General features: G+C 42.0%; 2 protein-coding genes across 2 annotated transcripts in view; one reads left to right on the top strand and one right to left on the bottom strand.

Moving 5' to 3' along the window:
- col4a6 (collagen type IV alpha 6 chain) overlaps positions 1 to 13834 on the bottom strand; it is a 108528-nt gene extending 94694 nt beyond the window's left edge. Inside the window, exons 1-2 of the mRNA XM_022761308.1 lie at positions 13736 to 13834; positions 13525 to 13570 (exon numbers count right to left, since the gene is read on the bottom strand). Coding sequence (XP_022617029.1) covers positions 13525 to 13570; positions 13736 to 13746 — 57 coding nt within the window. The 5' untranslated portion in view covers positions 13747 to 13834. The remainder of the gene's footprint in view (positions 1 to 13524; positions 13571 to 13735) is intronic.
- A 3355-nt stretch (positions 13835 to 17189) lies between these two features.
- On the top strand, positions 17190 to 59454 carry col4a5 (collagen type IV alpha 5 chain). Its single transcript, XM_022761293.1, has 50 exons — positions 17190 to 17279; positions 37834 to 37890; positions 38323 to 38412; positions 38536 to 38580; positions 38976 to 39020; positions 39123 to 39185; positions 39523 to 39576; positions 39689 to 39715; positions 40015 to 40095; positions 40243 to 40305; positions 40419 to 40454; positions 40584 to 40625; positions 40785 to 40877; positions 41453 to 41506; positions 41613 to 41669; positions 41966 to 42010; positions 42142 to 42195; positions 42300 to 42338; positions 43410 to 43503; positions 43960 to 44247; positions 44443 to 44532; positions 44812 to 44882; positions 45226 to 45417; positions 45515 to 45683; positions 46051 to 46143; positions 46261 to 46365; positions 46512 to 46609; positions 46967 to 47117; positions 47274 to 47387; positions 48920 to 49087; positions 49824 to 49913; positions 50157 to 50306; positions 50461 to 50559; positions 50663 to 50752; positions 50977 to 51116; positions 51211 to 51337; positions 51454 to 51633; positions 51723 to 51773; positions 51887 to 52072; positions 54428 to 54436; positions 56787 to 56920; positions 57054 to 57126; positions 57252 to 57323; positions 57419 to 57547; positions 57785 to 57883; positions 58015 to 58227; positions 58315 to 58492; positions 58583 to 58697; positions 58896 to 59068; positions 59357 to 59454. The coding sequence occupies exons 1-50, from the start codon at positions 17190 to 17192 to the stop codon at positions 59436 to 59438; spliced, it is 5058 nt and encodes a 1685-aa protein (XP_022617014.1). The 3' UTR covers positions 59439 to 59454.
- The last annotated feature ends 12635 nt before the right edge of the window (positions 59455 to 72089 follow it).

The following is a 72089-nucleotide window of genomic DNA, read 5'->3' as shown; positions in this document are numbered from 1 at the left end:
CTAATATTTGTGCTTCGTCCAGAGGGGCACGAAAAGCTTCATCAAATGTCCTGTTTTGTCGGACACCATTTGAGAAGCTGGATCAGCCGAAGGTTACGCATTTTTACGTGAAAACATCATTTAAAATGATTAATTTATTATCAAAATAGTTGCAGATTCATCGACCAATCGTTGCAGCTTTTACGCGGTTGACCTCACTTCTATCTTAACTAAGCTGCAGAAGGTTTCGAGGCTCTGTCTGAAGGTCAACATAGCCATGAAGAGATTTTCTTTACTATAGGAGCAGAGGTTGTTTTGAAATATGCAGTTAATAAGCTTATGCTGTGTACAAAATATTGCAAATACCTGTTCGTTCCATTACACAGGCTGAAAGGGGTAAATGTGCTGCATGTAGAAGTTATCACCCCTCCCTGACGTCATTGTTTAAAAGGTGTTTCAGGCGTGACAAAGACAAATATGAAGTTGGCAAAAAAAAGGATTTGTAAACCTCCAGTTGACCTCAAGTTCACAAAAGGAGTGAAAGTTACAATCAGGGGGCAGGAAAACTTCTGTCCTTGCAGAGGGAGTGTGAGTGAAAAATGTTGGCACTATGAAACTTCTCTCACAGTACACACAAGTGCTAAAACACTCCTGCCACTCAAACTCGGTATCACCTCATCTTCTCCCCTGCAGAAACGACGAGCAACACCATGTCTTTCAGTGTGTTTGGCCCTGCAGGTTTCAATCCCTATAGGTTGGGCTTATCGACTGTGTGTGTGTGTGTGTTCAAACAGCAAACCCCCCCCCACCCCCAAGCCATTAATCTTCAAGTGATGTCAAATAGCTAATAAGGTTTAAAAAGATTTGCGACAGTCTCCGTTCAGTGAAGCAACCCAGTCATATGAGATAAAGGAAGACGTGACAGGAGGCATGCAAAGCGCTGTAAAATTAAAAAACACACCGTACTTCATGCCATGCAACTGTAATGGAAGTGATCCCGTCGTCCATTTGCCACGGTACATGTCAAATGAAGATATGTCGAAACGTCGAATCGCTCACCGTCAATCACACGTTCAGCTGAGAGCCGCGTAGACGGCGACCTGCTGAGCAAAGTATGGCATCGTGTCACTGCTTGAGGTGCGCATACCTATGGGCTGCTGTGAGGGCTTGCCAACTGCAACAAGCTGACAAGATATACGGTACATCGCCAGAGGGGCAATAAATGTCTTCTCTGTTAACCTAATCAGGTAAGAGAAAATCTCTTTGGTATGTTTGTTCTCACCGTCCTGTCCTCAGTTCAGTTCATCCTCTCTTAACTTCCAGTGGAAATAACTCATTTGATTTGATCATTTCGTATCTTTTTTAGTTTGATTGTACTTTTTCTGGAACATTTGAAGTCAGTCTCTTCACTTCCTGACCCACTTTTGGAGCTGAGTTTCAGTCTGATATTTGATATCATCACTTTACAGAGTGTGAAATTACATTGGCCAAGGTATTAAAGAATTCTGGGTCAGACTTGTACAAAGTAGAAATGGTCTAAAATGTGAGAAAATTAACCAAATTGGAGCTGAAACAATCACTTGATTGATGGTTTAGTCAATCAACAGCTTTTCTCTCTTTTATATGATTTTAAACTGAATCTCTTTGGATTTTTGACTTTTGGTCGAACAATACAAGGAATGATGGTGGGAATTTTTCTTTATTTTCTGACATTTTATGGAAAAACGATGAATTGATTAATCAAATAAACTTTTTTTTTTTGTCCTCTTTGTCTTCCTTTTCTTCCAACCAGCTCCAAAGCTAATCAGCGAATCAATAACTTTTACTGTGAGTGATGTAACTTTGCTCAAATGAATATTATCTAAAGCAAACACGGCAGAAAGGTGTAAATGATAGTGAAGTCATGAGAAAAAAAAACTTCTCGTAAGTAGTGTGTTTGTACTCTTTTCTGTCCCACACATTCACACACTCACACTCTCGCACACTGACCATTCACAGAAAAAATGAAACCTCGCCTCACCCTCTTCCACTTGGCCCATACACACACACACACACACACACACACGGCTGAAGCTGCTCTCTGGCCAGCTAGTGAGTGAGTGAGTGAGTGAGTGAGTGAGCTATTTTAGGAACAAGAGGAGCCGGCTAAATAAATATGTGAGGGAGGGGGGGGGCAACTGCACTCTGTTGACAAACACACTGACCCCAGTTACATGACACCTACAGCTTAGAGCACAAAAAGATGATGTTCGTACAGCACTGAGAGCTACTTTGGGAACGAGGAGAGGTATTAGCAGTTGTTTCTACTGCAGATTAATGCGATAAGACTAAATGTGAGATTAAAAAAAAAACGCCCCCCGGGAGCGGCCATGTTTCGCAGTTGGCACAATGATCATCTGTCCCCCCTCATTAGTGGCCATTTGGGGCCACGGTGGGCAACAGGGAACGGAGCCAGAGCACTAGCTGAGGCCCTTCACTCCATAATGAATAGAGTTAAAGCTAAGTGCACAGGGCTCAGGGTGAAGTTGAAGGGAACGGTGCCAGGTGGTGCTAAGCTGCAGGGCTCTTCAGTCAGCGGCGCTACAATGAACACTACGCCGCAGAGTGAAGATGGCCGACCTTTGTTAACTGGTTTTCAAGGTTACAAAACGACGTGACAGCAGTTTTCAAATAGGTAAAACTGAGGTGCATTTCTGACTATTTATTACTGTACTTAAACTATATTCTTTGCCTATTCATTCTTTGCACAAAAAGTCATTTTTTCTGCCTATTTTTTATTTCATTTTCAACAAAAGCATGTGAATTTATCAAATTTCATATTTTACACATAAATGTACTTTTAAATGTTATTTAAATGCATTTCTATACCTGACATTGGCGCTTTTAATTGCCTCTGTGTTTAAAAGCTGCAATATACACATTTTTCACTCCTAATTATATTTAAAAAATGTATTTCTTACACTGTGAAAAGCTAATAAAAGCTACTGTCAAGCTTTGCTGAACTTCTTCAGCTCTTTGAACAGGTTAATCAGACAGTGCTTTGAGGAGACTGGGCACAGAAACAGATAACAAGAGCTCTTTGTTACATGTGACAGTATTGGTACACCTGCCAAAAGTTGTCTTACGCTTGCTTACGGTCTCTCAGCCAAGTATGAGGTATGAGTTAGCGCAGGAGAAACTGGGCCAGGGTTTGCGAGGAAGAGCAAGAGCGGGTGAAGGCAGCGAGCTAAGGTTGTTTTATGGGCGCGTGCCAGAGGACAGAGCGACCCAGTCCCTGAAAATATCCCTTCCGAGGCCTTTAACAGCGGCCACTACTCCCTCGTAAACAAGATTCTGTATCGCTGTGGGAGATCCGCTCAAGGAATACCTTGAAGAGGGATACACATGTTCACTGAAGCTACAGGACCAGAGACCAAGACTTTTATTGATGAAATACTGACAAGATGAAAAAGCTGGTGCTGGAGTTAGAATCTAAAAAAGTAAAGACTGACTGCTGCTCATCAGCGGCGTCACAGATGATGAATGGTGCTGGTGGGGGTTCAACTGCAGGGCGTGGGTGACTGCTTCACACTCGGCTACAAAGCACAGTAAATTACACCTGACTGATGTGGTATTTTCCCCTCTGGACAGGCCTAGAAGACAAATTGGGAAGTCCCTCTGATTTATGACCATTCGCAAGACCACGCTGATTGACGAAGGTTACTCAGTTGGTGCTGAGTGAAGAAAAACAGCCTCCTCTTCGGCTTGACCACCCCGATAGGATCTTTGTGGGTCGCTGTAAATCCACAGAGGGCGTCCGTTTATGTGACACTAAAATATGAGAAACACCAAACATGACACAACACACAGAACACCTGATTTCTGTGTATTTGCTTCTAATATCTGCAAACCTGCAGGAGAAACTAGAAAGTTTCACAATTTCACTCAATAGCTTTTCTTTTCCACCCCTTTCTGTCCACCCTATTGCATTTGACTCCATCTTTCCACAAGAAATTGCTTTCCAGTAAAATAACATGCACTAACGAGATATAAAAACATTTGATGGCAACATGGCGGAACAGTATTTTGCAAGTAGCAACTTATCTTGTGGTCAGACAAGAAGCCAGATGTATAAAAATGTGTTTTAAGGTATTAAATCTACAAGTTATTGCCTTCATAGATGTGTCTGCTCATACAGCAATAAGCTGTGGCACTTCCATAGCCGCAGGCAGTGTTTTCCTCAGAGCTCTGGCATCATTAACTTTGGCAGCTGCTTCACTGAAGTTATGACTAAAAAAGGAGGAAGCGAGACAAACACAAACAAGCTGGCATCACGGGCAAGAAATCCAATAAAGAAGGAACCCGATGTGCCCAAGTTATGTCATTTATAAGAAATTCAGGGAGGGAGATAGGGAGTTACCTCGCTGCCTGGATTACCTGGCTGGCACAGACGAGGGAGTGAAGGATGAGTGTGAGACAAAGAGGTGGAAAAACAGAGCGGAGGTATCCGTAATTACAGGGACAGGCAGAGACACAGTGAGGCGGTAATAGCACACAATAACTGACACATCTGATGTGCCAATGATAGTGTTCCTATCACAGCGGGACATTAGGCTGCAGCCTGGGGTTACCTCGGCACGGATACCGTAACCATGGATACGGGGCCCAGGGCGGCTGGGAAACTTGCCCTGATGTCAACTACGGAAAAAGTTAGCAAAAATACTCCTGCGAAAAATGAAGGTAGTTCACCACATTGTCCCCACCCGTGAATGAAAAACCGTGTATCTCACAAATGTGGTGACGATGAAAAACAAAAAGAATTTAAATTTCACTGGAGTAGCTAAAAATGCAAAGTCACACAGCTGACATTTTGGAAATATGTGGTTCTCACAGGACAGTAACCACAGTATAGTCATAGCAACAGGGTGCTAAGATCTAGAAAATCTCATTTTTAAGACAATAAAAAAATGGTTGATTTCACTCATTTTGAAGCCAGTGATGTCATTTGTTTCTTCCACAAACATGGCCGCCATAGTTTGTCTTCTATCCTTAAAAATCTGCTAACATCAAAAGCTAACATTTCGTTGCTGTTCTAGTCAAAAAAGTGATGCCATTATATGTCTCAAAAGCTAACTAGCTAACTAGCTAGCTTGCTAACTCTTTTTCTAAGCTAGCAAGTGAAAGCACTGAAAGCAAAGAAAGACAAAACATACTTCAGTGCCTCTGTAGGATTAGACAAACAGAGCTTTCGCCAAGCAGAGTTTAAGTTAACACTGCCTTGCTAAAGGTAAAGTTAAACAGGATATAAAAGCTGCAGTGCACACATTTGTTTTGGTTTGGTTTACATTAGCTGCCGGCCAGATACATCAAGCTGCCACAAAGTGGGCAAATATCTTCACCTGCGCCTTTCCTACCCACAACAATGACATTAATGGGGACTCGGGTATGTAATTAACGTCTCGATTAAAGAACATTGATGGTAATTAGAAAGCCACTCAGTCACATACACGCACACCTTGTCCCAACAGGGTCGGCTGTTCAGACCAACACCACACAGTAAACTGACAAACAAAAGAAGATGTGTTCCCCTCTGCACAGGCATGCATATGATAATTGCAGTGAAGAGGCAAAATGTTTGACTTAAAGGGCTGATGTCGGCGTCTAATGCCAAAGTAATGATGTTGCAGAGGGGAAAAGTGGAGCATCAAAGGAAAGCAGGAATTGAACCTGTCAGGCTTCCTGACTTCAAAACAAATGGAAAGTCCTCAGAGGGGTAAAGTTGCCATGGTTTGTTTTAAAATTGACATCAGGGATACAAGGTTTCTGTGGTTGGAAAATCACAATGAACCTGGCTCAAAGAAATAACTCAAAAAAACTGAAACCTTGGACGCTGATTGGTGTGAATCACAGGTGACTAGAAGCACTAATAGATTTTTTTGGTAGCAACATTAGTATTCATTTCATATCTGTCCACCTCAAGAATTGAACTCAATATTCACACTCTTAATAGCTCAATTTTGGTCTCTACCAACTCCTGTTGCCAAATTTGTCCAAATTTAACACAGACATGAGGGGCTTTTGGGAGTGGAAGGGGCAACATTGAGGTGTCACAACAAGTGTGGAGTTTGAAAGGGACAAAATACACAAGGGAAAGAAAAATGAAAGCCAGAGGAGAAATCCCAACAAATGAGGAGAAGTAGATTGGAGGTCTAATCCCTCTGAAGTGCAAACAGCCCTGAGGGGAGCGATGGCATTAAGGAGAAGGGACCGGGCACGTCGAACAAGCTAAGACAGCACTCCCACCGAGCATCCAACCATCCAAACACTTCCCAACCTCAGCTCCTCTCTGACAAACCTAAAGAACCCCCCCCCTCCCAAAGGCCTGCAGATATAGAATAACCCCCCCTCCGTTCCCTCCCTTCTCATGTCTGTCTTTTTTTTTCTGCTTCCTCCTTCTCCCTCTAAATCTTCTGTGTTTTCGCGAGTGGCCGAAAAAGCAAAACACAAAAAGTGCGACGGACAAATCTGGAGAACGGGGCGATGGAATGCGAAGCCGTCGGCGCAGTCACGAACCCCCGCTGCCTTTGTGCTCGGGCGACCTCTGACCTCTGGAGTTCACCGCGACCAATCGGGGGACAAACTGACAGCGTGCGGTTCGTCCGAAGAGAAGGTGGGGGTCTGATGTGTGAAAGTGGCCGTGCCAAGGCTCGGCAGATGGAAGCTGATGATGTGGTGACATGTGGCGAGACGGCTAAGAGTCTCTAAACAGCTGCCAATACTCACACAGATCTCAATCACAGGTCTGATACAAGACCCTCAAAGTCACTGAGTAAAACTATACGAGAAAGTCAAATAAAGAGGAAAAGCAGATGACAAGTCAATCATCTTTAGAAGCTAAATCACTTCATCAGACGATCGATACACGGGGTCGTATCAATCCTTCCGCACGAGATGCTACACCGAACATAAAAGACTTTTCATGCCTTTTAACTGGAGCTGTCACAATATCAGATTTTCACTACATGATTATCCCTTTTTTTGTAGAGTGTAGAGAGGTAGAGAGAGAGTCTGTGACCATGACTGTACAAACACAAACAGAAAGATCAATTACACTTAAAGGACAGAGAAAAGGCAACCAGATGAGGTGATAAACAAAAGATCCACACGGCCTAACATCTGCCACCACCATATTATTAAATGTCTATTGGTAACACAATCACTACAACCCTTGGATGGATGGATGGATGGATGGATGAATGGATGGATGGAAACACTGTTATCAATCAGAGTCCAACATCCAGATAAGAGGAAGTGAAAGGAAGGGCAGAAAGCAGCATCTGTCAACAGATGTTACGCCAACCCTCCTCTGTCACTCTATTGTTTTTGGATGCGTTCACAAACGTCTAATTGTTCTCAAGCATTACAAAGATTGCGTAACATTCCTCAGAGCCAGAGCCCCAGACAGGCCTGTGCAAGGCCCCCGACTAATTATCATGAAGGTAAGTGTCATTCATGAGGACGGCTTTGTTTTAAGATGGAGAGCTCATAATGCTACTGTAACAGACTGAGGTACTAAATGTGTAATTCCTCAACCAACAAACAAGGAAACATGGAAGAATGAGATGCGATGAATGTTTGATTATAAGCTGATATACTGCAGTAAACTTTCCAACATATAATACATCTAAAAGTATCTCAACCTAAATCAGCAAATGTCAGATTTTGCCACTGCCATCTTTGGGGTTTGGACTCTTGGTTTGGACAACAAGCAATTTAAAGGTGTGACTTCGGGCTGAAGGAAATTGGGATGGGCATTTTTCATCATTTTCTCATTGTTTATAAATTAACCAATTGAGTAAAGTAATTGAGAAGCAACTCAATCATTAGCTGCAGTCCTAATAAGATGCTAAAAGGCATGCAAATCTGTTGAGGCCTCGTCCAAATGGGTGGTTGCTTCTAGAGAGTCACAGTTAGAGATTCTGAAAGAAGTCTCAGACTCCTACAGCTACTTTCGGACTCCCTGTGGTGCGTTCAAGTTTTCCACATGTATTTAACTGCAGTGCATTTACCCTGAACGTCTCTTTCTGCATAACTGATATCTGGTTGCACACATGGGAGTCCCCTGTCTTAGCTTTCTCTAGTCTACACTGCTGTGGCAATAAATAGCCCCAAAGCCAGTGTGCCCTCTCACATAGCTCGGTGAGGGTATTTCCCAAAGGAAAACCAAGCTCAAGTTGTCTTTCATCCCACCTGCACTGCTAACGTACACAAACACAAGAGCGACATAGGTTTTTATGGGGATGGGGAAACATGCACCAGTGCATGCGAGCACCACACAGGTAGCAGAGCTTTAAGTGTGGGCGTGGGAGTGGAACAGCAGGGGCTTTTCAACGGTATGTTAAACCTAGTATGTGTGGTTTACAGGTTTCCTAATGCACTTTACTGACAAAGTATTTCAGCCTTCCTTGGTCGGTAAAAGTCGAGTGAAACTGGAGGGGGGAAAAAAAGCATGAGAGTAAGCAGGGACGAAAGTGAATGAACGGTAGCGGCCCTTTATCTATCACATTTCAAAACAACTTCAGAACCTTTTCATAAACTCGACTTAATCTCCTCCTGACCCAGATCATCAGCGTTGACTCTTGATTTCAGGCAAAAGCCTTCGGGGAATGTGAACCACCGTTCAGTTGCTGCCATCGCTTAACATCCAGGAACATGCTGATATTTAAACCAACACCCCTGAAATATTTATTACCTGACAGTTCAGTCATAAATCATGTTTAATTAGGCTTGACAGCTTTCTCTGCGCTACAATCATGTGGTCAATTTTATTTTTTTTTGCTTGTCACCTTCTTTTTTTTCTCTCAGGGCAAAAATTGAAAGAGTAACGCTTAATTGTGGTTTCTCAAACTTTATTTTCTAAGTCTTGTTAATGTTCATTTGTTGTCTTTTCTGGGCTTTACGATCATGTTAGCACAAGTTAGCTAACAGGAGCTCTAAAAAACCTGCATTTCTATGGTTACATGAAGTGTGACAAAACTAAACTGACGTTATTTATGTCCTGAAGGCACATTTTTTAACCAACTCTCCGCTGTGCAACAGGGGGAGTTACAGAAATGAAGAAAATGAAGAAAATCCAGCAGCTAAGAAAAAGTGAAACTTTTAGCCAATGCTGAATATGCACGTCATGAATCAGAAGCACCTAAATACAACATCAACTAACAATTACTTTTATTATGAATTAACCTGCCAAACATGTTCTTGATGAATCTGTTCCATTTTGGATATAAAATGTCAAGAAAAATATGTAAATAATGAAATAAATAATTTTCTTAGCCCAAAGCGCTATTCCACAAATTGCTTGTTTTATCCAAACAACCATCTAAAACCTAAAAAAATTCAATTATGTGACAAAGAAAAACAGTAAATCTTCACATACAGACAGGCAGGAGAAGTGAATGTTTGGTATTTTTGTTTTATGGGTTATTAAACTATTTTGCAATTAATGGTCAGTTTGATTAATCGACCAATCCTCTCAGCTCCTTCGCTGCATCTAAAGAAATACTAAGAACAAGAAAGACAGAAAGGAATGGGCTGTGACACCACATGGAGGCTGGAGAGGTTGTGGGGACCACTGCTCACAAATCACACCATAAATCAGCCTGTAATGAATTGTCTGACTTGTGGAAGCAGCGGGGGCAAAAAGTGATAGGAAAGAGGGTTGTGAGGGGGTAATAATGCAACCACAAATCAAGCAGTGATCAAGTCGCCTCACTTAGCGTTTCTGGAATGTTTCAGCCTATAGCACCTGCGGGGAGTGGGAGATAGTCTGACAAGTCCTGCCAAGCTGTGGAGGAATTCAACAGGGGGGGTGCGGGGGGGAAGTAATATCGCCTCGACTCATGGTTTGTGTCCACAGATACAATGAAGTTGCGTTAAACGATGGTACAAGTGGCATCTTTTAGCCCAAATTACTACAAATTACAGTTGAAACAATTAGTTGATCAACTGAACAGAAAATCAACCAATGACTATTTTGACAGTCGATCAATAGCTTCTGTAATTTTTCAAGCATAAATGTCAAAAATGAAATCTGAGGATTTGATGCTTTTCTTTTTAATGTTACACATGATACTTCACCTTGGGCTATGGGAAATTGTAATGATCACTTTCAGCTGTGCTCTGACTGTTGTAACCAAAAGGATTCAATCAGTTCAATAACCTCTAGCCTCTACTTTACATCACAACAACTGACACAAATTAATGTGGTCAGCTATTGATCATATTGTCAAAAAGAAAAAAATGTGTGGAACAGTAAGAAAAACACATCCAAACATCTAAAACTGTATTACACGCATTCAGCAATGGTTTAAACTTGCAAAATAAAGTTGTTGTGGTCCTTTAAGGTTTGAAAAATCAAACTTAAATTTGCAAATAGATCCATTCCTGCAACATATCCGAGAGGTCAAACCTGTTCAAAGTTTTCTTACAAGAAAATGTAAAGAGTACATTTTTCTAACTGCCCAGGTCGTACAGAATCATTTGGTCCAAAACTTCTGACTCCCTCCTCTCCTTCCCGTCACGCCTCCTCCCCTCTCCTCACCATTCCTCCTCACCTGAGTGTGATGTTTTCCCTGTGCCAACAGCTGTGTCAGCCCTTACAGACACTCTGGGTAAGTTCCTACAGATGCTCTTTCTTTATGTTCACTGAAGCATTATTCTCAAAAATGACATTGCAGCATCATAAATCTGGAATCAGGCTAAAAAAAATTTAAAAAAAAGACAGGGATACCTAAAAGAATTGTGGTGGTACGGGTTTGCGGTTGATTACTAGTGATATAAATAAAGCTGAGTAATCCATAAAGATGCACATTTCCAAATTTACTGTAGTTTAATGTGGCTCGATACACATTTGTGTCTTTAGCTCTTTAGCTTGTAGCTAACACTGCTAGCTTTAGCATCATGACTAGCCAGCAAACTAGCAAACTAAACTAATGCTAACACACTGACTCCTACCTAAAACCAGCGTTAGCTTCTTCCAGACATGCTAAGTAGACGGTAAACAGTAGCTAACACATACTGTGGTTAGCTAGCTAACAAGCTGAACACAAAATTAAACAATTTTTGTCCAAAATGGCAAAACCACATTTTTCCATTTCAGCTGTCACAGCTGTGTTACAAATTTGGAGAAGAACATTTTTGAAAGAAACATTAAGTAGCTATTTGTAAGTTTAGCTATTGCTACATAGCTAACATTAGCATCAACAACTGTTTACTTACCAGTCTAGAAGAATAATATTTAATCTCTTTACTCACCAAGAGCTGCCTCCAGTGGTGGAAAGTTGACTCTTGTTTTGCCTCTATTTCTACCATTCATTTTCTTCTACTGAAGTTAGCATGCTAACCAGCTAACCCCTGTCCCTCTTGTCGCTTTCCAACACAGAGTCACTGTAGTGCTCAGTCTACCCTGAAGAAGTAGAGCTGCTCAGATACAAGAGGTTATAATACGTTAACCTCTTATATTGTGAATGCAACAATGGCTGAAGCTCTTGTTAAGACTGGTTAAGTAAACAGCTGCTAATGCTAACGCCGCTCCTTGTTTTTGTACTTGTTTTCCTTACGCTATCCCCTCATGCTAAAATGGAAACTCATTAGAAAATACAATCTGTCTGTCAAAATACTAAAGATATTATTATAGACGATTTTTACAGCACTTATGAGGATAGAGGCCTATGACACTTTAAAATGGTGTCTGTATAAAGGTTTATAAAAAAAAAGAGTCATAAGCAAACTTTTATTTTGATTTGGTTGCACGTTATGCTTCCTGCAAAGCCATCACTGTTTCATCTAGCATGCTACGCTATTTCCAGTGAAAGATAACCAAGTGGGTCTGTGTTTAGTCTCATCTGCCGATACTGATAAATAAAACTATTCCTCTGGTGTCAGTGTACAGCAGCACAGAAAGGTAATGAACTTTATAATCTGGTCCGGCCCGAAAACACACACTAACTCTGGGCTGGGCCGCCGCTGCCGCACCACGGTGACGACCAAAGACACGGTTACCAAGGTTACAACGACCCCGACCACCCAATGAACTCATCTGTCACGCACTCAACCAAACACGCATATCCATCCACTCAGCCACCCACACGCGCACAACACAGGACAACGGGGAGGTGGGGAAGTGGGTGGAGGAGTCAATTCAAAGTCAATGCAGCTCCATCAGCTGAGTCCCATTGAGACGCAGGAAGCTTTTTGATGCCAATTCGCTTTAATGTTCCCAGTCAGCGTCTCTGTCGCAGCTGATGACGACCTCACTAGCATTTCCTGTCACTCAGCTGGTGAAGCAAGGCACTGACGCTGGCAGGGTTAATGGTTCAATTCCCTCTGCTAAGGCATTTGGAAGGATTACAGTTGATTTTGTGCTTGAAAAATTGCATCCAACAAATATCCTGCACCGTCACACCGTCAACTGCACTGTAGTAACTCTTCTCTTCTTCTGTTGTACATTTAGCTGCTGCTGCATGCTTCTTTTTTTTTTTGCTTCTTTTTATACACTTCTGTGCCATATTGCTCCTGCTTTCTTGTTCATTCAGTCATCAATGTCATGTGAAAACCATAAATCTCTAAAATGCTAACTTTTCATGTGCAGCTGCAGGAAACACGGTCCTGTTTTCAGCCTCTTTTTTCCCCATAATCCAATTGGTTTTTAAACACTTGAGGGTAAACTTTCAAATAACCATAATATACTGAGGAATAATATAAAATAAAAAAGGTTTAAAGAGTGAAATCTGCAAATGTATTGAACTAGCACTGCAGTACATGTGTCCCTCAGCTGAGGAATACTTGTATAGGTGTGGCTTCTTGCCCTAATAAATCTCCATATCCTAAATATTCAGCAGGGCGGGGTTTGGAGTGCAAATGACTGAGCGGGCCCACTCAAATATGAGCTGCCTTTTCACTCCCTCAGGCCACACATAAATACAGACTTATGAGCCAAAGCTTTAAAAGAAAAACAAAAAAACATTATCCGTATAGTTAGAAGACATCTGGAATTTTAATTTCCGATCAAAACGGAGGGAAACATCTGACTGGAGTGTCCTTAATGTTTTGTACAGTGACAAAAAAAAATAATTCAGAGTTGTGTGTCTCCTCATGCGGCAGGCTGCAGACACCCACAACGTGACGCATGGAGGAGTTAAACCCATGTAAAAGACCGGTGCAGGGTGCAGGGTGTCTGCTGTGGACATCGTGGGAATGAAAGTCGCTTTGCAGACACATCAGCATGTAATTTAAGCAACAAGAGGCTGCTGCTGTTTCAAACTGAGTGGCTTTCAGGCACAGTGAGCTCCCCATTTAGTCGTATTAGACCAAGCTGCTGATTCACATGAGCCATTTACGTGCATGAAAAGTGTCTTCTCCAGCAATTAGACGGTCACAGTGCATAACAACACATTTAAAAAAAAAAAAACTTTCAGCTTGGTAGTTTGCATCCACGCTATAAATAAACCGAGTGAAGAGCCGTGCACTTCACCTGAAGGAGGGTAATAGTAAACAAATGGGACTTACTCCGTGCGCAGATCCCACCGCCAAGGCGACTGCTACCACACAAATCCTGCCAAGAAAATAAACATTTTCGTTAGTGTGTTTTTCTCCAGCAGGTAAACTGCGCCGGATTTGGCCTCATATGCAGCCCAGAGCCGCAGCGGCAGCTTGCGAACCCGAAAACTAAACTTTGGAGAAATCAGATTTTTAAGAGGAGGGGGGAAAAAATGCTTACAGGAATTTCATTTTTTGATCCGACTGGCAGAGAGGGAACCGTAGGTCGAGACTCGATCCCCCTTGTCTTCACCAGCAAAGCACTTCAAACGCGCACATCGACAGCTCCAAAAAAAAACCCCGTCATCTACCCGGAGACACACACAGGGAAAGAAGGAGATAAAGTAGTCCCACCGCCACACACACACAAACCTCCACTGTCCACACACACACACACACACACACACCTCCGAGTATTAAAACACAACCCCTTCGCTTTCTGGGTGATTTCTTTTCATAATATGAGAGCTTATCCAACTCACCAAAGTTGCAGCGGTGAAGTCGCTGCTGCGCTCTCCGGGCTGTTGCGCTTCAACTCAGCAGCGCAACACAGCAGAAGGGGAGGAGGGGCCAACACATGTCATTCATGCCTCCGTACCTTTGGCTATACAGCAGCAGGTTTTTAGCCATGCACAGACACCAGAACCTCTGCTCACTGCTCGGTTCCTGCAGAGGAGACACATGCAGTCCCGAGCAGTGTTGAGTCTCCAATCCCAGTTTTCATCCATGAAAAATAAAAAAATAAAAAAGAATTATTTATTGTAAGTAACTTTATGTTCATAATACTCAATTATGATACATTTTCTTTACTGATTTTCATGTGAAATCAATATAAAATCAATAAAAAGTGAATGTAATGAAATTTTGTGCAACATTAGCACCAATATAATCAATAAATGAATCCTGCCAATCTCTATAGAGACATAAAATTAGTTACTAAACAATAACTTTTATTTAATCTGCATGAGATTTGTGTGGGATGTCATGAGTTTACAATGAAAGTTTTTCCTCTGAGGTCACAAACATGGCTTCTGCAAGTCATCTTGGCTTTGTGTTGTGGGGGTCATGTCTATTTTAAGTAAATAAAATTAAAAAGCTTTGCCTGAACTATACTCTGTCCTGATCTCCACTCTGAACATGGCACAGACACTGAGTTACTCAAGTTGCAAACAGTCCTCTTTTAGCTCGTTAATGTTCTATTTTAGTTCAACACGACCAGAGTGAGGCTTCACCGCTGTTAATCACAACAGGTTCATTCTTCTGATGAGAGGTTTTTGCTAAAATGACGCTCATGTTGCTGCTCCAGCTGCATGTGGACTCTTAGATGAAGGTAAACTGTCGTCTCCCCGTAGCTCGTTTCCAAGGATCCTACCTGGGGCCTCTTTAGTTTCGCACCTTGTCATATAATTTGCAAAACAGGAGAAAACTTTGCACATCTATTTAGTGACTCAGGTGCGTAGGAAGAGGTTGAGTGGATCCAAAGTGGCAATCAAAAAAATACTGCACACTGTCTAACTTTGATTGAATGATTTATTGCAACATTTCGGTCAAAGACCTTCATCAGGCTCGATCAGGCGTTGTATAATTTGCAGACACATTATGTATTTTCATTGCTGCCTAAATAGCTATACTCCCAGTTCTTACCCTGACCCTAAACTCACCGCCTCGTAAAAAACCTCAATGTCTCAAAACTTTCCTCAAAGTAAGCCAACAATGACTCCTCAGGGTGAATTTATGATCACATTGGCAACTCACAAACAGGATGAGCTGCATGAAAGTATCAGACAGTTACAACATTTTCTCAACTCATAAGGTGGAAGAAACGTAATATGCAAAGCTTGGTCTCCACAGTTAAGACGTGACAAACGGAGATGTGCATGTGTCCGGTTGATCAATAATCACACACAAACAAAAATTTGAAGGAGAACACAATGAATCCTATCAGCCATAATCCTGTGTTGTCACATCCCTGCCTTATCAGTGGGAATGGAACCGTTAACCCTGCCAGCGTCAGTGCCTCGCTCCACCAGCCGAGTGACAAACGGAGATGTGCATGTGTCACATTCGATCAATATTCACACACAAACAAAAATGTGAAGGAGAAGACAATGAAGCCTGATTCTTATTTCCATTGTGCTTCTTGATTTAAAGATTTCAAAATGCAATCGTCCAGACGACTGGGCAACATCGTACCATCAACAAAGCAAAACTAATTTTATTGGTGATAATATAAGTATTTATTGTGTTAATAAATACTTATACCACCAATAAAATCACAGTCAAACATCCCAAAAAGTTTTTAAGTATTATGGACAGTTACAGTTTCATTTGCATGGTAAGTGTACGCTTTCATGGTTTTGGTTATGCCACTTTTTGACCTTTTCTTTTACTTTACTGGTTAAGTACTTTTAATATACAAAAGCAACTTATTGCAGTTCCTGGTACCACAGAGACTAAAACTAACAGATACCCATGCACAAGTTGGCATCACTTGAGTTCCCCCAACCTGTGATGATACTGGGTCTAACACTGCTACCTGAGGTTTTAATACTATGGTCTGTAACTGGCTATGAATGCAGTAAAACAAGCGTCTACATCCAATAGACATGATCCATGATCAGTAACCAGGATGTAATGGAATTTTTAGATAATACTTCACATTAAAAGTTTCCTAATGAAGTTTTAGCTTCATTGCAAGAAGAAAATCTGCACCTGAAGTGTCTTTATATCACTTTCATTTGTGTTTGAGGAGGTTTTGATGATCTCATCCATAAACTGTTGGTTGATTAGTCACCGACTGTCTCCTGACTCCATATCAGCAGCTGTGAGTAAGTTCATCTAATGACCCTGTTTAAAAGAGTGCAACAGTAAAATGAGAAGGAGAAGATGATGCACTTCATTTACAAAGAAAAAAAAAGAGTTAATTTCACTCTCTTCCATTCTGCCAGCAGCATCCCTCTGTCAGGAGTCAAAAGTGACTATTTGACCTTTAATAATCTGCCAGGAATGCAACGTGTCCGGGCGTATAGAAAATGTCAAATAAAGGTTTAATGCCAAACCTTTTTTGTGCAGCCTCAGGCGCTGGGTAGGATTGGATAGGCACGCAGGAGGAAGGCCATATCCATCCGCCCTTGCGGAGGTCCTAACATGATTCACTTCTCTTTAAATGGAAGAGGAAATTTAAAACAACTGAAACAAATCGCCCACGGGACTGAAGTAACACGCGTTCATCGTCTGTTTGGAGCCGCGTTTTTACGCGCAAATTATCCTGAAACTTTATTTTAGATTAATTGTCTGCCGTGGTGTAGGTGCACGGGGGCAGATATCAGTGCGCCCTGGGTGTGGGAAGTAGATCCGGCTAGGCAGGTTTGCAAGTCGAGAGGAGAAAAAGTTAGAGAGGGGGGACTACAGAGGCGCACGGGTGCCAGAGCCAGGACCAGCAGAAGCCTCTGCAAGCCAGCGCAACAACAGGCAGCACAGCCGAGAACAAGTGTTTTTCTGACTATTTCTATTCCACTGAGAGCCAGTGTGCACCGGGGGGCGGGGGGGCGAGCAGGGCTATGACATGCGAGTAGAGAACCGCAGAGTTTGTCAGTGTTAACGCAGGCGGATCCTTGTTTTATTCCCCCCTCAAGATGAGTAAAGACTTGAAGAGCCTGCGACAGCTCACCGTGCCTCTGCTCTTCCTCGCCCTGTGCGTCGCGGTGCAGCGATCCGACTCTGCGGTAAGTGCGTTTCCTGTTTGTTTGTTTGTTTGTTTGTTTGTTTGTTTTCCTTTTTTTGTATGTGTGTGTGTGTGTGTGTGTGTGTGTATTTGTAGAGATTTAGAGCCTGTTAACGAAAAGATACCCAGCGGGAAGAAGCCGAGAGACCTGCCGCTCTCACTCAGCCGGCGCCGGGACACCAGCACCGGCTCCCCCTGCAAGCTCAACTAAAGTTTATAAATAGAGAAGCTGCTTTATAACACGCGCCTATCCTCCTGCTCTTATTATAATATTAACCATAATCATCCTGTTACTGCTTCCGTTCAGTTGCAGTAGAATTATTACCATGTAATTATTATGCTGAGTCTTTATGGCACTTTTTTTTTTTCTTTTTTACGACGGGCACCTTCACGAGCTCTGCTTTGTAGTTCCATGCAAAGATCGGACGGTGTTTCTGTCCCGTTGCCTGCGCATCACGTTTCTCCTTCTACTCCTGTTCCACGCAACAGGCAGGCGTCCTGTAGCAACATGACTTCTCCCAGCTTGCATCTGTCTTTTATCCTTGATATCAGACCCCTGAAGTATGTAAAAGTCTGTGGGGGAACGCGGCGGCGGCGGCGGCGCGCTGGCAGCCCGCTTGCCTTCAAATTAAAACATCAGCCATAACATCCCTCGCTCTGTCAGCGCTCTCACAGGCTGCTACCTGACTTATAAGACATGCTGTTGTTCATGAAGTGAGAGACTGTGATTTCTTTCTCAGGTGTTTCTCTCCCTTGCAGGTGTGTTTCATGTTAACAGCAGCTGGTTATTGACGCGTATTGAAGTGTGTATGTGAATAAAAATCCATGTGTGTTGGTTGATCTTGCTCCTGACACCCTGTGGGTTTGGGCTGTGTGCAGCCAGGGCGGCGGGAGCAGGACTCTAGTGGCTCTAGTAGGGATTCAAAGTGAAAGTGTCTTTGCACTGAAGATGCATTTGGATCCAGGAGGTGTGTGTGTGTGTGTTTGTGTGTGTGTTTGTGCATACTTTGCCTCTCTTCACTCTGCATTTGTTTAAGTGACTGCCTCCTCACCCCCAGCTGCAGCTCTCCAACTTTACATCTTTGACATCTCTGTAAAGAGTGAGTCTGCTTTGTGTGTGTGTGTGTGTGTGTGTGTGTGTGTGTGTGTGTGTGTGTGTGCGTGTGCGTGTGTGTGTCTCAGTCTGGCCTCTCATGTAATATTCCAACAGGCTCGACGGTGCACGCTGAATATTCACGATTCATTAATAATGCATGAGGACTAGTTGCATGCTGATTGACTTGATCCCGCCCACACACGAGGCGTGTCCAATCAAGCCTGCACACACTCAGTTCATCAGGTTTATGATATGAGAAAGAGCCTGTGAGTGTGTTAGGACTTTTTTTTTTAATAAATCTTCCAGACTTTCCTATATCTCCACCCTCTGTTAGCTCTGATCCAGTCTTCAAGAGGAAGGTGACTCCATTCCTGTTTATAGAGGAAAGAAAATGTACACATAGACCAAACAACCCCCCTCTGAGTTTATGCATCTTGTCTAGAATATACACAACTGAACATGTGAACCTGAGAGACCTTTCTGCTGACGTTCCTGCAGCATAAACTCCATCATATCTTCCGTTTCCAGAGAGCTGGAAACATTGATAAAGGCAAGGACATAATCAGATGGACAGATGTGGTTGTAGAGGGCTGAACATCTGTTTCAGGAACTGCAAAATATGTAAAGATACGAATACGAGACAGTCAGAAATATTGTTAAAGTAAAAAATGTAGAGGTTAAAGAGTCTGCTAAAGGTATGTTTGGTTTTTGGTGGTCAGACTGGCTGTTAATGTTGTTGCCATGGAGATGTAAAGTCAAGGGTGAAGGCGAAGGGATGTGAGGATGAAGGGGGGGGGGGTTGAAGAAAGAGAGGGAAAGTCCATTCTTGACCTTGGAGCAGAGAAGAGAAGTTTGATCCACTTACTAGTTTTCAGCCACTTCCCATGGCCTTCATCAGTGAGTGGAGGGTTAGCTCAGGCTGTGGGGTATAGTTGAAAGAAATGAGTAAGTGGAGTTTGAGTTGAGATTATTTTGTGAAAGAATGAGGAGACGCTGATAAAAGGATGGTGCAGGGGGTTGTCTCTCTCTTTGTCTCTCTCTCTCCCTCTCTCTCTCTCTCTCTCTCTCTCTCTCTCTCTCACACACACACACACACACACACACACACACACACACACACACAGATAGGCTACAATCTGCCTTCCCCCTCATAATGTTCTCACTGAGGCCCCCCAGTGGAAGAAGTGTGCATGACACGAACCTGTCTCTAGGAATTCAACCTGCCTTTAACATCCCTCTCCACTGAAAACCACGTATCTCCACGTATACGACTTAATATTACAAATACATATATAAGTTTTAGCATCTAATGCTCGTCTGTGCCATTGATGTTTAAAACTCTAATGAACTCCTTTAAAGTTCGCACATTGCTGTTTTTTTTTTCTTCTTCTGGTTCCTATAAAGTTGACATTTGGGAGATACATGGTTTTCACAGGACAGTGAGAACAAGGATAACAGATCTGAATGTGTACAACAACAATACAAAATAAACACTGAAAGACACGCACATGCACATTTAGTTGTTAATCATTAACTCATACATCACTGTTTCATAGCTGTTTGTTGGTGTGTGTGTATGAGTGTGTGTGTGTGTGTGTGTGTGTGTGTGTGTGTGTGTGTAGTATTAATCCTCACCCAGATATGAATCTCCACTCAGCCAGGTGAGGGAGTTCAGCGGTAATGTATACCTGGAGGTTTTCCTTTGAACCCGTAATGCCGCACGACCACAAACATGCACTTAATTTGATGCATGCTTTCCTGTGCACGCGCACACACACACACGCACACAAACACACACACACACACACACACATAGACAGACATATACACACGCGTGATTGCACAACCACCCACATGGGTTCACGGGTTCCCTAACCTTTCATGTGACCCACAGCCCAGGTGGAGTTTGTGGTGGGGAATCTGTCTGCTCTCTCTGTGTATGTGTGTGTGTGTGTGTGTGTGTGAGACAGAGGTTTTAGCCATAACATCCTCAGATTGCTGAGATAAATCCGAGATGTTAACAAACACTGCATAGCTACCTCTTCTTTTTTCTATTTCTTCTACTCTTGTTCTTTTTTCATGTGTGTAGACAAACACAGAAGAAGAAGAAGAATTCCGTCTGGAAATGCTTGCGAGCGCTAATTCAACAAGTTTTCCCAGTATCAATGAGATATTGAGAAAAATGTTTTCAAATGTTCTGCAGAAAAGCTGAGAAAATGAATGAAATGAAAGTTTTACCAATCATTGGAGTTTTCCATGTAAACATAATCCAGTTTAGCTCCATTTTCATGAGCCAAAAAATAATGTAATCTGTAATCTGTAAGTCCCTTGTGAGAGACCTTAGTTTCCCCACAACAATGCCCAGGTCTCGGACTCGGGCCAAACTTCCCCAGTTTAAAGTGAACAAACATGACAGTTGCCTTAAAGACTAAATTCTAATTAAAGAATTATCTTTTATTACAGTAATGTATCTTAAAATTAAACAAAAACATCTATTCATCTATTAAATTCGTCCATTTTTGCCCAAAAGCGATCACAACAAAAACAAAAAACATCTGGATATTCTGATAAAAACTCATTTCACACAGCTTTTACTGATATTTACCTCTGTGTACCTCTATACCTGTATCTCCCTTTGAATCTGTTTTCAAAGGTAAATTCCATCTTTATCTCTCAGAAGATAAACCCAAACATGTACATCATGTTTGCCTCTATTGCATGTACACATGATAAAGGAAGGTATCTGTACTTTATGTGCACAAATGTGTGTGTGTGTGTGTGTGTGTGTGTGTGTCTGTGTGCGTTTCCTGGTAGAACTCACAGTGCGGTGTCAATGAGCTGAAGATGCCGTTTGGCTTAACAGGTGGACAAAAGTCAATGAGAGCTACGACCAAATGTTTAGATAGCTAATTACCCCGATCCAGTACATACACTGCCCCCTCCTCCTCCTCCTCCTCCTCCTCCTCTTCATTCATCCTCATTCTGTCTGATTGCAGCTGGAAGAAGCACGACTGCTATCTGAGCTGAAGTAGAGTACAGATGTAGTAAAAGATGAATGAATGAGTTATAGTAGGAAGCATAACCAGCAGTAGAAGTTACAGTTGTAGAAGTTGCACTAAGTAGTAGTAATGGGAGTTGTAGCAGTAGTAGCCCATTAGAAGTACACGATGTAGTAGTATGTAGTAGTGGCATGAGTAAGAAGAGTTAGCCAGGCTTTTAGTCGTAGCAGGAGTAGCAACAGTAGTTTCATTGGCAGCAGCAGCATAATAGTAGTAGTAGTAGTAGTAGTAGTAGTAGTAGTAGCAGTAGTAGCAGCAGTATTTGTCGTGACAGAAGTAGGCATTACAGCAGAGTCAAGCTGCAGTAGTTGTGGTAGGAGGAGGGTTAGCAGTGGCTAAAGTAGTGGTAGCATTAGTAGTACTAGCAGCAACAGTAGTGCTAGCATTAGCAGTAGCTTTAGTAGTAGTAGTAGTAGTAGTAGTAGTAGTAGTAGTAGTAGTAGTAGTAGTAGTAGTAGTAGTAAACACAGAAGTAGGTATTGCAGTAGTAGAATGAGTAACAGTGGTGGCAGGGTAAACTTGGAGTAGTTGTGGTGGTAGGAGGACGACTAGCAGTGGCTAAAGTAGAAGTAGCATTAGAAGTACTAGCAGCAACAGTAGTGCTAGCATTACCAGTAGCTGTAGTAGTAGTACAGGTAGCAGTAGTACTAGCAATAGTCTCAGTAGTAGTCTCATTGGCAGCAGCAGCAGTGGTGAAGTAGTAGTTGTTTCAGTACAACTTGTAGTAGCAGCCATGGAAATAATAGCATTAGTCTCAGTGGTAGTTTAGCAGCACTAGCAGTACTTTAGCACTAGCAGTGGATTGCACATAAAGGCAGTTGTTATTTAGGTATAACTTATTACTGATCAATAGATCAATATTCATTCTCTCATTTAATCTCTCCCCGCTAACCTTCTCTTTGCACAGGGTATCTCGTCCTGTCACTTACACTTAAACCCCATTGTCACCCCCTCTGCCTCCCTCCCTCACCCGCCTCCATTCAGCGCTAACAGGAGGGTAAACAACAGCGTGTTTATTAGAGACTTCTTTATTTACTCCATCCCTCGCTGTTTGCTCTGAGGCTTTATAGGTCAACCACATCTTTTCCTGTCTCTCTTCCTCCTCTATCTGTCTTTCTTATTACATTTCCTCTTTCTCTTTAGCTCTCACTACTAACCACACCACCAAGCAGTCTGGACCTATTTTTACTTGGTTACGACCTCCAAAAAGCAGCTCACAGTCATGTTATTCACGGCTCCCCACATGACAACAGCAGTGACTGCGCTTCATGTGAGAGACTTAAAGTTTCTTGAAATCTCTTCAGGGTTATAAAAGTCAGAAATCCCTGATCTGGGGGGTTAAAGTGCGGTCACTTAAAGGTTTGAGCAGCTTGTCTTTGAAGACCAGCGAGACTATTCAGATTAAAGCGGAGCTCTTTGCGGATTTTGGCTGAATTAGGATACAGATTAAGGTTAGCAAGACTCGGTTGGACTCTTTGAATTCAACAAACTAAAAGTTTACACCCCATTTTTTTTACTTAATGCTGATCATGTCTTTAAAGCAACAGTTCACCAATGGTTTATTGGACTCATATTGTTCGATGGCAATAACCAGATATCCATGTAGTGTTTTTGTAGTTTTTGGTCAATTATTACGTTCTACTAAGTTAGCTACTTCAAGCTAAGTTCTACTTGAGCTTGAAGTTGTGGTCAAACATCGGCTCCTGAATGTTTTGTTTTTTTTTCCTACTAGAAACTTCATCTGAATTGTGTTGTCGTCTGTGTGTGTGTGTGTGTGTGTGTGTGAGAGTGTGTGTGGCTGCTGTCCAGTGGGCTACCTGACAACTCCACCTACACAGACCGGTCACAAGACATGCCGTCCTCCTTATCGCCCACCTTTCCTTTCTTCCTCTGGTTTCCTGACCTCCTTTTCTGAAAGCACATCATGCAGTTTTTGTCTTTTTTTCTTCGTTATGCTTCCATTTTTTTTTTTTAAAGGAAATTTACAGCCCAGAGGAAACACAGGAGCGCTGCTCAGGGACAAAGTGAAATAAGATGTGTTGAAACAGGAGAAAAATCTGTGAAAGAAACAGACATGGAGCATTTATTTAGAGTTATTGAAAAATAACAGCAGTGAAGAGCAATGAAATAAAGAATAGGAGGAATACAAGACTTAAATTTCCCTCTAGGCTGGAACATATATTGTTTTGCATTCTTTCTCTCTGAGGAGATGAAGGGAGGGAGGCGAGAGAGGGAGAGGGTTTTTAATCTGTCTGAGATCAGCGAATGACCTTGATCTACAGATGTCTTCTTCTCTTTGCCCTCTTACCTGCATAAACTACACACTGAGTTTACAGTTGTGTGTTTTACAGCTTCCTGGACGGCAGAATGAGGTGAACTTATGAAGAAGAATTTGTGAATACTGTCTGATCTGAGCTGACTCGTGCCGTCTTTACGTCGCTCAACGCCTTTTTATTACTATCTGTCCTGCTCCCACTTCCCGTCTTCTGTTACTTCCCCACCTTTTCTGTCTAGTATCAAGAACTTCTCCTTGGGCATTTTTAGTCCACCTACAAAAACAGTGAACAAACCCATGACGTAGGGTCCATTTCCTTTTCCAGGACACCAATTAAAAGAGTTTTGATGGATTTTCTACATGAAGAATTTAGATTTGCAGAGAAACATAAAGTTAAAAAGAATACCGAAGCTTCACAGTATTGTAATCTAATTGATCAATGACATTTGTGAAGGTTTTTGGAGTAAGTGACTTAATCATATTCAAACTATCAATACAATTTAATGAGAAAAGATAGAACAGAGTTTCAGGAGAGATTGACACAAGCGGACTTGTTGCTTGTATCGCCATAACAACGCCATGACAACGATGAAAGATAACTCATAAGGAACAGGACTACCGATATGTTGATTGACAGCGAGATCCGCCGATCGATTTGCCCGTAAACTTAATGTAAACAGCTGCAGGAACATGTGTAAAGAAATAAAGTTACTGTTCTACTTTCCTCTCGCCTCTCAGCCTTCCCACTCCTCCCTATCTGTTCATCTCACGTTCAATCCCATGTTTGCCCGAGAGAGACGGATGGCGAGGAGCGATAGCATGCACACACACACACACACACACAGACAAAAGCTAAAGGAAGTTAAATAGGCCGCGCTGTCGCTGAATCGCGTGGGAGGGCGTCTGGTTCTCTCTTCTTCACTTGTTTCCCCCTCCTTGTTCCCTCTCTTTCTCTCTCTCTCTCTCTTGTTCCCTCACTACTTTTAATGCTCTCTCTTCCATTATGGGCACCTGTTTCCTTCATCACACTTCAGAGGAGGAAACAGGGCTTCCCCAACAACCACTTGGGAAAAAGGGTCAGCCAACATTAAATGTGTGTGTGAGAGAGAGAGAATGAGAGAGAGAGAGAGAGACTACTATTTCTTTACATATTTCAGAGTACAGAGTTACCACATTACTTTTTATATACTTGTCCAGATGGAGTTCTTTCAAAGTAAAAGACAGGCTATAGCAAATTATTACTCACCTAAGACTGTTTACATTTCCCTGACAGCGACATCTTGTGGCCGTGAGACTTATGACTCTTCTCTCTGTGGAGAAAAAGGCAGAAGTAAAACATGTGACATATTATATTTTAAAGCTTTTAGGGCAAAGCTGTGAGCTAAACAGTTGCTTATCTACACATCCGACAGCCGAGGAGCAGCATTAACGTTCATTTAAAGTCGTGTTTTTGTCAGATTTTTGGTCTCCACCTCTGAGGAAAACTGTCTGGCTCTTTAGCTGCTAAATGCTCCGCTACGTTCACCAGCTAGTTGCTAACTGTCTGTCCTGTGTACGGCGGATCATTAGAGCTTTTTCACTAACAAACTGCAGTCAGGTGATACTGACATTACACACAATGATTTTAGCCATTGCTAATTTATTAATTAGTGCAGCTTTGAACCTAAACCATCATACTTTGATTTGTGTTCGTTTAATACGGTGGAGCAAAGTTGTTGTTCTGTCTTTTCCTTCTAACCTTCTAATCTTTTCTCCTCAGTTTTGTTCACCTTTTTTTATCTTTCTTTCTTTCACTTTCTCATTCCTCTAGTTTCCTTCTCTCTTTATCTCCATCCTCCTCTCGCTCCCTGTATTTGTCTCCTCCTCTCCTCCTTCCTTTCTTTCCTCCTTGTCCTTTCCCTCAGATCAGAATCTGGACAAATCCTGCTATCTTGTACTGTACGTACAGTAGTCACAAATAGTGTTTATACCGTACACTAAGCTGTACACTGCTGCGTCTCAGTGTGTGTGTGTGTGTGTGTGTGTGTGTGTGTGTGTGTGTGTGTGTGTGTGTGTGTGTGTGTGTGTGTATTCCTCAGGTGAAGCCTGGTCTTAGTTAATCCCAGGTCAATGTGCCGGCTGGTATGCGGCTAAGCCTTTAGCATGCAGTCGGAGGATAATGTTCAGCAGCACTGAGCAAGGTGTGTGTGTGTGTGTGTGTGTTAGGTTGAAGTGCCTGTTAGAGCATTTTTCACATTGCTGAGTGACACATAGGGAAGCAGCTTGTTTAAACCACTTGTTTATACATTTATTCAGTTGTTTGTCCTCTGTCTCTCGCTTCAGTGCTTTTTGCCTCCAGTCACGTTAGGGACATATTTTTGGGGACAGCACTTTGCTCCGTTCAGCCCTGCCTTCTTTCTCTTCATGGGTGTAGAGACACAGATGTGACGGCTTTAATAAAGCTCCTTGGTGTAGAGTCTGTGAACTCTACTGGAGGGATGAACATCCTTCTCCCATAGGTGTCAGTTGGGTGACTACGAAGGCCATAGAATATGATTCCCATTATTTTCATAGTTATCAAACCATTCAGTGTTTAAATGAGTTTCTCCACTCATTTATTCAGGTGTTTCCTTTCGTTTGCCGCCCGTGTTTAGTGATAATAAAAGGGCTTTTTCTAAAAATTGAAAATGTATTTTCCACGTTTTCTCTCTTTCTTTGTTTGATTTTGATTCAGTAGGATTTATACACGGCTGGTAAAGAAAAAGGAAAACTATGAGTGCAGTGAGAGAGCGCAGACCTCCGTCAAGGCCACTGTCGAAAAACAGACACCAGACTTTAGAGAAAAAAAAATTCAAATTCAAATTCTTAGTGAATGATCCAGATCATCCCCAAATTTTAATCGGATCTTCCCTGAGACGGGAGCCATCACTCCATCAAGTTCAGCGCAAATCAGTTCAGTTACTTCCTCCTGCCCACAGATGAACAGACATGGGCGAAAACACAACCTCGTCATCGGAGGTAAAATAAAATTTGGTGATTACATACATTTGATGATGCGAGAGGAGATACTCACCAGCTGTCTGTCTCTCCGTTTCTGGGGAGGCCACCTACTGTTTTTGGAAGGCGACATTTTGTTTTCTCTTTCAGATCGTGTCCTCAGACATGTGCGCTGTGTGTGTGTGTGTGTGTGTGCATAGAGATGACTCCTTGTGTTTTCTTGTCCTTGTGTTTTTCCATCTTTATTGTCAACACGGGACAATTCAGAATGAAATTTGAAGAATGAGAAGAAGACATACCTTCATTTTTAAATTTTATTTTTGTTTTGGCTGATGTGTTATTTTGATTGTATATAAGTGTGTGTCTATGTATGTGTGTGTGTGTGTGTGTTTGTGCATGTCAACAGTGAATGCGTGGCATTCCTCATCTCCTCTAGACAAACAGACCCCCGCTGGTCATAACAAAGGGAAATATCAGACATCTGTCAGAGAGAAGAAGAAGAAGAAGAAGAAGAAGAAGAAGAAGAGGGAAGAGGCGGTGGTGGTGGTGGTGGAGGGTGGGGGGGGTAAAGAGAGAAAGATAAGTGAGACAATTTTGAGACAGAGACATGACAGAGAGATGAAGCTGCTGTACTGTGAATCGAAGGAATGAGGAAGAAGGAATATGAAGTGGAAAAGGAGGACGAGAAAACGCTCTGTGTTTCTGATCAGGAGAATATTAAAGGCAAACATCTGGACAGATGTAGAGCATCGAGGACCCCTCATGTACCATCATTTAACATTAGCAAAAGATATTTTTCTATATTTATTTAGAAACTGGGAGAAATTTGGCATATAGATTTATATTGTTGCACTTTTCAAAAATGGAGGATGAAACGCTCAATTTAAATGATCTGAGAAGTGCATCACCTCAAATGTTAAATGCTGCATGCTCGCTGGAAGCTAATCTGGAGTGTTGTGGTTTTGTTGAGCAAATACGGCAAATGTTTTGTCTGGCGTTTTCAGACTGAGGTCATTCATGTTTCCTCTGTAAATCTTCCGACTTTTTTTTTTATAAATTATTTTTTTTTTGAGTGCTCTCAGATGCATCTGTTCTCATCAGAGGCTGTTTTTTTTTTAAAGCGAGAATATGCAGGAGAGGTGTCGGCAGGGCCGGAGCCTGCTGCGACCTGCCTCTTCCTGAGATCTGATCAGACACTGAAGGGGCTGGAAGAGCATGAGAGAGCATGAGAGAGCATGTTCTGCTGCAAGGATCAAGAATCAAGCTGCAGATAAAAAAACAAAACAAAAAGAAAACACAGTCAGTAACTAAAATGTAAAATGTAACTCCTTCATAAGTTATGTTCAGTATTTTTGTCCTTTATGATGCATCTGACTAAATAAACTCGTCATCATTATTATATCAGCCTATAGTTTTACAGCATGAAGTCAAACACTTTACCTGCATAGTTTCCACTCCTGTTACCACCCCCATGTGGTGAAGACGTGGGATTACAGGTGGACAAGCAGAAGCATCGTTTGTGCGCATGACTATATGGCCAAAAGTATGTGGACGCACCTGTTGACATGTTTGATTTTTATCTTTATTGACATTACAACAAGCATTATCATTAATATACTAGAAGCTCAAACAACAATTTATCCTGAAGTGAGAGATATTGAAAATGGACATGCACAAACAGTTGGAAAGAAAAGCCGACATCACTAATGCTCCTGTGGCTGAATGGGAGCAAATCCCATGTTGCAGAAAGCCTTTCCCACATTATAAGTTATTTCCCACTTTGCACCATAAATACACCGTCATATCAGCTGAGTTTTCCCTCCTCTACGTCCCACTATCTCACACATACGTCATCGGGACGTCCAGTGCTATCTTGTTTTGTTTACCGCCTGTGTAAATATTAAGGCTAAGCTGGTGCTCATCCAAACAGTGATACACCTCCAGCATGCAGGTTGTGGTGTTTGGTTTATGGAAGCGTTGAACTGTTTGCTGTTTGCATGACGGTTTATACAGATGGCAAAGTCTGATATGTTTGGAATTAAGTTTTTTTTTTTTTTTTTTTTACTTGTGATTTGTTTGGACTGATGTGTTTTAGTTTTGGTTTTTTAAGTGGAGACTCGACGGCCGATGAGTCTCCTACAAGAGGAGGTGGTTGTGAATAAGAGCAGTGATTCAGAGCTACAACGTGACATAGGTTCTAGTTACACCTTGAGCAGATGCAGATTGAGACAAATCCTCACAGGCAACGTGTTGATCTACACCCTGCAAGTAGAAAAGCATAAAAGAAAAGGATTCATTTGTTCCAGCGCGGCGGCGCCTCGTGTCACGGCTGCTGGAAAAGTTCACAGTTGTGTGATGCAAACGGTCACACCCTTGTGCTTTTTGTTCAGAGGTGGAACTACGGTGAATTTGGACTTCTTCGCATTTTCTTCTGTTTATTGCAGTTTTAGTTTCTGCTCCGTGGACCTGAACGCGTCCATAAATCTTCAACAACAACCAGACAGATTAAATCCCACAGGCCTGATCTTATCACGATTTTAAAGCATATTTAGAAAGTGAAGTTGGTAAACTTTACCTCTTTCATCCCTCCTCTGTCTTTCTTGCTTTGTCTGCTTTCATACTTCTTAACATTTTACTTCCTTCACCCATTTTCTCCCTCCTCCCTCTCCTCCCCGCCTCTTCTCAGTCTCTCCCCAGGCTACACACATGCAGGTATTCAGCTGGCAAGCTGCCGCTCCCCTCTCTAATTTCTTGTTGCCTGTAGCTACAGCTACATGCGTGCCAAGTGGTGATGTATATGGAGTGTTGCAGAGGGAGCTAGCAAGACGTGTTTCAACCTGTGCTAGGCAGGGCCGGGTCAGGTGGGTCCAGGCTGAGCTGGGCTGGGCTGAGCTGGGCTGGGCTGGGCTGGGCTGGGCTGGGCCGGGACGGGCTGGGCTAGGGGAAGCAATTCAACCCCCTCCTGCTTAGACGATCCACCTTGAGGACATTTTCTGGAACAAACACCAACAGGTAGAGCAGTTGACAGTGCATCCTTCCTATAAACATGCAAACCTGCAACAGGAGCTTTAAGGGAAACTGGAAATTATCTTTTGCAACAAGTAGCAACAGTTTGAGTCATATAGTGACTTAAAGGTGCTAATATTTACACACTGATGATTATATCCCTGAGCAGCTTCTAAGTTCTGAGGCCTTATGATCGCTCATAACTTTAATAGATATTAATTACAGGTTAGCTTCACCTTCCCTGCAGCAATTTGCCGAAGGAGGAGTCAACATTTTTCTCATGTTTACTGCTCTTCAGATGTGTTTCACACACGGACTGACAGGAACGTTAGATTTAGCAGACTGAACATTCAAGAAATCAGACTTGTGTTTGTGTTCTGAACACTGGCGGTGGAGATTAAAATGATGCTGAATCCTGTTTCCTGTACATGTGCAGAACAGTTAGTCAAATGCACAGTGTGTGTGTGTGTGTTTACCTCTCCCTCTCCGGACCTGTTTAGATAAAGTCCCATCTGGATGGCCAAGTTTTAGGAATTCCCCAACACTCCCTAAACAGTTTGTATTTTTTGCAAGAGAGGCATAAAGGTCGCCTTCGGTCAGTTCGACATCAGTAACATCAGTCAAACTGCAGCGCCGTTGAATGGCCAGCAGGGGCGGCCATGCGTCCCGCTGAGCGAGACCAAGACCCTCCATCTGTTCTCTCGTTTCACACAGAAAACTAGCTGCTCGTTCTGTCTGTGGTTCAGCACAAGTCGACGGAAAGTGCAATGAGATAAGAGGGCGAGTTGTGTTTTTACAGATGCATGGAAACAGAGGGCGAGCGTGTGTTTGTGTATCACCAATGCTTCATCGGGAGCCGAGTGATCTCTGCAGGCGGCTGTTGTCGAACGCGTGTTGTCGCGAAATACTCTCACACAGCGACTGAAGTGGCTTTAAAAACATTTATTACTTATTAAACGCTTCAGTAGTTGACCTTAGTGATCCTTCAGATAGAAACTAGTTAATTCACACTTTCAGATATGTAACTGAATACCCGCATCATTGTTTTAAAGCTGCAGCTAACAATTATTATCATTAACGATTAGTCCGCTCTTTCTTCATTAAGCACTAAATTGTTTAATGTGTAAAATATCAAAGAAACTTGTTGTGTGACTGAACTGACTAAGCAATTCAACAAAAAATTGCATCTTTTCCTCTTTTTACATTGGAAAACATCAAATCTGAGTCACATTTCATCGGTGAGTGGAGGTAAAGAATACATACGATCTGAGCCAGGTTTGGAGGTGGTGCCTCAAAATCTGTGAGTGCTCTCCCTGCAGGTATCTCTCAGTGGGAGGTCACAGAGGTCAACGTTCATCAGAACCAAATGAAAAGAAAAGAGAGGAGAGAAAATTGCGTTGAGAAGAAAGAGAATTCCCGGGAATATCAATGGAATTCCTGGACCGGCGCTGTGGCCGGATCGCGTGTGTGTGTGTGTGTGTGACTTTGGGGGGTTTCATCAGTTGAACAGGTGGGGGTTGGTGGTGGTGGTGGGGGGGGTTCTTCCTCTTCCAAAGAGCCGGTGAGTCAAAACACACATTGTCGGATTTTTTTGTCGGCGTGAAAACATTTGGTTTGGTTGTGGCTCGCGGGGCGTCAGCGTCTTGAAGCAGTTAAAGTCCAGCCGCGATGAAAGGGATCAGCAGTTTGACGCAGCGGCTCGGAGCCTGGAGTGCCACTCTCCAGAACTGGATAAACACACACACACACACACACACACACTTAGACACACAGATATTTAACACATGAAGTAGGACACATGCACACACATATGCTGAGCAATGAAACGATACCATTACAACAACGTAATCCTCTTTGTTTGTCACATTGAAATCTTTCCTCTGGTTACTTCCAGATTTATTCTTTAATATTTTTGTGGTAATTTCATGACTTTTTTATGAGAGAGTGAAAAGGAGCTGATGGGAAATGGGGATAGAGAAATCTAGAGCTGCAATTGATCAATTAATCAAACACATGGATGACGCTTTAAACTCCTCCACCACCAGGCTGCACCATGTTCTTTTTTATTTATATATATAATTTATATATATATATAAAGACGCGAATGAAAAAGTGAAAGGTCAGATACGTCATGAGTTACTCAGATAACCAATTTATTCTCTGCCACTTATTGTAAATGGTTTTAACGTCTCACGATGACACTGTTAATCATGAATAATACTATACCTGTGACATGACAGACTGACCCTTTAACTTTAAGGATAATATTTTAGCAGGAGATGCAACAGAGTTACAAGTATTTCTTGTGTGTGTGTGTGTGTGTGTGTGTGTGTGTGTGTGTAGGCTGATGCAAACATGTTGGCTCTAGTTTCAGATTGCGGTCGCTGACTGCTGAGCTGCGATCAGTGTTGCAAAACAGAAGTTATTAGTTGTGGTGCTGTGGTCAAATCAGGGATTTTACAAATCTGTGCATCGGTGTGTGTGTGTGTGTATGTATGTGTGTGTGTGTGTGATTGTGTGTGTGTGATAGTGTGAATTAATGATGTTCAAAAGAGGGAGATACACTGTTAGTTTGTCGGTCCTTGCATCTGTGTGTACTGTTTATGAGAGAATTTGTGTATCTACACATTATGTGTTTCTATGCTGCTTCAATGCGTATTTATGCATGGTTTTGTGTGTGTGTGTGTGTGTGTGTGTGTGTGTGTGTGTGTGTGTGTGTGTGTGTGTGTGTGTGTGTGTGTGTGTTACCAGGGCAGGGCAGTGTGTATAGGTGTCTAATCATCAGTCTGTGATGAGCAGGGGAATTCCAGTCTCGCCAGTCTAATCCCCGGGTGCATGCCTTCCGCTCGCTCCCCCTCCTCCTCCTCCTCCGCCTCCTCCTCCTCCCCCTCCTCACCTCATCCATCCTCACCTGGCTCACTTCCCCATCACTCTGCACACACGTCTCTCCTTTTCGCTTATCTTTTAAAAAATGTTTTGTTGCAGTATGTTTTTGAACCCAGACCTGGAAAAAGAAAACACTGTTATTGTCTTTTATTCAACCCCTCAGATTCACTCCAGTAGTTACACTGGAAAAACACAGTTGCACTGCATGGTACAGTTAATCAGTTAACATCCCATCATGCTTTGTGGCAATTATAAAAATAATGAGCAGAACAGAACAAACCCACACCTCCTTCTATAATACTGCTTTGTTAGCTGATTGGACACATTTACTGTGTGTACATGCTCCTCAGTTGACGTTAGCATGTGTTTAGCATGTAACAAGAGACAAATGACCAACTAACTGATTGGCACAGGATTAAATGTTGGAAAACTTATTTTTTTTCTCTGTCTTTACAATCACCATGAGACACAAGTTGCAGAAGCTGCAGCAATAGCAGCTAGCTGCGCGGTTAGCTAGCTTGTTTTGGTTAATTCACAAATATCTATACGCATGAAACAAGAGATAAATGAAAAACTCACATAAGATTAAAACTTGATTAAAAATGATTTAGATTAAAAATGTATTTTTTTTTCTGTGTTCTTAAAGTCCCAGTGAAACACAAGTTAGAGCATTTTAGCGGCAGCAATAGCAGCTAGCTAAGCTAACGGTCAAGTTCAGCTAGTTAGCCGCAAAAAAATCACGTGATTCAGTAAATTTACTGTAAATTTAATGTATATTGAAGATGAGTCATCAAAGATATTAAGAGAAGGAAGATATATAGACATAAAAATGCAAAAAAAATCACTTTTGACTCATGTAACAAGAAATAAATGAACAGCTGACACATGAGCAAAAGATTAAGATGTTTTTATTTCACGGTGACTTTGAATCTAAGACACCTTTGCCACTAAGATCAGCGTGATTTCATGAATGAATTTAGGATACTTTTGGGTCATTAATTGTCTCATTTTGACCTCAGTTTGTTGAACGCCCGCCCCCCAGTGTCAGACATGAACCTCTGCAGTCGTGACTGTTATTACCTGTCCTCTACGGACCTCCAGCGGCGCTGAGGCCGGCCAGCCGGGGCTTGTCGGCTCAGGCTGGCAGCCCTCAGAGTGCGAGCCCGGCTGTTCCTCCCCTCAGGCCTGATTGCAAGGTTGATGGAAAAAGTGGGACGCTGTTGAGGAGAGAGAGAGAGAGAGAGAGAGAGAGAGTGAGGGAAATGATAGAGTGAGTTAAAAGAGAGCAGGAGAGAGCCATACAGACCGAGGGAGTGGAGCAAATATCTGCAGCTCACTGACCTCTCTAAGTGGATTACATGCCCCGTCAGTGCTGGGGGGTGGGTGGGGAGGGGTGAGCGAGGAGGGGGTGCAGAGAGGGAGCAAACAGCATGGAGAGATATACTTTTTAACGCTGTATTTAGGCAGAATTTTTCATTTCAGTTCGTTTCGGCTTCTTTTACCCCAGACGGGGGCAACAGATTTGCAGTAAATCACAGTGCAGCGCCTCCACCTGCAGCTGCACCCGGTCGTCTTAACATGTTTTATAGCATCAAGATAATGTTGTAGCTAAACACATACGAGGGTTTCAAACCAACCGAACATGTAGAAAGCTGTGGTGACTGTGGAGTCGGATCATACACTGTGATCACATTAACCACTAATTGTAATATCACAGAGACGGTAAAGCGTTTATAATATTTGATACAGTAGCTGAATGATGTAATATCATTAGTCAGTATTATTATTGCATCTTCACACCCACCTGATGGAGTGATCATTTTATTTCTGACAGGTTTATGACAGGTAGGGCTGGGTGATGCGGTGGAAATCATTATCACATTTAATCGGCTATTTTCTGAGTTTCATAAGGCAATGGTTCCCAACCTGGGGGTCTGGACCCCCACAAGGGATCATGGGATATATATGAAGGGTCACGAGATGATGTAGAGCAGATAACGACATCTGCTGAGGATGGTTTTAACTAATCTCACTGATTAATTTTGTTCTGCTGTTATGTCAGTTGAATTATTCCCATTTTCGTTTCACGACAATATCACAAATCAATAATCTTCTCATACGGAAGTGGAAAGAAAGCAGGAAATGAATGTAGCTGAGTTTAAAAGAGCTGCTACAATCAGACCCCGACTCCTTTAATCGCAACTGCCCCGCGTGCCCTTGAGCAAGGCAGTAAACCCCTCTCACTGCACAGGGGGTTTTCACTTGGTGCTGAGCATCCGTGAACGTTTCAGAGCCTTGTAAGCTCAAATGAGCCTTGTCATGCTCTTCTGGATAAATGCACGTCAAGCGGGGGGGAAAGAGGGATGAGGGGAGCGAGGACGGGGAGGCAGGTGGATGACGAGAAAGTGAAAGAGAGAGAAAGAGATGGAGGAGAAAAAGAGCGTGAGCTGCAGGCCTGGGCGTGGGAGAGCAGACTGCATTGAGCTGAACCAGACCAGAGACTAATCTGGAGATCCAGGGCTTGTAAAAACAGCTCCACACACACACACACACACACACACACACACACGCACACACAACCTTGACTACCCATGTAGATTTATTCAGGCGTGTGTGTGTGTGTGTGTGTGTGTGTGTGTGTGTGTGTGTGTGTCTGTGTGTGTGTGTGTGTTTGTGTGGATAACCCTCTAGCCTCTGGTCCAGATAGCAGTTTACCCATGTTTTGTGTTTACTACCAACATGCGACGGCCTGTGGATCCTTTAATCCAGAACTCCTGACAGCGACATGTTGTCTTCTTTGACGTGGGAATCAAACCCTCAACCCGGTGTCTCGCTTTAGCCTCCGAGCCGCACAGGAAGTCCGACGAGCCACTGCATAGAGCACATACAGCCTGTGGTTAACACCTTGTTTATAACTGTGGACACTTCCTGTACACACACACACACACACACAGGAATGTGACAAATGTACCGTAATGTACACATATGCACACACCTGTGTCTCCATCTGTGTGTGTATACAAACACAAGCCATACATGGTGGTAAATCAAAACAGTTTACAGATTTCACTTTGCAGAAGAACCAGATTATATAAATCTAGTGACGGAAATTGTAAAATAAAGTGGATTTAGACTTAAATTGATAATTATTTTCATTATTTATAAATTTTGAACCAAAGTTATTTTACAGTGAGATTTTGTCAGTCTGCTCTGATGTTGACCTTTGACTCTCCCGGGTCAAAGGAAGTGTTGTAATGTAGTCAGAGAGGCCTGCACTGAACCCGATACATGTAGTGTAACTTAATACAGACACACACACACATGCCAGTGTGTGCAGGCATGTTGTACAGACCGGACTGTCCCTGCAGATCACACAGGCTTCTATGTCAAAGTCCTGATACATATGTACGCACCAGCTTCTTAAAAGATTTACACTGCTGGATGTGCGATGTGGCACAGATGTGGACTGATGTTTTTTTACCTCGCACTGTCTTGTCTGTGAAGTCACAGAAGTGTCGACGTCACCTGTTGTTGAAGGAGATTAGTCTTTAAGTTTTTCAAATGTATGAAAAAGTGAAAAAAATCACAATTTTCTAGAGACCGAGTTTACGTCTTAAAATTCAACCATCAGTCCAAAACACAAAGACATCTTCACATTTCAGAAGCTGGAACCATAAAATCCAAATTAACAAATGAAGTAATCAATTGAGTGATAATCAAAATAGTAGCTAGCTAGTTACTGATTAATCAACTAATAGTTTCAGCTCTAAATCTATTAAATTGAGTTGTTTTGCACCTGTTCACTAGATATTCATATATCTGAAAAGATATTCTTTTATCTACAATATGCATTCATTGATTTAAGATTTCACAAAACACTTAACTACCCACTTTTTTAAAATTATTTTTGGGTTGCACAGATGCTTCCGTGTCGACGCTGTCAGCCAAAAATGGTGGCAAAGAGCAAGGGTCACTTCCTTCGATGACCTCAGACCGGACTGGTAGTAAACTGATGAAGACCTATTGCACAGAGTCTCGGTCTACGAGCTGTTTTTGGAGTCAGATTCGGGGTTTGAAACGTCGTCACCAAAGAAATCACGTCCCTCCTCCTCAAACTTTTTCTGAATCACTGGGCTGAGACGACCGCCATGTGCCTCTAATGTCACGGTTTCTGACCCATTAAGTCCTTCACACCTCTTTTTTTTTTTTTTGCTCCCTTTACCCTGTTTCACTGAGCTGTAATGATTTATCTAATTGACAGAAAAGTAATCCCCAAATATTTGCCGGTTTCAGCCTCTAAAATGAGAGGATTTGCTGCTTTTCTGTGTTTCAGCGTCACTGTAAACTGAATATCTTCCTCGCACGGGCCAAAAACACAGAAATAACCACGAAAACCATCAACGCCAACCATGGACACACAAAAGCTTCTGCAGACACAGAAAAATGCTGACTTGCCTGCCCCGTCTGTCCTCTCTCTCTCCCTCTCTCTGCCACTCTGTCTTCTCTCACAACCTGACTGCCTGGCATGCGTGCAATCGATGCCCGTCTGGCATCCACTGTGTCAACAAGCATGGGAAAAGTTAATCAACAGCTTGGCACTCCCACTCCCTCTGTCCCTCCATCCACCCCTCCCTCCCTTTCTCCACTTTCCTTTAACCCTCTTTGCTCTTCTAAAGAAAAGGAGGATCAGCATTTCCACAAGTTGATTGTTCATCTTTGCTGAGAAAAAACTGAAGCATTCTGGCAGATAAATTTGTTTTGTTTCAGATAGAAAAAATAATCCGTTGTTTGGTCTTCACTGACCTTCCACCTGTCTTCTTATCTGAAGAGAATCCACAAACTTTTCTCTTTTTTCTGTGGGAAAAAAAAATGCTGCCTGTAGCGTGCAGGGAAGAGCAATGACGGAGCCCCCCCTAGTGGTGTCGTGCATCATCTGCAGTGTGATACACAAAATGCAACGCTCAGTTTCCTCAGGAGGCAGCGGTAGTTTGTTGAGGTGCAAGTTGTTTCACATTAAACAGCTGCATTTTAGTTGCACCGACCTGTCCTCTGCATCTAGAGACCTTGAGTGCTTATGTGGCGATTAGATGGTTAGTGTCCTCGACAGTGAAAGCCAGCAAATTGTTTCTCTATGGTTCAACTCTGCCCGTGTCATAAAGTTATCTAGTGGTGTCTGTTTTGTCACAGAGTTTCTTCTGGTGCACTCAGGGCTGAAATAACACACACTAATATCTACCTCGATCTTGTTTCTCAACAGGCTTGCCATGGATGTGTGGGATCCAAATGTGACTGCAGTGGAGTGAAAGGAGCCAAGGTAGGCAACGTGACACACGACACACAAAATTACATGATGTACAATATTCAGTTTCGGGGCAACGCACAGACAAATGCTGCTTTAGACTCCTCAGTAAAAACTTTTGCATGATGAGATTGCGCAAAAGTGTTAATAAATGGTTTATAACACACTATAATGTCATTGTATGCAGCTACAATTACATTTTAAAGTGTGTATTAATGTACAGTATTCGTCAACAGTTATAATGTCTCCTTCGAAGGTATATTTTATATCATTACAACTGTGTTTCACTTTATTCTCATTCATTATCTCTTTATACTGCGGCCTCCACTTTAAGGTGTTAAGGAGGTTAAAGTAAACTGTATATTTCTGTGTGTAATTGAAAGAACTTGGTATTGTATTTGTATATGTCTGTGTACATGGTTTCTGTATCTGTGTCATCGTGTGCAGGGCGAACGGGGTTTCCCAGGTCTCACCGGACAGCCAGGAGTCCCAGGGTTCCCCGGACCCGAGGGGCCGATTGGACCCAGAGGAGAGAAGGTGGGTTGGGGGCGCTACAGAAGCAACACAATTATGAATTGGGGTTTGGAGATACCAAATGGAAATACCACTTTAGTTCGTCCAGTTAATAATGTCTGTCTGCTTTTGTGTTCTCCCTCTCAGGGCAGCGATGGACCTCAAGGACCAGGTGGCCCGAAGGGAATTAGAGTAAGCAAATCACGTTTGTTCCTCTTATCAATTTCTGGTGTTTCTTCTCCTACAAACAGCAGTTTCTCTTTTACCAAGTTTAGATTTTTTATTCATTTATTTATTTTTCTTAATTAACATATTTCCAAGGGTTAGTAAAAAAGCACAGTTTAATTTCAGGGGTTGGTTTTCCATGTTGATTAAAAAATTGTGAGCATGAATTATCCTAAGATGTCTCAGCACTGGATGATCCTGGGTTGTAATACCCTCCTCTGGCCAGCAGATGTCCTCATTTCTCCGTATCTCAAACACAGACAGTGAGGATGAAGAAGCTACAAGCTTGATTCTCCGTGATTGACATGCTCTGCAGGCTTTACACTTTAAATGACTGACTTTTATTATTTCCCTCCTAACAGGGGCCTCCTGGATTGCCAGGATTTCCAGGAACACCAGGTCTTCCAGTGAGTTTCCCCATCGTCTGAAATCCTACTAATCCTGTCTTACTGTACTTTGTCAAAGCCAGCATGTTTGATGTAACCTGTTGTTTACTTTCTGTTTCCCAGGGTCTGCCAGGGCAGGACGGACCTCCAGGCCCGAGAGGAGTGCCAGGTTGCAACGGGACAAAGGTATTATCTGATGGGAAAGTCTGACAACAAAACTCAGCTGAATATCTCTGAAGTTTTGTTTATTCTGACATTATTTCAAAGGATCTCACCGTCTCCACTTTCCCAGAGTGCTCCGTCAGTTGTCAGATAAATGAGCTCTGAATTCTGAAAGTGTCGTAAGGGTAATCCAGAGCTAGCATTGAAGCATATTTGTACCAGATTTCAATATTATCCTCGTTCCCTTTTTTCGAGTAAGCTTTGCTAAATTTGAAAAGCCTCTGTGATGTCATGAAAGAGAGCTTTTTTCATTTTGTCAAATTACTGTTTCCAAACTCAAGAATCAACTTCTGCTCCTCAGGGTGACAGAGGTTTTCCAGGAAGTTCAGGAATCCCTGGACAGCAAGGACTACCTGTGAGTCACTGATGAGAGTTTGTTCATTTAGAGTTTTTAACAAATTAATTAACAACTTCTCTGACTTTGATCTGTTCCCTGAAGATTTCTCTTCTCCTTGTCTCCTTTATAGGGTCCACCTGGTCTTCCAGGACCAAAGGTAAGTAAAATATTCTACCTGGATACAAAACTACTACTACAGTTTCTGTTGATTAATTGGGTCGTTGTAAAATGGATTTTATTATAAATATAGTGTATGTGTCTACATGAACTTGTTGTGGTGATGGTGTTTCACATGATTAGAAATGGTCAAAATGGACCTCCATCCTCCTTCAGTGCAACTATATTTAAGTAACATTACTTAGAGCAGTTTTGGGTATTTTCTAAGCTTCTTAAAGTAAGTAAGTAAATTTTTTTTTGTCTAACACTTTCCACTGATTGTGTGTCCTTTGTCTACAGGGAGACCCAGGCGATGTGATCTCAACAAATCGTTTTGGAGAGAAAGGAGCTGTGGGATTGCCCGGATTGCCGGGAGTTCCTGTAAGTTGTCTGGACACTGAATATAATAAGCCAAACTTTGTTCAAAACATCTGATTTCACACTTTAAATACATTTATCATCGCAGGAAAGTGACTTGATAAAGACTATGTATTTGTGTGAAATTTTTTCTGTGTGTTCATGTAACAGGGCACTTCTGGTCCCCCTGGTTTACCAGGTGCACTCGGGCCTCCCGGACCCAGAGGATATGAGGTAAAAGAGAGCTGCTGCGAAACATGATATCAAGGTCTTTTTTCCATTTTAGTTTTACAAATGGCATCAAATTGAAGGTGTTGAGGTAACTGGTTTCTGCTGTTGTTTTTCAGGGTCGCCCAGGTCCTCCTGGTCCTCCTGGACCAAAGGTGAGTTCAGACACATTTCAGTTGATCTGATGTCTTTGGTCATCATCATCATCATTCTTACCCTCTTGACCATAAAAGACTCTCCCCAAAGACTCAAAGACACAATGTCTATCTGTTTTTTCTTTGCAGGGAAACATGGGTTTGAACTTCCAAGGACCCAAAGGAGAGAAGGTACTGTAAAAAGTCTGACTGTCGTTATTCTCCTCTAGTTTTCACCACAAAACCCCTGATGAACACTCAGTCTGTCTATCAAGCTCTCTGTCTTTTCCGTCTGTTTCTATACTTTCTATGCTTGAATCTCACTTTGTGCATTTCTGGGTGTGAATGCAGGGTGAACCTGGTTTGCCAGGACCTCCCGGTCCTCCAGGACAGGTGGGAGAACAGAAGCGGCCCCCAGAGACTGAGATTCAGAGAGGAGACAAGGTAATAAAACCATCCTGAAACTGACCTTGTCAACAATCCTTTAGTAATCACACCAAGCATATTTGGACTTGAACAAGGGAGTTTTTTAAGTTATTACAAGTTTAGTTTAGTTGTTTTTACAAAAGGTCAAGACTTTTCTAATTAAGCTGTGGCACAGTTAGTTAGGATCTAAACTGACAGCCAACAACTACAAAATGCAAGTAAAAACTAACATCAAACAGACTAACCACAATCAAAAAGGAACATAACAAATGTAAGAAAATGTAAACTGACATAAAATTGAACTTAAGAAACAACAAATATTACAACAAATGTTTGTGTAAATGAATTAATATTAAAGATTAATATAAGGCCATTATTTGAAAATTCCAGTGTTTAAGTTCCATATTAATCCTAGAGCTTTGGAGAAAAAAGTTGCAGATGCAGGAGTTTTACCACTAGAGTGCAGCATTAAGCTGTTTAAATTTATATATTTTCAGGCTGTGGTACAAACACTTTGAGGGCAATATGACAGAAATGACCAGCAGTGAAATCGTTGAACATTGAACTTACTGTTTTGTGTGCTTTCTCTCAAGGGTGACCCAGGACTTCCCGGCCCTCCAGGTGATCCAGGCTATCCAGGACCTCCTGTGAGTATCTATTATGATATGTAATCATAAAAACATATATAAAAAAAATTAAAAACAACCTCTTTTCACAGTCATATTGTTTACACGTGTTCTGTTGTGATTGTAGGGTCCCTCAGGCGGCCAGAAAGGAGATAAGGGCGATCCAGGAGAGCCAGGCAAACGAGTAAGTACAGTTCTCACACGAACAAATATACAGCTGTGCTTAGATACTTAGGGTGAGGACTTTCATTGACATAATCCTACATGCCTAACCCTAACACATAACCTAAACTGAAGGCAAGCAGGAACCTCCTTTCGGACATCGGAATAAGGGGAAAGGTTGTGTCAACCTGAAACTTTTTCAGAAAAAATCTGACAATCGTGTTCACTGTACGCAGCAATTGGCGACATATGACAATCCTTCTAAGTCTCTCTCAGACTTCCCTCAAACACTTGTTCACTATTTTCTTCTATTTACAGGGCAAACCAGGCAAAGACGGTGACCCTGGTCCTCCAGGATTCCCTGTGAGTTTCTGCCAACATACGAGACAATTCATAAGACTTAATGTTGGGGAAATCATGCCAAAGATGTTTTTTAAATGTCTTATTCACTTGACTAACTTTCTTTTCTTTCTCCTGTCTTTGTTCACTATCAGGGCATCAAAGGAGAGTCAGGCTTGCCAGGTCCTCCAGGCAGGGATGGAGAGAGAGTAGGTTTTCTCCAAATTTTTTATAAATCCTAAAATTATTATTCAACAAGTCATGAGGTAATATTGCTGTTTTAATAACACTCCACCTCCTTCTTTTTTTGTAGGGTCTAAAAGGAGATCGTGGATATCCTGGCCCACCAGGAGTGGTGTGTAGTCTCCTTTTTCTTCATTTTCCTAAATACTCTTAAATCACAGTCCATGCATCGAGGGTTCAGCAGCATCCCGAGCTTTTCATCTCAGTTTGCTCAGTTGTCTTGGACATTTTTACCCACGACAACTCAGTTTTGCAAATCTATAATCACCTGAGTGAAAATGTGTAAATGATGCTACGGACGCTGTCCAAGTTCTCTTGAGCAAGGCAGTTTCAGTGTGAGACTGTAAATGTACAGGCAGCTCCACAAATGGGAATATGTGTAGCCATAAATAAAGATTCTACTTGACAACAAAAAATTAAGTTAAAAACATGGAAAAAAATACGAAAATCTATAGAAAATGCTCCATATCTAAAATAACAAATGACATCTCGATGCACTACATTCTTCTGACCACTGGGTGGTGACATTTCTCTCTATGTAGTTTTTCTTTTCTTTTCTTTCCTAATAAATTGAAAACATTTAAAGCCTTTCAACCACTACTAGCATCTACCCAGGTATCCATGTGAATTATTATAATTATTATTATTATAATAAGGGGGGAAAATAGAAAAAAAATATCATAAGCAGTGGAGTAGAAGTGCATTTACTGAATTTGGAAATAGCTTGTGAATACTTCACAAGCTACCCAGCAATGCAGAACGGTGTAATTGAAATTACCCCCACCTTTACCAGCTGTGACATTAAAATGGTGTATACATTAATGCATCAATAATTATTATCCAATAATATAATGTATATTATTCACAAATGAGTCATTCTGCATAATGGATACTTTAAGTGTATTTTGTATATTGTTGTTAAAACTTTTGTACCCCTTATCTTCTGAGTGCGGTGTTTCCACTTTGACTTAATTAAAAGATCTGAGTGCATCAAGTGCACTACATTCTTTGACCACTAGATGGTGGTATGTCTTTCTGTCTCACCTTGATTTTATTTGAGTTTTTTCAATACAGTAAAGTTATTAATATTTAATTATAGAGAAGGTATTTAGAGCCTTTGACCAGTTTACTGTGTGTAACTCTTTTCTTCTGAATCTAATTCATTTATTTTTCTACTCAGGTGATTGGCGGGCAGACAGCAGGTCGTGTTGGTCCTAAAGGTGAGCCCGGGTACCCTGGAACACCTGGGATCAAAGGGGAGCGCGGACCCACAGGTAAACACAAAACACACTTACACAGAGACAAAATATTCAAATACATAATTTGCATTCAGGTTATTTTTAAATATGTAGTGCATGCAATGCTAGCAGGCTAAAGAAACAAATTTTGACACTCAACCATCAATGAATTGTCATATTTTTTTTTTTATAAATAAAAAGTTTCATGTCTTAAATTACTCATGACTGTGCCATTTATTATGTTCGAAGGGCAGCAAGCAAATTAAATAGGTAGCTACTACCTGTAAGATAGTGAGGCTACTTTTGAAGATCAAAGGTTAGCTAACTTATGCTAACAACCTAATGATAAGTGATTGTGTGCCTCTGTCCACTGAGGCGTCACTTAGCTAATGAGATTTGAGTGGCAGAGATCAGTCAATTCATCAACTGATTGATTGAAAAAACAATTAAATATCAATTACTTACCACTACTTTTTTAATTGTGTTGTTCAGGTTTGACAGGACCTCCCGGAACACCAGGACGTCCAGCCATCGGTGGTAATGGTCAGCCTGGACCTCCAGGTTTCCCAGGAGAAAGAGGTCAGAAAGGAGAGCTTGGTCCTCCAGGGCTCTCTTTGCCCGGTCCCCCAGGACGTCCAGGATCTCCCGGTGGCCAGGGGCCACAAGGGCCCCCTGGACCTCCGGGCTTTTCCAGTGCAGGACAAAACTGCATCCCTGGAGAGGCTGGGCGTCCCGGCGTGCAGGGAGAGAGAGGTTACCCAGGAGAAACAGGCCAGAAAGGTGAGAGAATATACAGATGCTGCTGTTCATTCACAAATATCTGAGCTATATCATAAATGAAGCATAAATATACATGTCTACCTAAAATATCATTGAAAGACATTAAAGGAGTGGATTTTAGTTACAAGGTGGTCCACCCTGCTTGTGCACCACTAGGCAGAAAACACTGATGTTAATGATCTGATGCTCTTTTAGGTGACAAGGGCGACACCTGTGTGAACTGCTTTGGTGGCACCAGCTCCATCCCAGGACCCCCAGGACCCCCCGGATCGCCTGGATTCCCTGGTAATACCGTAAACTTTATTTCCACAATTACTCTCTTGCACAGACTCCACATCAATGTATGACCAGGGCACAGGGAGCGGATTATTGACCTGCTCAGTGGTACTTCATTGAAAATCGTAGGATCATTCTTACTGTGTTTTTAATCCAATCTGCAATCTGTCCACATCGGTCAGAGATGTTTTGCTCCTGCACAACAACTGATATGACTATAAATTAGATAATGAGATATAACTATAAGAATCACTTTATTTATATAATTTCTTTCCTGTCCTTCACCAGGAACACCTGGTGGCCAGGGTATCAAAGGAGACAGAGGATTTCCAGGAACACCTGGAGCTGTCGGCTCACCTGTGAGTTTTTACTTTCTACTTATATCATCCTGGAAAATGTTTTTTCATTTAGAAAGAGTGACTCTGTTACATAGTTTGTCCACCAGAGAGCAGTAACAAGTTTCAAAATCCTAAAAAATATTTGCAGATGAAATTACTATTGACCCGTATATCATATTCTCAAATACTGATATTGGTATCTGCCTCAAAAATCCAGTATTATCTTTGATCCCTGGTCATGAGTCAGAGTTTGATTGAATTCTTATGGCAAATGGCCCAGCCTAAAATTAAAATCTAAAATTTAAAGTACTAACAACCCGCTAAATTATTTTCCTCTTTACACCTTCGATCCTTTTGTTTCCAGGGATCCCCTGGACCTCAAGGTGCCCCAGGATTCCCCGGAGAGAAGGGTGACCCAGGTGATGCCATCACAGTCACTGGTATAAGGGGGGAGAAGGGTGACACTGGTTTCCCCGGATCACCCGGTCTGCCTGGTCTGGACGGACGCCCCGGTCGTGATGGAGTGCCTGGATCTCCTGGGCCCAAAGGAGCTCCCGTACGTGGCGTTTACTCAGTCTCTCCTATATTGAGATGTGTCGATCCATCCGTGGTTCATTTCTTAACTAATTTGTGTTTGCGACTGTGTTTGACAGGGCTCTCTGCTCGTGAAAGGAGAACGAGGACTCCCCGGTGAGCCAGGTTCCCCTGGTCTTCCAGGGGACAGGGGTCCCCCAGGTTCCCCCGGCTTTGGACCTCAAGGGCCCTCAGGAGAGAAGGGAGTGCAGGGAGTCTCAGGCAGACCTGGAGGTCCTGGTGCACCTGGTAAGAGATCAGTTTAGCTTTATTCACTGATTTCTGCCATTGGGACTTTAATCCAAGTTCTATATTATTTTTTATCTATCTCCTTTCCTTCAACCTAATATTCACCTCATGTAACCTTAGCCAAATGATCAGCACTCACCCAATCAATTGAATCCCGACCGTGGTTTCAACTCTCTACTCATTTTGCATTTATTTAAACTGCAAGTGCAACTTGATCCAGGATTAACAAATCAATCCTCAAAGAACCAAGTTATGGTTGAGAGTAAACTGGTTTATTTTAGCCTGACAACAACAGGTTAGCCTGAATTAATGAAGCCACAGTTTAAGAACAGGAACCAGCTTTACCTTTTTATCTCTCACCATACAGGTGCTAAAGGTGAACCAGGCCTGACAGTAGCAGAGAAAGGATTACCAGGAGCCAGAGGACAGGATGGAGAGCCTGGATTGCCTGGTGGACCAGGTATACAATCATTGCTTGAAGCACATTTGTCAATGCAGTGCTCATGCATAGATAAGGTAACATACAGCATATCTGTTGTCTAATTGTCTTTTTTTTTTTGTAATTTTCTGTTGTCAGGTAGCCCAGGTCAGCCCGGACAACCTGGTTTCCCTGGTTTACCAGGAGCGAAGGGTGACCCTGGACTCCCAGGCATCGGACTCCCTGGACCCCCAGGAGCTAAAGGTAAACATACGACAGTCACTCCTTCCAGCCGCCTGTCTATGTTTCCCTTTGTCCCTCTACCTCCTCATCCCACCTCTTACTTTCACATCACCCTCTTAATACATCATAGTCCTCCCTCATCCACCCTCTCCTCTTTTCTCCTCCAGGATTCCTAGGTATCCCCGGCCAGCCAGGAGCTCCTGGAGGACCAGGCAGACCAGGAGTGGATGGACTTCCCGGCCAGCCTGGATTTCCTGGAGCCAAGGTAGATAGATAGATGGACAGAGAGACAAAGCACTACATTAATACTGATGGGAAATTCACATTAAAGAAAACCTAAATGAAACGATGGATGAGAAATAAAATAACAAAAAACCCTGAAGAGCCCTAAATAATGTTTTGTCCATTTTGAAAATTAATTTTTAGTAGATGTCTTTCAGGATTTGTGTCTTCTCAAAATAAATGATGCAATAGAAAAAAAGAGAAATAGATTAATCTTTGTCAAAGTACATATCCATTTATATTAATCTTTACCTGGATTTTGTGTCCCCAAGAAACAAGTTTCTGTATTTATTTTCTGCAAGAAGATGGTGATCAGTCTACGTGTGTGTGCATGTGACAGGGTGAGCCTGGCTTTGGACTACCTGGCCCACCTGGTTTACCAGGAATGCCTGGAGGTAAAGGTTTCTCTGGACCAAAGGGAGATCCTGGTTTCCCTGGCGGCCCCGGTTCACCAGGACGATCTGGATTTGATGGCGGCCCAGGATCCAAAGGTATTATATAGTTCTGTTACTGGTGTGGTTTCTCTGAAGGGACACGTGCATGAATATTTGTGTGAGTGTGTGTCTGTGTGTGTAAGATACCAAAGCACAACAAAGCCATCTGACAGTACACCAAGCTGACAGTCACATCCTCTTCTCCCTATCCAGGTGAGCCCGGTTCACCTGGTATCCCTGGAGCTCGTGGCCCACCTGGATCCCCATCCATTGGCTCATTGGGGGCCCCAGGCCCCACTGGACCTCCAGGCCCAATGGGACCACCAGGTAAGAGGTTTAAGGTTGGATTAGGTACATTTTGTTCAAAAAGCACTATTTTAGGTTTCAGATACATTGGAAAAATATATAGTAGTCTAGAAAATGTGACAAGAGATACATATATCTAAATATAACTAATATTGATTACATTCTCCAGTCATATTTAGATAAAGTGATTTTCTTGTGATTTCCTTGGCACATCAGATTTAGAAGAGGCTTGTTTGCTAAAGAACAACTGTGATATATTTGTGACACTGTTTTTCATTTTATACTGTATTTGTGCTCGTTTTAATGTTTACAATTTTGATATATGTTTGTTTGGATTCTCAAAGTCACCCAGAATTGTGCATGATCACCCACTTGTAGTTTGTAAGGGTGTCTGGATGTCATTTTGGTACAGGGGTTTAAACTATATATATGGCACAGTTTCCATGTGAGCACCCCAAAGCACCTGAGCACCAGACTGAGTGTTGAGGGTTTGTTTGTTTCATCTACAAGCACAGTCACCATTCTGTGTTGGTGTGTTGGTGATCGAGATGTGTGTACAGACTGAATGAGTATTTGTCTATCAGTGGTTGCCACACTACTGGATGGTAACCTTACCTTGATCTGGGGAGCTTTCTGTCTTCATCTTGTCTCGGCTTTCATTGAAGTGCCACCTCTTGCACCTTTGTTTGTGAGACCCCATCAGATATGTCACTTCTCTCGCCCTCTTTCTTGGCTGCGTCACGATCCTCCGCACTTTGTCTCACCGATTGCACAGCATCTGTATCACAGAGAAACGCTCACTATTAACATCACCCAATGCTCTTTCTTCGCGAGGACACCAATCGTAAAATTAACCTCACGGAGTGTCGCTTCACGGGTATTTGCGTCAACCTGCTCTCTCACCACTTTAACCTCCCACCGCTCTTCCTTCGAATGTCCACACACAACACCCCCCTACCCTCCCGCAAACTAACCCATCCAACAAAATGTTCGAATACTCTGAGCATGCACTGGTCGCTTCTGGTGTTTCTGGTACACAGATGACACAGTGACACCAAGTTTGTCTTGAAGAGCTTCAGTGCATATTCAGAGTGTTCAAAAACCGGCTTCACATAGAACGTTCTAATGCATTTAATGCATTATACTCTGTTCTCCTTATCTCATCTTCGGCTTAATCCAACGCTCCGCCCTTACCTGTGACCTTCCGATGCCAAGGAGAGAAAGGTATTGTCACCCAATACTGGTGCTGATTGATGGCCATTTAATGGTAAAGGATAGCGCACATGACAACGATTTTACGAGAGATTAATAATCCATTTACTTTGTGTGTATGTATTTCGTTTTATGATTACTGCTTTGTCTATTTCAAACACATAATATCCTGCATCTTGACTGTGTTGGGCATGTGTCTTCAGATCTTTTGGGGAATAAAACCCCCAAGCAGCTTTAAATAAAAAACTGAATTGGTCTTCAGATCATTCATAAGTTGGAAAGCTGGAGTTTTTCTAACGTTTCCATAAGGAGAGACTGAAATCTTCCCATCATCGTTGCAGGATTCCCTGGATCAAACGGAGAGAAAGGAGACCCCGGTGCTCCAGGTCTAGATATCCCAGGTCTGCCAGGAGACAGAGGAAGTCCCGGTTTCCCAGGTTCCCCAGGACCACTCGGACCCCCAGGACCTCCTGGAGGACCTGGACGGGATGGCCTGCCTGGACTGCCAGGTAAAATATATCTCTAACATCATTGGTAAATGATCTGATGTTATAGAAAGTCCAGCTTCCTTTAAGATAACCTTTGTTCCACTATCCTATCGGTACAACTAATTAAAAGCTATATTATTGTGCCTATCTGTTTTCACTTATTGACAAATTGCTACAAATGTAGGAAAAAGTTAAGCTAATATGCTGTAACATCAAGGCCTGATGAGCGCTGTGCTTGCTGAATGCTAACAAATTAGTTAGTGTTTTGGCTTTGCTGAAATGAGTAGATGCTCAAACTTCACTGTCCAGTACAAAAGTAACAGATACACAATTACCTGAAGATATGGACAGAAAATGTTTCATAAAGAACGATGACAGAAGAAATTAGCTATAAAATCTGGTAGAACAGATGCTAACTAGCAAGAAACCAGCCAGCAACAACAGCTAGCTCTCTTTCGTCTCAAACTGACTGTAGATAGCTACAGTATAGCTTCCTAGCTGACTTGCTAATTGACCAGTTGCCTAGGTGGCAGATTGTTTAAGTGGTACTCACTTGGCAGCCGGCTTGCTGGCTAGCCAAATCACAGTATTTCGCTGACTGGTTTGCAGGCTAACAAGTTAGCTTATCAAGTGTAGTTACCTGTATGGCTGACCATCTGGCTGAGCACTATACTGTTGGATTATTGAATGTTGTCTGAGTATAGTGTCTTGTGTTTTAAGGCTGCTCTAACTTTTCTTTGCTCTTTGCTGGATGCAGGCCAGAAAGGAGACATGGGTCCCATGGGATCTCCAGGACCTTCTGGAGGACCAGGTGGCCCAGGAGGACCTGGTGCTCCCGGACTTAAAGGTATTCACATAAACACACACCTTACCTTGCTCATAACTTTGCCATGAACCTTAAAAAGCATGTATAACACACAGTAACTTGGCCACGCCACCTATAGTAGCCGATATTAGCTCATTGCAGATATTATCAATATTGGCGTGGAAGAATTAGCCGACGAATGACAAGAATATGTTTGAAAGTAATTTGTGACAGGGACCACAGCATAGACCACACGACCTCTGATTCTCACCTTCTCCTCTCCAGGTGAATCTGGATTCCCAGGTAGAGACGGTGCACCCGGTGGTCCCGGTAGTAAAGGAGAGAGGGGAGACCCTGGTGTCCAAGGACCCCCAGGAGCCAGCCAGGCACCATCAACACCCACAAAGGGAGCCAAAGGAGATCCAGGACTACCAGGTACAGCTGAAAAAACATTCACTGCCCCTTAAAAAGTGATTCTAAAATTGTCTTAAGAAGTCTTAAAGTGATAGTAGGTAAAGTAGGTAAATATATTCATTCAATTACTAGTCACTGTATTTTTTTTTATATATTTCTTGTGCGTGTTCCACAGGTGTACCAGGTATTCCAGGTCAGAAAGGCATCTCCGGTCTCCCTGGTGACCCCGGCCTGTCAGGATCAGATGGTCGCCCTGGACTCCCCGGACCACCAGGTATAGGTTTACCTTCCATAACACACACACACACACACACACACATAAACACACAAATAATCATGCAAATAGCTCTCTAATGTGCTGCTTACATTGTGTTCAGGTCCTAAGGGAGATCCTGGCATCCCAGGAACTTCAGGTGGTCCCGGAGCTCCAGGACAAAAAGGCGGCATGGGAGAAATGGGATTTCCAGGTGTGTTTGAATGTCTCATAGTTCATTATTAAGTCTTTTTTTCAAATGAGTTGTCAGTGAGTTACTAAATGCTGTTACTATATTCCTTGCAAAAATAATTTTACACACATTATAACAAGGTTTTGGTTTTAGTTGTTAATATGCCTATTAGTCAGACTAATAGACTTAAACACCTGATTTCTGTGTCATGAACATGCTGTTCTTGCACTGTGATCATGCTACAGGACCATCAGGGCAGAAGGGTCTACCAGGTCAGCCGGGACGGCCAGGATCCTCAGGACAGCCAGGATCACCTGGTTTCCCTGGATCCAAAGGTGAACCAGGTTCTGCAGGAGTCGGACCACCTGGACAACCTGGAATCAAGGTGCAGAACTCAACCCCTGAAATTTTGTAGTTCAGAAAAACCTCAAAGTGCAAGTGCAGGTTCACACTTCATTTCTTTATTATGTTTCTCGTAGGGTGAGCCAGGCCAGCCAGGGTTCCCAGGAGGCTCAGGACTCAAAGGAACTCCAGGATCTCCCGGTCTCCCAGGTTTACCTGGAGGACCAGGCATCAAAGGTGACCCCGGCCTCCCAGGATTCCAAGGTAGGTTAAAAAAATACACTTAAAAGCCAATGACATTTGTGATGTACATATATGATGTTTGTGTTAGCTGAAACAAAGCAACACTGACTGATGCACTGTCCATCTTCTTCTGTCAGGTTCTCCTGGTATCCCAGGTCCCAAGGGTCTCGACGGTGCGCCCGGTGGTCCAGGTCTCACTGGAGCTCCCGGTAGACCAGGAGAGCCAGGACGATCAGGAGCACCAGGACAGCCAGGAGAGAAAGGTCAGGCAGGACGTGATGGTATCCCAGGACCTGCTGGAGTCAAAGGAGAGCCAGGTAAGTTACTCGTCATTTTGCTCAGAAGAAATAATTTATTGTATATTTTTGATTTGGTTCACTTCACTAATGCTTTATTTCCTCTGCAGGCCCTCCTGGTTTCGGTGGCCCCGGTCCTTCTGGGCTTCCAGGGTTGCCAGGTGAGTTACCATCTACTACTGTGCATGTACCTGCACAGCATTTTTGTGTTTTTACGATTATTGTCTCTGCACTGATATAACCATCTCTACTTTATCCCTCACTATCTGTTCAGGCGCCAAGGGAGACCCAGGTCTTCCCGGTCCCTCTGGCAGTCCTGGTTTCCCCGGTACTAAAGGAGAGGCTGGCTTCCCTGGTAACCCTGGTTCTCCAGGAAACACTGGCCCTCCTGGGCCTCCAGGACTGGCTCTGCAGGGCCCTAAAGGACTCCAAGGTCCCCCTGGACCACCCGGACGAGCAGGTAAAGCACTTGGATATTGTATTTATCACCACATGTACTGTCAGAAACTGCTGCCTGGTTTTCTGATCTCAGACTTAGGTAAAGTAAGGGTTTGTTTCACCCTGTGAGGTTTAATGTGTAGGATATTCCAAATATCATTAAGTCTTTCAGTAACAATTTTAAGTCAGGTCCTAATGCACTTGCAACTGCAGTTGGTACTTGCTTATGATAGGGATCACGTCACAGTGAACTAGACATTGCCTCTACCTTTTTGTAAGTTGCATCATAATTACCTGCAGGTTGCAGTCAGGGTCTGTTGTGAGGCTTCTTCCACTAAGAAGCTGCTGATTGGAGCTGAAAACAGCACTGCTTTCATGAGCTGTGTGATTCTGGAGAATCAAAGCTGGAAAACAAACAATAAACATGGACAATGGAAAGGAAAATATTAGTCTCAGTTGCTGGAGTTTAATACAAAATAGTCCCTGATGAGGTTTCAGAATGAAATCTTCAGAAAGAAAACATAACTATACATTTGTAGTTAATGGGTAGGTGGTAAAGTCCTGAATTTACAGTTTACTAAAGATGCAAACTAAAGAAAAGACAGTACTGATGTCTTCTTCACCTATCCAGCGAAAACCAGGCAGCAAATGACAGAAACTCCACTTTTTAAATGTGAATGCTTTCATCTCCATGTCAATTTGATTTGCATGGGACGTTGTTGCACCAATCGCTACCTCCGGTGTAAGAGCTCCGTCACTGTTTGAGCACCAACACGCCTGTCCAGTCATTGTCAATAAACACTGAGCACTGACGATAAAAGTTTGTGTTACTCCTCCACCACCACCCACCCTCACCCCCTTCTCACCAGGAAATGTCGGGGTGCTCCTCACGCACCTATCACTGTTTGTCAAAGGGGGTTTGACCACGCCCCCAAAAAAGAGCATGAGTTTTCCATCCATTTTTATTTTCTTTGTTTGTTTGTTTTTTAATCCACAAATCCATCTGTCCTCATGTCTCCTCACCCCCTTGCCCCCTCCCCCCCGATCCCTTAATGGGGGGAAGCTGTAATCAATTCATCTCTCCACAGCCCTGAAGTACTGTGTATGTATGTATGTATGTATGTGTGTGTGTGTGTGTGTGTGTGTGTGTATGCTCGTTGTTTCCTCTTGCCATTGTAACCGTCCGGTGTTTGTGGTCATGTGAGGTCATTTTGAAAGAAATGTTGGTGTGAAACAGTCGAGCCTGAAACAAACTCCTAAAACTCTCAACTGCATCTTTTCTTACTGTCAACGAATCTCATGAAAAGGCCAGAATCAACCCTGAGCACGCTGGCTCCTACTGAAGACATAAATCTTATAAATAAAAGACAGTGGCTCACTAATAAATAGTTGAGCTGAGAAAACGTCACACAACAGGTAGTGGTACTGGTGTGGCTAGTCTGGATATCTGATATTTCTCCAAACCCCCTACTATAACCATAACCAGCGATAACCTCAGAGTCTAGTTGTGAGTATTGTGGGTTTGTGTCTGGCTCTGCTGTCCCGAGTGTGTTTTGTCCCACCAATCAGTCATCTGCATGGACACTGTTTGTCCCGACACGAACACACACGTCAACGTACACACACTGAGAACAAGCCGAACACAGTGCTGGGAGGAGTGGACAACCCTGACGCACAACTCCGGGAGAATGTAATTTTCCTATTTGCTAAGAAGCAATGCACAGGGGTGTGATCTATGTAGTTCATGTTAACTTGCTGTTAGCTCTGCTTTGGATCTCCACCACCATCTTTAAATGGTCATTGGATGCATTTAATTATGAAGAAAATCGATTATAGCTGCTTTAAGAAAAATAGCCATTTTCACAATGCATTTTAGTGTGTTTTTAAATGTTCTTATGCATAAATAATTTTTATTAAGATAGATGTAACTTATTTTTATTCTGAAATCAGTAGATTTCTGTTTTGTCTCAATGTTGGAGCCAGTAAATATTTAATTAAAAAACAAGATAAACACATTTTAAAAAATCAACATTAAAAAACAAAAATGGAAGTAAGCTAATATGAATGTTGTCTTCCAGATGAAAATTAATATTTACGGGAAATCAAACATAACTTGAAGCCATTAGGTCGTAGTAGTAAGATATTCATTCATAATATTCACCCTGTGCTATTTCAAAGTAAATGTCAGTTCTGACCACACAACAGCACTGTGTCCGGCTAGAAAAAAAACAAACACTCAAGTGTTATTCTGAGTGTCGGGGGTAATAAATGCTGATGCTATGAAATTTTTAACTCCTGTTTTCCTGTGGCTTGGCCCCACCCACTGTGGTGTGGCCCCGCCTCTTGGCGCGATGACTCTTGCATCCGGCCGTCGCAGGTCCCTCAGGTCAGATGAACGGCGTCCAGATTCCTAATGCACGTTCTTCTACAGCAACTCTGACTCTGAGTTTAATCTCACTCTCTGATCCACTGGGAACAAATTTCACCTGAAAACCTTTTTGCAAAAATCACTGCATTTTCTCTTTTCTTGACCTTTTTTCTTTTTTATTTCTCTCTATTAACTGTCTCTTTTTTCACTTTCCATGCACACTGATGGTAGATTAATGCACTTTTAACAAGTAAGCACCTTTGAAACAAATTTTTTCTATATTGCAATGAAATAAATAACACACCCCAGATTTAAAACTCACAGTAGTTCTCTGGCACAATCAGCATGTTATTTGAATCACGTGTAGGTACTTTTAAATACAGATCTAACAGTCTGAATGATATTATACAGCTTGTGCACAAAAACACACCATATAACAACCTCACCTGCAACATTACATCATTGTTTTTAGTATGTGTCACATACTGTAATTACAGTTCTGCTGTATTATTATTTAAATGCAAGTAATTTAGTTTGTACATGAGCATAATTATAATTAGAACATACTGGAGCTTAACACTCTTGTTTTGTTAAAGCGACCCAGCAGCAACAAAACCAAGCTCACCTGAGCCTCCGTAGGTCACATGGTATTAAAAAAATGTTTTAAAAATTATGTTTAAATTTATGTGTATGTATATATGTTTGTTATTATTATTATTATTATTACAGGTATAAGAATGCAAAAAGTTAATAGTATTTTACAGTATAACATTTGATATATTATTAATATTATATAATTATTATAATGTTAATTATTTTAAGTGCACAAATGCTTAATTTAAGAGTAATATGACACCTGCGAGTCTCCGTAGCTGTAGTGTTACTATCTGTCTACTCTTTTTTTTACCATGTGACTTATCATTATGAGATTGGGTTATGTTGTTGGGTGCTATCACAACAGCTCCTCACTATTAAGTTAATGTAAATCATCTACAAGCTACAATAAATAGCCATCTGCAGTAAAGCTATTGAAGCCAGTAGACTTTTTGTTTAATAGCTCTTGGCTCCATGAAGAGAGAATATTTAGTTATTGTTTCATGTTTCTGTACTGATGCTTGCTTCTGTCTAAACCTCCTCTTCTTTTTTTTGCCCCACGCCGTCAACCCGGCTCCGCTTTATCCGGGAATTGTGGGAACCCTAGGTCCTCCAGGTTAGACCCCAGTGGTTTTGATATGTGCTGTGCTACATGCTCTTCCATGGGATTTGTGGGGCGGGGAGGGGGGGAAACCTGAAGTGTGACAAAGCTTTTATAGCTTAAGTATTTGCGTCATTGTATTTCAGGGGCATCCATACAATGCTTTGAAGATGAATTCATCCCGGCACCGATCGCTTGATTTCTGTCATTATACATTGTTATTATATATATATATATTGTGGTATCTCGTGTGACTTGTGTGACTGTTAAAACCTCACGTTGGTGGTTGTGTTGTGACCCTCTCTTTACCCCAACAGGACACGCTGGACGTCTCACATAAACACACATAAAGGACATCCTGTCCACACACACACACACACACACACACATATAATCCAGTCGTTGTACAGGATCATCTGATTTTTTTTATTTTTATTTTTTATTTCTTTCTCTACTCCTTCTCCTTCTTCTCAGAGGCAAAGCTGCTCTAACACATGGCAAACTTGAATAACAAAAATGAAACTTCAGTTCTGCCTCTGAGAAAGTTCGACAAAATTAAATTAGAATTGATATTGCATGTAAAATGCATCAATGAGGGGCTGGTATCATAACATCATGTTCCCTAGCAATACACCATCTTTTATCGGGATAAGTTTAAGTTTTTTTTTTTCCGCCTGTGACACTAAATTTGGGAATGAAACATGAATGAAGGCGTCCTGCTGTCCATATTATCTGTTTAAACTAAATAAGTTAATATGTGTATCTGAGATTATCCTCCGTCTGCTGCTATGTATAATTATTTAAACAAATTGTAGTGATATAAACTGTATGACCAGCAAATGACAGATTATTAAATAAGTTTATTAAAAAAAGGTTTATATTTATGTAATTTAACAAATGGATATTAAACAATCAGCAGCAGCAAACGTAGGATTTTCTCCCTTGTTAATAAAATAAGGAATTTCTTTTAATACATTTCTAAAAACAATTCATGGAAACACGTTTTAAAGTTGAACAATTCTTAAACAAAATCCACTTTTTTAATTGATAAATGAAATCAAACTGATCCCAGCCCAGATTATAATGAACTGAAACTTGTATCTACAATATTGTTGTGTTATTTCTCTATTACACTGTACCTTACTATTGAACCTCTGCCGTCTGCATCTGAAGGTCCAGCCGGCCCAGAGGGTCCTCGCGGACCCCAAGGAAGTGGCGGCGTTAAAGGCGAGAAGGGTATTCCTGGCGCTCCAGGCCAGCCTGGCTTCCCCGGGCAGAAGGGAGAGTCTGGTGTTCCAGGATTCCCAGTAAGATCATTTTATTACATTTGATAAATTTAAATTAAAAGAATTTGCATCTTCATTTTCTTGAGGGGGGGAGGGGGTCAAAGGGATTAACCATGTGATCGTCCTCTGAGATGTAACTGCTCTTTCTAACCAGGGCAGCTCTGGTCTTCCTGGTGCCCCCGGTATAAAGGGAGACATCGGTCTGCCTGGCGTTCCTGGATTCCCTGGTTAGTCCACGATACTGTAACCAGTATTTTCTCATTCTTCCCACCATCCACAAATATACTCTTCATCTTAAGTGTTCATCAGAAGCAAAGCCCAGAGATTTGTTTGTGTTTGGTGTTTTTGCCAGGACCCAAGGGAGAGTCAGGAATCCCTGGTGGCATCGGTGTTCCCGGAGACCCTGGAGAAATAGGACTTACTGGTGGGTGAACACACTGGCCTTCTAAGCTACAGTGAATTTAAATGTTTTGCGTATTTAAAGTTGATTATTTTACCTCTGTAACATTTGACCTCTAGGCCCTCCTGGTGACCCCGGTATACCTCCGGCTCCGATCGTGGTGAAGGGAGAGCGAGGACCCCCCGGTCCTCCGGGCGGACGTGGTTCTCCGGGAGCACCTGGTTCCCCTGGACGCGAGGGACTCCCAGGTGGGTGAATCTGGACTTGGGAGTTGCACGAGTTTCAGTTAGGCCTGAGAGAATATAATTTTCTTTTACTGTTGTTATTGCAGTAACAGACAACTGACACAAGGGGGTTAGAAAAAGAAGAAGTTAGAGAACAAATGTGAACCCTGTTAGCATCTTTAAAAGTTTTCTGTGAGGAATTTCAAGTTTTCCAAACCCAAGTTTGCTCATTTAACAACAGAGTACTCTCCCTGTCCTCAGGTCAACCTGGTAACCCTGGAGATCCTGGTACGGAGGGTCCTCCTGGCTTCAGCGGCCCACCTGGCAGGAAGGGAGACACTGGACCCGCCGGGCAGCCTGGTACGTAAAGCGCCCCGACGGTTTTCACCAACGAGACAAAACAAATAAACATAAGCAATCATTTTTATATGAGGCCGCCACCTAGTGGTTGGAATTTGTGGCCTGATGACTCTTATCTTCTCTTGTCTCAGGTCAGCGTGGTTACCCAGGTCCCCCTGGTTCAGACGGTCCACAGGGTCCTCCTGGTCTTCCAGGAACAGCCTCTGCAGCCCACGGCTTCCTCATCACCCGACACAGCCAGGGCCAGGAAGTGCCCTTCTGTCCCGAGGGAACAAACATCATCTACGACGGCTACTCCCTGCTGTACGTGCAGGGCAACGAGAGGGCACACGGACAGGACCTCGGTACGGAGCAGCTTCCATTGTTGAAGTTTTATCTGCCTTATTTTATCCGTATATGTGACCGTCTTCTTCCTCCGTCCTGTCTGCCAGGCACGGCCGGCAGCTGTCTGCGCAGGTTCAGCACCATGCCCTTCATGTTCTGCAACATCAACAACGTCTGCAACTTCGCCTCCCGCAACGACTACTCCTACTGGCTGTCCACTCCCGAGCCCATGCCCATGTCCATGGCCCCCATCACCGGAGAGAGCATCAAGCCTTTCATTAGCAGGTGGGTGACGGACGGACGGATGAAGAAGTAGACAGCAGGAGCAGAGTTGGATGTGTGGTATTTAATTTTACATTTCTGTGGTGTGTCTAGGTGTGCAGTGTGTGAAGCTCCAGCCATGGTGATTGCAGTCCACAGTCAGACCATTCAGATCCCCTCGTGCCCTACAAACTGGGAAGCTCTGTGGATAGGATACTCCTTCATGATGGTGGGACATAATACATATACACGACCACGCCTTCGTACTCTCCTTCTGAACTTCTAAACCGATGCATTTCAGCTGTTTTAACGCCTAGAAATCACATCTGATGTTTTGTAATCACACATTGTTATTCATATCTGCAAATTCACGCATTCCTGTCGATGCGGTGCATTACATACCCCCTGTCCTCCCTTTCCTCCCCAGCACACCAGTGCGGGTGCAGAGGGCTCCGGTCAGGCCCTGGCCTCCCCCGGCTCTTGCCTGGAGGAGTTCCGCAGCGCTCCCTTCATCGAGTGCCACGGCAGGGGGACGTGCAACTACTACGGCAACTCCTACAGCTTCTGGCTGGCCACTGTAGAACCCAGTGAGATGTTCAGGTACGGAGACACGTGACGGCGGAAAACAGAGAGGGAGACAGCTCTGAACAGATTGGAGCATTTAGCAGCTAAAGAACGAAAGAACGAAAAGGAGAGAGTATTGGATGAGTGAATGATTATGCTTCTCTGTAACTTCTAATGTGGCTTAAAGATTGTTGTTGACTGCAGGTTAACAGGATTTCATATATATATATATATCAAAATAATATACTTACATATATCATATATAATTTTTCCATATGGATCTTCGAAAAATCTTAACCACCTTTTAACCTTTGGTCCTCACAGGAAGCCGCAGTCGGAGACGCTCAAGGCGGGTAACCTACGGACACGCGTCAGCCGTTGCGTGGTTTGCATGAAGAGGACGTAACAGCACACGGCAACGAGCAAACCCATCTTTGCCCCGGGAGGGGGGAGGGGGGGGAACGCCCAATCAATAACAAGAGATGATTGGATGACGGGGGGGAGGGGGGGGACAAGTAAGGGAGTTGGGGGAGGGGGGGCGGTGGTCGCCGTGGCGACGAGGTGGAATTCCAATGGTGCATTGTCTTCCGGAAAAAAAAAAAAAAAACTTAAACAATGGTGCTACTGTGCAACACAGCTTAAAAAAAAAAAACTAAACAAAACAAACAAAAAAAAAAACTGACGTAAATAAATCTTTACACTTAGTCTTTGTTTTTCCTAAGAAGTACCTCAAAATGAAAGCAGAAAAATATCCACTAAATGGTGCCATGACGGATGTGTGACAACAAAAGTGCATTTTTTTCATTCTTTTCCCTTCTTTCCCAAAAGGATCATTCTTTCCTTTCTCTTCTTTTGAAATCACTTTTGACGTTGGTGCAACAAAAAAATGTGATTCTGTTCATCCATTTCTAGACAGAAGTGCTCTTCTTTTTTTTTTTTTTTTTTTCCTTTTCGTTTTTGGCCTTATTGATGAGGACTGGATCGTTACCAAATCGGCACTTTGACTTCGGGACATCCACGATGAGATGCACTGACGATGAGCTTTCCTTAGTGAGACTGACTGCCTTTTTATTTGTATTACTAGCTCTTCATTCACACACCCTCTTTCTCTCTCTCTCTCTCTCTCTTCCTGTCATTTTTCTGTCGATTTACGTTACATTTGGTGGTACTAACCCTGCTATAGCCCGCCTGCTAACACCATCAGCCGACACCTTCTTTCTCTTACTTTTTTTTTTTTTTTTTTTTTTTGTAAGAAATAAAATGTGTATATTGTGTAAACACCTTTTGTTTTTAGTGTATTAGGTCTTGAGTCAGTACCAGCTGTTTGAGACAATTTCCACACACTCACGCATTCACACACAAACACACACATATATATCATATCATTCACTTCATTCGCTCACTGACACACATCAACTCAGACATTGTACAAAGTAAGGCTTTTATGAATGAAACAGTATTTTATATATAATAAATATATATTTGAAAAAAGAGGATTAAAAGGTATATAAACTTTATTTGGCTGTGGGGAGATTGTTCACTGTTTTCAACCACAAAAAGGTCATGCATTTCACCGAACAATAAAGCTAACTACTGAGCACAGACAGAGCCATTTTCCCTAGAACATAACAGTCTTGTATGATATTAACGATGCCAATCGCTTAAACCTTTTGTATTCAATGTGTAGAATTAATAAATGTTGAACTGAAATAAAGGGGATTTGCTTTTAGGTAGTCTAATGATTGGGGGAATGTTACAGATATTTGTGAGAAAAAGAAAAGAAAAAAAAGGATTTGGATTAAATCATGGCTCCTTGATTAGAAAACCACGAGATTTGTTCTGTGTTTTTTTTAACACATTTCCAGGTGCTGGGCTTTGCTGTAAAAAAAAAAGAAAAAGAAAAAGAAAAAGAGGGCCTGAGGTTCTGGGGGGCCCCCCCATTTGCACCCAAAACCTTCAAATCCACTTTCGCTGGCTTGAATTCGAATCCCAAACTGGTTCAAGTATTCACACAGGTGTCTGAACATTGAAATCAGGTGTAACACATCAGGTGTACAGACTCCTGATGTACTGTAAGTCTACAAGAGCTGTTTTTTTTTTTTGGGGGGGGGTGGGAGGGGGGTGATTTTCCCTGTGATTTTATTGTTATTTTTATTTTTTCAAAACTGCTTTTATGAATTCTAATTTTGTCAAACTGGGGTGCGATTAAAATTTGTTTTGTGTTTTTTTTTTTTTTTTTTTTTTTTTTTTTTTTTTTTTTTTCTTTTTTGTTTTGTTTTCATGTCATGTTATCCAGAAGTTGTTATAAACTTTTAAGACTGAAATAAATACTATGTCCAAAGTGTCGTCTCCCGGGAATGAATGAATGATTATCTCCAAGAGAAAATCACAGAATCTCCCACAGTGGAAAAAACAGCATCACATTACAAGTGTCAAAATTTCCCTCTTCCAGCGAACCTGACTTCATTTCAAATGTTAATTTTACTCTTCTAATCATATAATACTAATAAAACTATACCTCCAAACATATAAAATTGCATGTTGTGGAGCCTTTCCTGAATAAGCACCGGTCCCTGGTTGCAAATATAAATGAACAAGCGTATGAATGTGGATCAGGGACACTGATATTTTGCAGTGTTGCCCTCAAATTGTTCACAAATTGCCAGTTTGTCGACTAGCACTGGCAGGCTTACCAAAATAAGAGCTCAACTGATGACATCACAGTTTATGTTAGTACCTGAAATGACGGGGGATGACGATGCACTTAATGTGCATCCGGTTTATATCAGCAGGTTTCTGGTGAAACGAATGGGTGGGGGTTACGGATGGAAAGGCTGTTGCTGTGTCTGCTGCTGATTTGCAATTTCAAGACCTCAGGCCTATTGCAGCCAGTGACCAGCAGATGGCAGCATCACAGCACAGAGTCAGAGGACACACACTTTCCAACAAAGAAAAAAAAAAATATGGCTTCAGAGTGAATATGAGCGTATACATTGGTGTAATTCTTCCTCATGAACACATTAAAATCCTACTTTAATATTTACTTTATATTGTCTGTAATGCCTCCACAGGTGGTTCATAAATCCTTAGCTTTGTTATGGATAAAATTACAACAACAGGATGTCTGATAATGTCAACACCAACTACAGGGGGACGTATCTTAACATGCCTTGACTCCTTTTGCACGCTTCGGTATATAAAAGCATATTAATGCCATTAAGGGAGGGCATTCTGGGTAATACTTTGAGTCATTAATCAAAGTTTAGGGCCATTTTTAAATTTAGGAATTTTTTTCTGATGACAACGTTATGTTGAAACTATAATATATTTTTTCAGGCGGTGTTCCATGTGCACACATTACTCCTTTTACTGCTTCTACTTTGAGTCTAAAATGGTGCAGTTAGTCAGTTAGTATTTCAATAAAAACTTTCAAGTAAATCGTTTGATGTTAACACAATGGCCAGTATTTCAATGCACTAATGACAAAGACAATAGAGGTAGAAACAATGGAAGCAACTGTTTCAGGAAATATCCAATAAATAGCTTAACTCGAGGCCAAAAAAAATAGTGCCAAGATTCCTTTCAATAAAAATATCAAAGACGCAGTAAAGAAGCAGTGATTTAAAAAAAAAATGTCAAACAGGCAAAAATCAAAGAACAAACAAATAAAAAAAAGAAACTCAAAATATGAAACTTGGAGAAATGATCATAGTGTTAAAAAAACAGAAAACAAGAAGAAAACAAAATGCATTAGAAGCATATTTTTTTTAAAAAAAAAGGAGGTAAATGGCAACAATATTTAAAAAAGAAATCACAGAATCACAGTAAAATAGCAGATACTGATTGAAAATTCAACTGCATTTTCTTCTCTCTCTGCTGCACACCCACCTGTCCACCAGGTGAGTATCAAATAACACTAACACAAAAAAAAATAAGATACTCACTGGTTCTTATAATAAGAAATAAAAGAAACTAAACAAATTGAAGCCAAGGAGCCAAAAAAAAAATGAGGGTTTATTCTTCCCCTTTATCTTTTTCTCCATGTGGAAGCTGCAGCTTTTGTCTCAGTTTCATAAGTCGTTTGAGGCTACAGGCTTTCTTGGCTAATCTACTTCCTGAGTCGTACTGGCTGAGCAACAGAGACAAGAGAGGATCGGAGGTGAGGTGGTCTGCGTTTGTATCCAGGCCTGTTGTCTCAGCTCTGTAAGCTGTTTAGAGCCACCACTGCCTGCTGGTTCCTGGAAAGACATGCTGATCTTTTGTCTGAGCGTGTGTCCCACCCCCCACCCCCACCAACCACCACAACCACAACCACCACAACCACCACCACCCCCGGCTTCCGCTCTGTGCACAAAGGTAAGTTTGGGACGCACAACAAAAACACAAAAGCGCTGCATCACACGGCTGGCGGTGGCTGGGAGGCTCCCCCGGTGCTTAGAGGGCCCATCCCATTAACCAAAAAAACGGATTACATGTTCCCTGAGCTCAAAGGCCGAGGTGTCCTGCCAACAAGTCCTTAAGCAAGATGCAGAATCCCTGCTCGGTTATAACTGTCTCAGGATAAGAGCATCAGCTAAATGTGCATGAATATTTATACGTTAATATTGTTATAAACAGAGGTTTGATGGGCTTGTAGGACATTTTAAGGATCCCGACATACTGAGTTCATCACATGGCATTTCTATCTGCTCTGCATCATCTCAGACAATGAACCAATTTTTGCTCCTAGTCTAAGTCCCCCATCTGGGCTAAGTCCACCTTACCAATTACGATGTCCACCTCACCAATTACGAAGGTGTCCCAGTTCGGACTGTAGTATGCTTACCAAGCGAGAAAGGTGTGACGTTTTCTCACCATTGTGAACACTAAAAGTTAAAAGGTTAAGGTTCCCAACCTTTTCCGACTCATGGCCGTCTTAAAGACCTTAATACCTGAAGGGAAAAGTTTTTAAGACATTTAAAAAACACTATTTAGGCCTCTGTATTTTATAATCAGCAGTGGACCCCGATCCACAGGTTGGGAACTACCTTTATCGGGAACTACTGATATAGAAAAATCTTAACTAGTGTCAGTGAAGTAGGCAACATTTACCTGACTCCACCTGAGAAGCCCAACAAAAAGAAAATCTCCCATCTCTCTAAAAGGGAAGCAAGTGGTTGTGGAGGATTGTGGGAAATCCCAAAGCCCACAGAACCTAAACATGAATCAGTTTTCCTACCTATGAATGAAGTAGAGGCAGAGGACTGTCAGCCTCCACCCTCCTGTTAACAAAACACACATCTAAAACCCATGATATCACTCCATGTGTCCATCTGATTGGATAAAAATTGATGCCAAAGACGTCGTCAAGTTTAGCCGTTCACATCATGCAAAACTGGAAGTTCTCAATAAAGTTATCTCGCCGTTGGCCAGAGACAACAGCGGAAGAAGAACTAAGATCCTTCACTAAAGTAAAAGCACCGATTTAAAAAGTAAAATTCAAGTATTCAAATTCCTACTTCAGTAAGAGGACAGAGGAGTACTGATATATTATTTTTCACATACATACACAGATTGTGAATACTGACGCATCAATGTATAAGCAGCATTTCACTTTAATGGCTGGCTGAGGTGGAGCTGGTTTTACTTTAGGTAGTTTAGTCAGTCCATCGGTTTCCAACCTAAAAATGAAATGACAAGCCGTCCAGATGTTACTGTCCAATACAGTGGCAGATACTTATTTAACCTGATAGTTGACTTCAGCTCTCTTTACAAGCATTAGCTTAATGGCAGCTGTTATTTTGTCGGGGCAGGCACTTTTGCTTCCAATACTTATCTGATTATACGACATCTATAGTATATGACGTGGTCTAGAAGATAACGGGAAGGCGCCCTCAGTGCTGCCTAAATAGGAAACTTTCTACGATGTGAAGAGAAGAGACTCCTGTCAATGGAGTCTTTCTTGAAGACGGATGCTGTTGTTGAGCGTCAACGAGGTCAGGCCTCCCACTGGGTGACATTGAAATGAGAGGCGGTTCGGTGAAACTCTGACGCATCCCTCTCTCATTAGGTAAACCATCTGTGTGTTTATGTGTGTGTGTTTATATGTGTGTGTGTGTGTGTGTGTGCGGGTGAGGGGTTAGCCGGGGGGGATTCCAGGGACTCCGAAAAACACTCGCTGACGAAGATGCTAGCAGCCGCACTAATAGCTGAAAAGCCGCGTACATCAGATCTGCTCATTATACTGGCCAAGTGGAATCTAAGCTTTGGCCCACATCATGCGCATAGACACACATGCACTTAAACACACACACAGACACACACACACTGGGTGTTGTTTTGAAACTCTAGCACCAGTCTACATCCCCAGTGGGCCCACCAGTTCGTCCATCAGTAATGAAACTCTAGCGGGTCACATGTTGGTGTTGAAATACCCCCTGCCTGGTCCACCGGCCTGGCCCTCATCACACACACACACACACGCACACACACACACCTCCAGGCATCACTGTGGAGGTCTGTCAGTCAGCAGGGAGGCAGTGGCCGCTCAGAGGGGATCACTGGGCAGAAACATCCAGGGCTTCATCTGTAGGATTACAGACTATGTTAGCAAACGTCCCATTACCCAAAGGTCACATCTTGAGTCCGTGCAACAGCCAAACCTGCTCCATCAACTCCGAAACCTTTTCCTGCACACTCACTGAATGATATGAATGAGTATATGTCGGCCGCGTGTAATTAGGTGACGTAACTCACTCTCAAGTGGCCATACTGGGGAACCCAAGCTGGGAATGTGTGCAGAGCCACGGCTGTTGACGAAGACTCTGAGGTCATGTCTTCAGATTGTTTTCAGGGGGTTTCAACTAACTCTGTTACGCGGTTACACTTGTCCAATTAAAAGACCACCTATACAGTAATAACAGAGGAGTAAGTTGTATTTTCCTGACTAGTACACAACTACAGTATTAAGACCCAGTCACACTGGAAAGTAAACTGAATATGTGGTTATAGAAGATGATGTATGATCTACTCCCTTTTTTTTTTATTCTCAGGATTGTACATAATTTCATTTTTCTTACTGAAGAGGGGAAAACATCCATCTGAGCTGAGTTGAGAAGCTAGTTAGCTGGGTCGCTAACAGGGCTAGCAAGTTTGCATTCACAAAGATATGTTTGTACCATAAACTCCTCTGGTGTAGAAGCGGCTTATACTTCAGCAGAGCATGTTGAATAGAAGTGGATGGGGTGACACAACTAGTTAGCTTCCTCCAGTTTGTTCTCTATTCTAAACTGCAAACTCACCAAGACAAACAGGAAGTGGGTGAACTGCTGAGTAAGGTGCTGTCGACCTATTCCAGTTGTTTATGGAGAATAATCTTAAAGAAGTCTTTCCAGAGACTGTTTACTGGCCGAATGCATTGGCCAACGCCGTCAATGTCAATAGAAAAGAGGCTGATGACTGAGATGACTGACTTTAACCAGAAAGTCATTGAGAAAAGTTGCAAGGCTTGAAGGTATGGGGGGTAAAGGTTATGTAAAAGTAGTACCATTGGCCAGTGCTTAGGCAACACTGCAGTGTCTTGTGTTGTCTTTGTTTGCCAGCCACCTCTGGCAGGTAGCATACAGTGGGGTTTAATATCCCAGACACATGACAAAAAGCTACTAGGTCATGTAAATTTTGATAACATAAATATTTTAGGTTGACTTTATTATCTCAACGCTGTGGCTTTCAGGTTTACTCTGCAGTTGGGTTTTAAATTCACGAGAAAGGCTCGATATCTTGAAAACACTCGTGCTGTCGTCAAAGAAAGATACCGATGCCCCAGTCAGTCCAACACAGTGACGTGGGTTAAATGACTGTCTTGGTGCAATCAGAGGGCAGTTGTAGAAAAGAGAGGTAAGAAAACAAAGAAATCAAACTTCCACTAAAACGACTGATGCCTGATAATATGTGCAGAGACCAGATGTGGCATTTCAGACCATCGACTTTGACACAGTCGACTCCTAACCACCATTTGACCCACAGTTTGTTAGTCAGAGAGAATCATATTGGAAGATCGGATTGGTGATAACTCTTTGTGGTCGGCGTCATTAACCCTGAAGCTGAACACCAGCACTTCGATAGCTCATAGAAAGCCAGTACTGCAGTGGGGAATTCCCAGCACTAATTGACATTTAACGTGTTATTTTTGCCAAATTGTAATTCGCTCTGGTTTGGCAGCGTGTTCTCAAATAACAAAAACAGACCCACAGGCTATCAGAAACTCACTGAAACCTTTTGAGAGGCAAATGAGGGTCAGTCTCGACGTTTCTCGTGAACAACCAGATTAAAAAGGCTGAGAGAGGCTGTTTTATATGTATATCTTCTTAATCTGGACTATCTAATTTGCCCATGAAATAACAGCTGGGTTGCAACAGCATTGAGCCACTTCCAGTTCCGTCTTATCGGCCGATGACAGTCAGTGTTGTAACAGTAACAGCGGTGACATGTTATAATTTCATCAATCTTAAATTGAATCAGCCAGTTTCTTTCATGTATCCATAAACTTTTCCCGTTGCTGCCTAACTGCTCTTAAACATGATTCGATGCCCTGAAGATGGAGGAATGTATCATCATCGAACAGGTTTTTTTTCCAGATGATTGATGGATAGTTGATACTGCAGATTAAAAAAAAAAGGTCTGTGACGAAACTGTCAGATTGCTTGTGACTCAATGTCAACGTTTGATTTCAACACTTTCTTGCAACTAAAAAGCCTGAGAACAAATTTTCTCAATCAACTTCCCACTATATGACTAATGGATCACAAAATTTTGGGTAAACATGTTTGTCTGAGCTTTTCAGGCTGAAAGACGGAACTGAATCGGATTGAATATCTGAATTAAAAAACTAATAACAGCTGTGGGATCGTCTTTTGTTGCCACCCGCCAATCAAACCTGATCAAACCACACCTACAAAGTCTCGATGAGGCAGATCACCTGAGTCTTCAGTGTTTAAAACATTTCTATAAACTCCAACTTTTATTGCTGCAGATTTAATCAAGTTCAAACTGAAGTGCACTGTGATTTCTGCCTCTCAGGGATTTGCAAAACACAGTGAAAGGATCCTTTTAAAAGAAACGCTACTAAAGGAAAAGTACATTTCGACCCTAAACTGGCTCCTTTTTTCAGGTAGAGAGGAATCAAAGAGGATTCTGTTTCTTTTGAGTCCTCTGTACTCGACAAAAGAGCCAGTCTGGGCTTGAAACATTGTACTTCCTGTGGTAACTAGAAAAGAGCGCCAACCTCTGCCAAGCCCAAACAATCCTACACATGTCGGTCAGATCCAGATTATTATCTGGATCTGCACCGATATCATACAAACTTATAGATCCCAACACCGTATTTTTTTTTTACATCAATATCCAAACATTATTTCCTGAGTGATTGAGCAAAAACATCCAAATCTTGTCAGGTTAAGGAAAGTGATAACAAATAATAATAAAAAAAAAAACCTTGAATCTTACAGTCAATGCCGCATCAAAATTTAATGGGTTCTTCCTTGGCCCATGATCCATCCCTCCAGCAAGTTTAGTGCAAATCGGTTCAGAACTTCTTGCGTAATCCTGCAGACAAACAAACAAACAGACAGGCGACCGACAGACAGACAGACAGACAGACAGACAGACAGACAGACAGACAGACAGACAGACAGACAGACAGACAGACAGACAGGGGGGAAAACATAACATCCTTGGCAAAGGTAGAAATCATCTTGTTTCTGTTAAGGGAGCAGTTTGTAAATTAAACTAAATAAACTCAATCGAAAAATATGATCAAAATGGTATTATCGGGACATTGTACAATTTTGTCCACCATTATTTTTTTGGTGTAAAACAAGATGTATATCGTAAAAAGAAAATCTTTCTCGACAGTACTGGACCAAACAGTCGAACTAAAGCTGTTTATTTATTGACTTACAAGAAGAAACCAGACAAACGAATCAATCAAACCCTCCTCTCATCTGACTGCCTCTCATGACCATAGTGGACTTTGGATTGTTTTGACAGTTGGACTTTGGGATAGCTGGGCCGGTCACCTGAGCTGGATAAACACTGTGTGTCATCACCCGAAAAAGCCCCCGTCTGCAAAAAAAAAAAAGAAAAGAAAAGAAGAAAGGAGCTTCAGGAATGAGGAAACAAGTGTTTGTTTTCTCCTTGACACCCATCTTTTTAACAGACATCAAGGGCCAAAGGGTCAAAACTCAATAAAACACATGAATGATTATCAGTTCAGTTAAATCATTCATTCATAATGCAATCAGGAGTTTATCTGAAGAGTAATTGTATATTATGACGGGATGAGTGTGCCACCAAGAGTCAGTTTGTTTGTTGTTAACGACACACAATGAACTTAACATCTTCAGAAGTGGATGCTATGTGAAACTAAATCTACCTCCCAACCCAACTTATAGCCACTTCTTCCTGATTCCGCTTTTAATGCTAAGTTAAGCTAAAGCTAGGAGGCGATTAGCTTCTCATCTAAATTTTGGAAAGAAAGGAAATAAAGTTGTTTTTTTTTTTAAATGTCAAACTATCGCTTTAGAGGTGCTAAAAGTGTGCAGGACAACACGCTAAATGTTAGCTAATAGCCGCTAGCATGTTATCCTCAAATAGCTGCTAACACACTAACGATGCACGATGATGATAGCATGCTAACGGTAGCATAAGTTTAGGCTAACGTGGCATTTCTTCTGGTGCCACACCCTTTCAAATACAATGTTTCTGAGGTGTGACGAGCCGAAAACAAAGAGCCAGTACCTTGGAGACATCAGTGACTTATATATAAAATAAAAAACATCACTGCAATCCACCTTGAAACTCGAGATATTTCGTTCACATATTTGACATTTTGGCCTCAGAGTGGCACAAGAGAAAAGCGAAGGGCGACCACCCTGAATACACTTTTTGGACAATCATCTTTGCAGGTTTTGAAAAAGGGTTTTTTTTTTTTTTATTAAAATAAATGTTATCTGGGGAATTTCTCAATCTGCAAAGGAACCATGCGTTCTTTCAGAGTGACTAAACAATGCAACTTGAATGACGCCAAAAACTCTCAGGCCCGACTGACTGGAAGTCTTGTTCATGACGAAAACCTGAACCGTTGTGTAATATCAGCATGATAAACTCTGTGATGACAGATTAAACCAAAAAAAAAGAAAAAGAAAAAAGAAAAAGACAGCTGAGACCACAGCGGTTACATGAACACATTTTTATTGCAATAGCTCTATCGAAAGCAAAAAAGTTTTGATAAATATAAACACTATGCCGATGCTCAAATCGCCTCTGAGTACCCCTCCTACCCCCCCCCCTTTCCCTCCACAAGGAAAGAAAAGAGAGAAATAAAGAGATAAGGAAATAAAAACAAAAAAAAGGGGGGGGGGGGCACCTTGCGAGGCACCGATCATAACATGAAAAAAGCGACAATTTGAGTTTTCCTTATTTACAGGATTTCCATTTCCACCAGTTTTCTCTTCTTCTTCTTTTTTTTTTAAACTCTTTTTTTTTTCTTCTTTTTCGTATATAGGACGTACGTCGCTGAAAAATAATGCACATACGAAGGATACACACCTCCACAGTATTTTTTTTTTTTTAACTCTTTCTCTTTCCTGTAAAGCTAATAAACAACAGCATTCAACTCGGAAAATAAGAACACAGGTAGCAGGGTAGAGTGGGATTTGCTTCTTCTTCTTTTTTCTTTTTCTTTTTTTTTTTCCCGCCCTCCTGCCGAAATCCTCCGACATTTTGAAGAGATTTGGAGGGAAAAAAAAAAAAAAAAAAAAATTCTGACCCGCGCCTGATAGCAGGGCAATGAACATCATCGTCATCCTCATCGTTATGCTTGCCATAGACAGCATTTTCCAACTGTTAAACTGTACTACACAGCAGCAAATAAACTGTAATATAGTTACAAAAAAATAAACATTAGGCAGAGGTTGTAACCCATTTCTTTATACAAATAACTGCAAAATGCCTATGTACTCTTAAAAAAAATACTACCCTTGTATCGCTTTGATTTTCAGAGAAACAAGGTTGCCCCGATACAACAAAACAACCAAAAATAAGATGATTATTTTCCCTCTGTAAACTAGAATACAAAATAAATCAAAAGATTAGAGGAAAAAGGAAACAAAAGTTTGCATAATGATGCAGTACCCTAAGTCTTCTCTGCGAGGATTATATATATTTTTTCATATATATATATATATATATATATATATACATATATATATACATATATATATATATATACATACACATATATATATATATATATATATATTACGTAAGTCTAATTTCTTTCTCGTTTCTCCACCCCTAACAAGAAAAACTCATAACAGCTGATTTTCAACATCAGAATCGGTAACATTGAGAGGACAAAGCTCCCCTGTTTTGAGTTGAAATTGTTGCCAAAATAAAACACAGATTCTGTGCGAAGTTCATTCAGATATGACCAAGAATTAAACAGGGGGGGGGGGTGTGTGTGTGAGGGGTGGCGGTGGGGGGGGTAAGGTTCAACATGAAGGCAAATCAGACATATATCCAGAACGACATATATCTTTTTTTTTTTTTCTTCTTTTTTTTTTTTAAATTATGCTTCAAATAAATTAAGGGGGATTCTTCCCAAAAAATCCTCCCAAAATCTAGCTCTACCATTTTTTTTGTTTTTTTTTGCCATAGCGTTTAAAACCCGAAACAACACGTCGCTGTAGCAGAAGTACACAAAACATTTCCCAAACATAACAAACAAAAAATGCCTCTCTTGTCTCGGGCCGCTGCAGCCTAAATGTTGTTATATTTCATTCTTTGTTCGATCAAAAAGGAAGGAGGGAAGAGGGGGGGAAAGGGAGGGAGGGGGAGGGGCAAATGAAAATATCTCAAATTGTTCATAATGTACACATAACATACGTCACAGGCTTAAAATCTTGAAACAGCATTTTGTGGATATTCACTTTTAAATCAGACCATTTAAAACATGGATCTGCCGAGGGGCGGGGGGTAGCTTAATTATCCGAAGGGAGATGGGGGTATAAAAGGGGGT

This window comes from Seriola dumerili, unplaced genomic scaffold (genome assembly GCF_002260705.1).
Source record: "Seriola dumerili isolate Sdu_G_001 unplaced genomic scaffold, Sdu_1.0 BDQW01000393.1, whole genome shotgun sequence".
In the NCBI taxonomy this organism is placed as follows: Eukaryota; Metazoa; Chordata; class Actinopteri; order Carangiformes; family Carangidae; genus Seriola; species Seriola dumerili.
The sequence above is the reverse complement of the archived record's forward strand: the minus strand, read 5'-3'. Positions and strand labels throughout refer to the sequence as shown.

Bases quoted from the DNA above. Each gene is read 5' to 3' on its own strand.
- col4a5 (XM_022761293.1), top strand. From the start codon at position 17,190: ATGAGTAAAGACTTGAAGAGCCTGCGACAGCTCACCGTGCCTCTGCTC. The intron at 44,883-45,225 runs GTGAGTTTTTAC...TTTTGTTTCCAG, and splicing joins CTGGAGCTGTCGGCTCACCT to GGATCCCCTGGACCTCAAGG. The intron at 58,228-58,314 runs GTACGGAGCAGC...CCTGTCTGCCAG, and splicing joins GGCACACGGACAGGACCTCG to GCACGGCCGGCAGCTGTCTG.